Here is a 72,089-nt window from a genome sequence, read left to right as displayed (position 1 = left end):
CCAGAGTATACCAAGAACTCAAAAAATTAAACAATAAGAAAACAAATAACCCAATCAACAAATGGGCCAAGGACCTGAACAGACACTTCTCAAAGGAGGACATACAATCCATCAACAAGTACATGAAAAAATGCTCACCATCTCTAGCAGTCAGAGAAATGCAAATCAAAACCACCCTAAGATACCATCTCACTCCAGTAAGATTGGCAGCCATTAGGAAGTCGAACAATAACAAGTGCTGGCAAGGATGTGGGGAAAAGGGTACTCTTGTACATTGCTGGTGGGACTGCAAATTGGTGAGGCCAATATGGAAAGCAGTATGGAGATTCCTGGGAAAGCTGGGAATGGAACCACCATTTGACCCAGCTATTGCCCTTCTCGGACTATTCCCTGAAGACCTCAAAAGTGCGTACTACAGGGATACTGCCACATCGATGTTCATAGCAGCACAATTCACAATAGCTAGACTGTGGAACCAACCCCGATGCCCCTCAATAGATGAATGGATAAAAAAAATGTGGCATTTATACACAATGGAGTACTACGCAGCACTAAGAAATGACAAAATCATGGAATTTGCAGGGAAATGGATGGCATTAGAGCAGATTATGCTAAGTGAAGCTAGCCAATCCCTAAAAAACAAATGCCAAATGTCTTCTTTGATATAATGAGAGCAACTAAGAACAGAGCAGGGAGGAAGAGCAGGAGGAAAAGATTAACATTAAACAGAGTCATGAAGTGGGAGGGAAAGGGAGAGAAAAGGGAAATTGCATGGAAATGGAGGGAGACCCTCATTGTTATACAAAATTACATATAAGAGTTTGTGAGGAGAATGGGAAAAAAATAAGGAGAGAAATGAATTACAGTAGATGGGGTAGAGAGAGAAGATGGGAGGGGAAGGGAGGGGGGATAGTAGAGGATAGGAAAGGTAGCAGAATACAACAGTTACTATTATGGCATTATGTTAAACTGTGGATGTGTAACCGATGTGATTCTGCAATCTTTGTAATGTTTTGAATAACCAATAAAAATAAATAAATAAATAAAAATATAAAAAAATAAAATAAAATAAAATTTTTTGTTCAACAAAAATAAATAAATAAATAAATAAAATATAGGAAATAAGCCAGGTATGGTAGTACACACCTTTAATGCAGCAACTCAATAGGCTGAGACAGGAAGATTGCAAGTTTAAAGTCAGCTTCAGCAGCTTAGTGAGGCCCTATCACAAAAAATAAAAAGGGCTAGAGATGTGGCTCAATGGTTAAGTGCCCCTGAATTCAATTCCTGGTACCAAAAATTAAAATTTAAATTTAAAAAAACTCAGGAAAATATTTTATAACCCCAGAATGAAGACATTTTTAAATATTACACAAAATATTCACAGCCTTCACTAAAATTCAAAACATTAAGTGTCTAACAAGCAAAAGTTACCATAACCAAAGTGAGATCACAAACTAGGAAGGCATACAATAGATGCAATAGCAAAGAAGAAATATACACAAAGTTCTTAGAAATCACTAGAAAGAAGAAACAGAGAAGCGGATACTTGGACGCAAGGGGGACACAGTACCTGCGGCAGCGGGGAAACCCAGAAGCAGTGTGGGATGTCACCATCAGGGAAGGGGGCACTAGCATCCCATCAGCGTCACTGCCTCTGAGAGGCAGTGTGGCCTAAACAGACAGCATTCACAGTTGGGTGAACTGGAAATCCACACTATCCAGGTAAGCACAGGTGCCATAGTGTTCTAACAGCTGCAGGAAAATGAACATCGGGAAACAGAGGTACCAAGCTCAACAGACAGAACTGACACCCAAGGAACAAAGTCAATGGCACCAACAGAGAAACTATGAAAGGAGAAGTGAGAAAAGAACAAGTTAGAGATCCTGGGGGTGGGGGGAATACACAGAACAACGCACACAGCTGGGGAGCAATTAATAAGGCAAGAAGGGCTCTCAGAAGACAGCACAAAAAAAGCAGAGAGATGAAAAAAAGTCATGATGTCATTTCTGCTGCATTCTATATTAAGAAATGAGTGACAGGTTCAGCCCAGGCTCAAGGAGAAGGAACTATGCAAGACTGAAAGGCATGAGTCACTGGGGACCACCAAGTGACAGACCACAACACACTCCATCCTCCATACTGTCCCTTCACGCTGTAAGTGTCTCTATTATCACCTTTCACACAGTGTTATGATTTTTACCTAATCTCCCCCTTAGATTGAGTCTTATGAGGGCAAGAACCAGCTCACACCTTCCAATCCACTGTGACTGGCTCAGGGTGTAGCTAGAACAGGAGCCACGGGAGGCTTGTGGGATTCAACCAATCTTGTTGCACTCATTCAGGGTGCACAGGGTCAGGAGCCAGGTTCTAAAGGTAATTCTGGACTATCTAGGCTGAATCCCAAAAAATTGATGATCCTTTTCAATGTAAAAGTAACCACCATAAGAACAGAAGGTCAGCATGCAACTTGCAAGACATGAGGAGGAATGGAAATGAAGAAAATGTCATCAACAAAAGCCTTTTATGTGTCTCCCTCAAATCCACAAATAAAAAAAAAACAATTAGCAATATTGCAAATTTAAATAATGCAACCATCATACTTGCACTAAAGGTAAATAGAGATAATTTTGCAGCCAATTTGTTCTCAAACACACATGCAACATTGACAGAACTACACATCATGCCACAAAGCCTCAAAAACTCAAGAAAAAAAACATGCAGAACATACTGTAACACAACTAAAAAATCAGAAAACAAAATAACATTCTTGCTCACTGAAGAATCTATCCAGATAAAAGTGTGAAAATGCTCTTTTAAACCTAAACAACAAAAAAAAAAAAAAAAAAAAAAAACTAGAAATAATCAAAGGTGCCCTCCCTGAAACAGCCATCAGGTTCCCATGATTTTTACATGTAGTTTCTGCCAAACCTTCAAGGTTACAATTTCCATGTTACATAAATAAGTTCAGATCAGAGAGAAAGTGAGGAGCTTTTTCATTAATATCATGAGGTTGGCATAAGACTGATACTGAAACCAGAAAAAGACTACACGGGGGAAAAAAATCATAAGCCCATCTCATATACGAGCATATATGAAGAGTATTTACAAAGCATAATATTTAAATACTATTTAAATATGACTCATTCCAGGAATCCAATGTTAGGTCACATAAAAGCCTGCTATTCCAACCTCAGCAATTTAGTGAGGCCCTAAGTAACTCAGTGAGACCCCGACTCTAAATAAAATACAAAATAGGGCTGAGGATGTTGCTCAGTCAGTGACCACGAGTTCAATCCCCTATATCCCAAAAAAACAAAAAACAAAAAACCTGTTTTTAGGGCTGGGATGTAGCTCAGCAGCAAAGTGTTTGCCTCACATTTACACAATTCTGGGTTTGATCCCCAGTTAACCCACCCCCCCCCGGCAGAAAAAAAAAATTATCACATACAGAATTACTTTAACAAATCCAAGAAGAAAAGTCATAGAAACATTCAATATATGATGGAAAACTCGATGATAAAAGTCAATACCCAGCTGGATGTGGGGGCATATGCCTGTATCCTAGCAGCTCAGGAGGCTGAGGCCCAAGGATCACCAAGTTCAAAGCCAGCCTCAGGAACTTAGCAAAGCACTAAGCAACTCATTGAGACCCTGACTCTAAATAAAATACAAAATAGGGTTGGTGATGTGGCTCAAAGTGGTTGGGGACCCCCAAGTTCAATAACCCCAAAAACAAAAAAAAAATGCCAATACTCATTTGTAGGGCCTGGGGCTGTAACTCAGTGGCAGAGCACTTGCCTATCATGTATGAGACACCAGGTTTGATCCTTAGCACCACATAAAAATAAAACAAAGGCATTCTGTCCATCTTAAAAAAAAAAAAAAATTAAAGGTTGGGGGGGCACCTCAAGCTAGAACCAAAAAAAAAAAAAAAACTTCAAAATTCAAAGCCAATATAAACTTAATGTAATAAGAAGGTGCTTGTCACCCCAATTTTGCTTTTAAAACTGTAGCAGTGGCAGCCAACAAGAAAAAAAAATGTTACAAGGAACCAAATCACATAGCATGAAAAATCAAGGTAATCAACTGACAAAGCATTAAGGCAAAGTAACAGGAAATAATTTGAGGTAAAAATGGGAGTTCATAACCCACTTGAATCTAATGTATGAAATATGATATGTCAAGAGCTCTGTAATGTTTTGAACAACCAATAAAAAAAAGAATCAATATATAAAATCCACAGTCCTACTAAAAACCAATAGTAACCATATGAAAGAAAAAAGATGTATCCCATTTACAACAAAAACCCTGTTATATACACAAAAAATATATAATCATCTAAAGAAACCTATAAGAATTTAGTAGATTTACTACAAAAAAAGCAGTCTGTCATATATTCCCATAAATTAATTTACAAATTCAAAGAAACCTCAAATAAAAATCCCCAAAAGATTTTCATGGAATTGGATACAGTGATTTAAAATTTATCTGGATAAGAAAATGTCCAAGTATAGATTGTTTCTACTACTAAAAGCAAAACTATTTAGCATTAGAGCAGAAACAAAATGATACAAAAAGAAAAATCATAAGTATAATGTATACAATGTAGGAATTTAGCACGAATTTGATTTTTTAAATTGTTTTTCATTAGAGAAAAGATCAAGTATGCAATAAATAATTTTGATGATTAAATAATTGTTAACTGACAGTTTTGATAATTTGAATATCTTTCAAGTAAATTGGGAAACAGTAGTTAAATTTCTTATCACTCAACACTAAATTTCAGATGAATTAAATATTCAAAGTTAAAAAAATGAAAAATTTGAGAAAATCTAGAATGTTTGTAAGCATAAGTCCAAAAGTTTAAGTCAAAAGCCATAATTTAAAAGGGGCTGGGGTTGTGGCTTAGTGGTAGAGCACTCACCTAGCACATGTGAGGTCTAGGTTTGATCCTCAGCACCACATAAAAATAAATAAAGATATTGTGTCCACTACAATTAAAAAATAATTATTTTTTAAAAGTAAAAAAAGATTTTTAGACTAGCTATAAAATCTGGAAAGTAAAAATACTAATAAACTTGGCAATGTCTGAATTTAAAATTTTCATGCCATAAAAATAACATTTCTGACAAAAGATTAATATCCAGACTATACTAAGCACAACTACAGATAAAAAACAACCCAATAGAAAATGACAATTGAGCAATTTATAAAAGTAAAAATCAAATGAACAATAAACAGAATACATTCGAGTTTAGTAGTCATCCATAAAATGTAAATTAAATAACACTGAGAAATTCAGACTCCTCCTGATTAGGAGAATTTGAATAGTTTTATAATATCAAATATTAGTCAGGATGCAGCAAGACTCAGCACTTAGTGAGGCTGCAAACTTCTTGGGAAGCTGTTTTGCGTATTTATTGCAGTATATATTTATTGCATAAATATTGCAAATATACATGTACTGTAGATACATTGCAATATGTTATGACATATATGAATATATAATGCAAAAAAATACACTGAAATTTGAGATGTGAATTTTTAAAAAAAATATTTTTTAGACATTGATGGGCCTTCATTTTGTTCATTTATTTATATGCAGTGCTGAGAATCAAACCCTGTGCCTTACACATGCTAGGTAAACACTATCACTGAGTCACAACCCCAGCTCCAACATGAATATCTTTGATCCAACAATTGCATTACCAAGTAAATACCCCAGAGAAGCACTGATGCCTGTCCAAAAGAAGGTAGGCATGAGGAAAATTGTCTGAGCACAAGGAGTGATGGAGAAAACACTGGAAATCCCTTCAAAACCATGTGGGATACCATATTTGTAAAAGCAAAAACTATTTCTCTATGCCCATATTTCTATAAATGTTCTTAGAAGAGCTTAAAGGAGACACACCACACTGGTCACGGTGATTCTGGGGAAATAGTCAAGAGGAACTTCAACTCTATTGGCTTGAATATATTATAGTGAAAGTATGTTTTTCCACTACTTGTATAATTTTTAGAAAATTTTAAAACTAAGTATTAAAAAAAAAATTTCAGAAACAAAGATAGAGCTCCGATACACTGCCCATGGATTGTGCCATTAACATTTTTTAAGTAATGACACATATTTTGAGCCAGATGTGACACCATTCTCTTATTCCTTATATTTCACTGGGGAAAAATCTGGAATCACAGGGGAGGGCAAAAAAAAAAAAATCCAGATGTGAAAAGAACCATTATGCACCAGGCTCTGTTTAGGACCATTTCACAAATTATTGACTAACTCTCAATGACAGCTCTAAGAGACAGGCATTACATTTTACATTTTATAATTGATAATGAAATCCAGAAAGACAAAGTAGCTCACCCAAAAATCAGTTTCTAAGTAGCTCTTTTCAAATTTTTCAAATTCAATCAATTCCAAATTCTATTCTATTTCTCCTGGAACAGTCTACTTTTTCCTCCATCTCCAAGAATGATCATCCTTCAAGTTGCCCTAGCCCAAAGCTATCAGGCTCATGGAGAGAGGTCTCACTGCAAGGACACAGAGATGTGCTTTCCAGGTCTCCTGACAAGAAAGGACATTTTTTCCCAGCTGCTAAGAGTGAGTGTCTGCACTGTGGGACTGCCCCGAGTGCAGAGAATAGGAAGGGACAGAGCCGAGTAGAACTGGGCTGTTGTCACCCTGGGCAATGGAGTCCAAGTTGGAGTTTGGTGGACAGGATGTACATTAGAGAGCACCCCTGGGATCAATACTTGTGAAAGGAAGGGAGAGGAAGGGTCAAAGCAAAGTTAGACATCAGGCCTTCCAGGCAGGCGAGCTCTGGAGCCAAGACAGCCCATCAGAGTTGCCCCAGGTAGGCTGGACGTGGCCAGGCCACTATATCCCTGCCTCCATCAGTGACTGGATGTGGACTACCAGGGAAGGATATGACCTTGATCTGAGGCCATCCATGAAAGGGATGACAGCTGAAGGCTCTTCACCAACAGAAAGGGAGGCAACAAGACATTCCTTGAAGGGGGAGTGGGATGGCACACTTCACCTACCCTAAAGCAAGGGTCTTGACTAGAAGGGTAAATGAAGGACAGTCAGAGCTCAGGGTCTACCCCTCCCTAACCTCTGCAGGGAAAGAATATTCTAGCCTCTGGGGAAATATACCGGGGAGGTTCCTGGCTCTTAAAGACCAGGAAAAGTGGGAGGTTGTGGGTGGAGCAGGGGATTAAGAGCAATAAGGCTGAGTGACCAGAGGTCTCCTAGGTGAGAGCCCTTCCAACCTCCTTTCCAAACTCCCAGAGCCAAGCTGGAGAGTCCCCTGGCTGGAGGCAGAAAAATGCTCCTTAGGAGAAATTGAGCAACCAAGGGGAATGACAAAACGTTGAAGGAGATGAAAATGATAATTACCCCAATTTGGTCATGACACATCATACACATGATTCAAGTGAGCACACTCTTCCCCACAAACAGGTACAATTATTCTGTGTCAGTTTCTTTTAAGTCATACACACAGTGTCACAAGAGATTGTCATATCCACGAACCAAAGGCAAATTGGTTTTTTTGTGTTTTTTTTTTTTGTTTTTGGTTTCGCGCCCCACCCACCTCCCCCAAAGAAAGAGGAAGAAATCTTAGAAACTAAGACTTTGGTGTCACAAGAGAACCACAGGCCCGGAAAGAAGGATGGGGAACTCCAGGAAGGTCAGGGAAAAGGAGAGCCAGTCTGGCTCATCCTCTGCTGGAAGGTGTGAGATAAACTAGCAGCAGGTACGAAGAAAAACTGAGCCCATGTTGATGCAATTAACAACTCTAGGGGGAAAAAAAATAACAGGAAAGGAATTGTAATTGAAGGAAGCCAACATATTTCTCCCTGATGGACCGAGGATTATTGAGCTGAAGAAATTTAGGACTACAAGAGATTTCTATCCTTTTCCTCTGTGTGCCTCGAGGCAAGGACATAAATTGCTCTTTCCTGGACACAACTGTCATCAGCTGAGAGCCAGCCACCAGAGGGATCTCCAAGCAAGCCTGGCTCATTAAATTCTCCTGGTATATTTGCATTCCACCGCTTACTGACTTTAGAGACACCCCCCTTTCATCCGGTCACTACTCTAAGATTTATCATTCTTCATCTAAAAGATACAAAAGCATCTTGCTTTAGCCCTTTCTTTGGACTTCCCTGTTGAGAGGCTGCCCATGCTCATCCAAAAATGAAAAAAATTTGTATGCGTTTGTTGTCATTCATCTGCCTGCATTCACTTGGTTCCTAGATCCAGTCCAAGAGCCCAAGGGAGAACTCATCAGGGTGGGGTAGAGGAGGCCCCTCCTCCCCTACGTAGTCTTAGTGCAGTCCTCGCTTTAGCACTCAACAATATTCACATGGGCATAGTCACAAACACTGAACTCATATTCAAATATTCTACAACCAGGAATGCTGACTGTATTGGGAAACTCAGGGAAAGCACAGGAGTTGGATGACAGGGTGGAGTAGAAGTCATGGAAAAAAGCTAAATGCTCATGTCCCATAAGGTTAAAAAAAAAAAAAAAAAAAAATCAATAAATAACAAAATGGTGGATGCATTAGGAGACAAAGAATCAAGACAGTGCACACCTGTAAGGAGGATAAGGCAGGAGGATCACAAGTTCAAAGCCAGCCTCCGCAACTCAGCAAGACCCTCTCTCTAAATAAAATATTTAAAAAATATTAAAATATTAAAAACAAAAGGGGTCTGGGGATGTGGCTCAGTAGTTAAGGGCCAGAGAGAAAAAGGATTGGGAACTCCAAGGGTGGCCGGGGGGAAAGGGGAGCCAGTCTGGCTCATCATCTGCTGGAAGGTAAGATAAACCAGCAGCAGATACGAAGAAAAACTGAGCCCATGTTGATGCAGAGGTTTCAATCCCTAGTACCAAAAAAAAAAAAAACTTACATTTCTAAATACTGTCCTGATTCTTTAAGTCCCAGAAGCAACAGCATCATGAATGGAATGGGACTGAGGGGCACATGGAGTAGGGAACGATTCTTTTAAGTCTTCGTGCACTACTTGACTTTTTTTTTTTTTTTTTTTAACTTTGATAATGAAATCAATTTTTAGAGGAAATTCCAGGTACATCACATCACATCACACATACACACACACACACGCAAGTTGATAGAAATGAAATCCAGACTCAAGACTAGTCCTCAGGTTACGCGTGTAGACGTCTCCAGTTCCCCAACTCACTTCAGGTCTCCAGGGACTTCAACTCACCTCTCACTGAGCACTCACCTCAAGTGCATGCTGGGACCCCTCCACAGCCCCAGACCCCAGGGGCCTCACCAAACATGTACATGGGGGAGTTTCCAGCCCCCAGGCAAGCCTCTGGTAATGGGCACCAGCAACTGGTGCCCTATTACTTTTCCCAGTCCATCCTCCTGTCGACTGTTCTGAGAGGCATTTTACCCAGAATGTTCCAGGCAGGACCAAGCCCCACTTGTTCCAGCACTGACCTCATGAATGCAGCCCCCCCTTCTCCCCATGCCCCTCACCTGTGCAACTTGGCATTGCCAGTACCTCCAGAATAACCCACCTGCATCAAGTCTCAAGGCTGAGCTTTCGGAAAACACAAGCTAAGAGCCAGGGGACACTTCAGGTCCCAGTTTGCCTGCCTGGTGGGGGAGGTGGGGGATTTCCCACAACACAGAATAGTCAGTGCTAAACAGGGAAAGTCCCAGGCCAACCGTGATGAATTCACCCTGGCCAGACAGCGAGTCTTTGCCAACATCCAAACAGCTTCAGAACTGTTTTCTGCAGTTGGCTGCTCATTCGCAAGTTCTCTCAATGTTTATATCAGGTCATTGTCTGCTCCAAAACCTAGGAACAAAGGAGAGACCCATCTTGGAATTCTCTGGGCAGGGTGGGGGAAACAATGATGTGAACAAATCATCTCAGTAAGTGGCAAAGCAGGCTACCATGGAGTCAGATGCTAGACGCCCAGCAGCACAGAAGGAAAGTGCCGCTCTGTGGGGGGCATTGGAAAAGAGGACCCAAGTGACTCTTGAGAGAAAAGACGGTAGATGGGGGAGGATTGGCAAAGCAAGAAAAAGGTAGCGGGGCGGGGAGGGGGGTGAAGAATCCAGGCACCACAAAAATCACAGGTATTTTTTATGATTTAAACATTATCATGCCAGGTGCAATGGTGCATACCTGCAATCCCAGGGGCTCAGGAGGCTGAGGCAGGAGGATCTCGAGTTCAAAGGCAGCCTCAGCAAAAGGGAGGCACTAAGCAACTCAGAAAGACCCTGTTTCTAAATAAAATACAAAATAGGGCTGGGGATGTGGCTCAGTGGGTGAGTGCCCTCAAGTTCAATCCCCAGTGCAAAAAAAAAAAAAAAAAAATCTTCATGAGTTTACAGATGAAATAAAATGAACTCTGTCCATCAGCAGGACTTTAACAACAAGTTATAACAAAAATGGTTTCACGTGAACCTGGACTGGACCAAGAAATGCTGTTAGCTACAAAACCCCTTCACTGATGTGCAAATACAAGACTTTCAAGCACAATCAAGAGGAAATTCCTGAGGGAGCAACAGCATGTGTCCCTAAGGGCAGCCAAAACCTCTGGAGTATACAATCCTCATCTGAGAGCCACCTTAGAATCAAGACAGTATTTGCTAGTGCAGCAGACCTTCCATGCTGGAGACAGCAGGAGGCTCAGGAAGACAGCTGAGGGAGAAGAGAGAAGGAAATGGTTCTAGTGAAAGAGGAGAAAACTATTTTTAAGATTTCATAGAATTAGAGAGTAGAATGACAGCTACCAGAGACCAGGGAGAGTAGTGGGGCAGGGAGGCGGGCAGAAGTATGCTAAGGTATGGCTGGACAGGAGCAAGGTTTAACTCCTTGCTCCTCTCCAGCTATAACCAAAAGAGGATAAACCTTTCCTCTTTTTAAGTTGATCGTCTCATGTATTTTTTTATGGCAATAGAAAGCTAGTATATTTATTATTATTTCTCCTTTGAAATGCAAATTTCAAATTTGGTTCAAATAATAGTGAGATAAACATTAAACAACAAAGAAGGAAAGAGTATATGCTATCAATTAGACCAGGAATGTCCCCACGGACCATGTGGTAAAGGCTTGGTCCCCAGCTGGTGGCATTATGAGGAGGCAATGGAACCCACAAGAGATAGGGCCTGGGGAGAGGTCTTAGATCACTGGGGGCATGCTCTTGAAGGGGACTGTGGGATCCTGGTCTCTTATTCTCTATTCTTTCACTTCCTGGAGGCCAGGAAGTAAGCAGCTGGCTCCACCACATCTCCCCACCACAATACCCCACCTCACCACAAGCCCAAAAGCAATGGGGGTCAACCAACCATGGATTGAGATGGAAACCAAGAGCCAAGGTAAACTTTTCCTCTTTTTAAATCGATTATCTCAGATCTTTTGTTATGGCCACAGAGGTAATAAAATAAACTAAGATGGGACATCATAAAGCCAAACTGATCATGAGAGTCATGGGGACAAAAGAATCCAGAGAAATTGAAAACCGGAAAAGGATGAAGAGGAGGGGACATCGTCTCTCCATTGGACAAACCATAAATTTTATCATATCAGGAAGTAGCTGCCATGTCACAGTTGACCTCCACTGTTGTTAACATCGTATGGAAATAGTAGACAATTAGATATGAAAAAATAAAAAGTGATGGAAATAATGAAGCAATGCAAAAAGAAAAGAAAAACCTACAGAATCTAGAAAAGCAGCACCCTAGCAAGCAACCTAGGAAATCCAACAAAACTAAAACACATGAAAATTAATAGAATTCTGCAACTTAGCCAGGCAAAAGAGCCAACTGATAGGCAAAAGAACAAAACAACCTACACATAGGCAGTACTTTCTTAATAAGCAATTAAAATCATGATTTTAAGAATTCCATTCATAACAAAAACAATATCTAAGAATATACTAAAAATGTAAAAGACTGATATTACTAAATACAAATGTACTCCAGAACAAAAAAGGCGACCAGATAAAGGAAGCAATCATCCACGCCCCTGGTTAAGAAGGCTCATTATCGTGATGAGCTCATTCTTCTCTCAAATTAATCCATAATTCTCCAGCAATTATCAAAAATACAAACAACAATAAATGTTGGCGAGGATGTGGGGAGAAAGACACACTCATACATTGCTGGTGGGACTGCAAATTGATACAACCCCTCTGAAAAGCAGTATGGAGATTCCTTAGAAAACTTGGAATGAACCACCATTTGACCCAGCTATCCCACTTTTGGGTCTAGACCCCAAGAACTTAAAAAATCAGCCTATTACAGGGACGCAGCCACATCAATGTTTATAGCAGCTCAATTCACAATAGCTAAACTAGATGCCCTTTGACAGATTGTGGATAAAGAAAATGTGATTATATATGTGTTTTATATATATTATACACACACACACACACACACACACACACACACACACACGGAATATTACTCAGCCAAAAAGAATGAAATTATGGCATTTGCCCATAAGTCAATGGAACTGGAAACTATCACGCTAAGTGAAATAATCCAATTCCCAAAAAAAAACAAAGGCAAAATGTTCTCTGTTATGTGAGGATGCTGACTCAATAGGTGCAAGGGAAGGAGGAGGGGAGGCTCACTAGATTGAACAGGGGGGAAGTACAGGGGAGTGGGGAGGAGGGAGGGAGGATGGGAATGGGAAAGACAGTAAACTGGACATAATTTTCCTTTGTTCGTATATTAATACACGACCAGTGTGACTCCACATCATGTTCAACCATAAAAACAGCAAGTTATACTCCACGTAATTATGTCAAAATACTCTCTATTGTCATGGATAACTAAAGAATAAGAGGATTTTTTAGCATCCATAAATTCTCAATTAGAACAACCCAAATCCTAGTATTTTATAATAAAACTTGACAAATTAATTATAAATTTCCTCTGGATGGGAAAATACTCAATAGTCGAGAAATATTCTTAAAAAAAAAAAAGTCCACAAAATAGCAAAAAGATTTTTAAAATGCAACAGTGGTGCAATAGGAAAGAAAATAGTGCATACCTGTAATCCCAGCAGCTTGGGAGGCAGAGACAGGAGGATCATGAGTTCAAAGCCAGCCTCAGCAAAAGTGAGGTGCTAAGCTACTCAGTGAGACCCTGTCTCTAAATGAAATACAGAATAGGGCTGGGGATGTGGCTCAGTGGTAGAGTGCCCCCGAGTTCAATCCCCAGTACAAAAAAAATAAATTTTAAGACACTCATTAGATCAGACTGCATTCACATACAAATAGCGTTTAAGACCAATACAAAGAGAAAAGTTATTCATGTTTTGGGGACAATTAGATGCTCAGAAAGCACTTAGGTTAGATCTCTACCTCATGCAAATGTGTGTTGAAGATCTAGCAATAAGCATAAGAAGAAAGACATTTTTCTGTCCTTAGGGAGCTAACAGGTGGAAAAATGGGAATTAAGTCAAAGCCCCACACAAATAAATGAAAATGAGAGTCACGCTGTGGCAAGGGCTACTAAAAACCTGCTCCTTGCAGCTATGAGAATTTTAAAGACTGAGAACTGGCCAAGAGAAAAGCTTCTCCAAGTGGCCAGGCTGAGTTCTGAAAAGAAAGAACAGGAGGCTGCGCTCAGCTAAGAGCCTGGGCGACACACTGGCTAAGAGGAAGCTGAGGGAGGGAGGGTGTGTGGAGCCTCCCAGGAAGTGGAGGAAGGCCAGTGGGCTGGGACTTAGAAAAGAGGAAGCAGGAAGGAAATGAGCCTGGAAATACAGGCTGAGGCCAGACCATGTCTGGCCTTCAAGGCCAGAGGAAAGGCCCCAGTCCCCATCCTGACCGCAAGGGGAACTCATCCAGAGTTTGTACCAGGGAAGAAACAAGAGACTTTGGTTTTGAAAAGATCAACTCTGGCTGGGCTGGTGGTGCACCCCTGTAATCCCAGCAGCTCAAGAGGCCGAGGCAGGAGGAGTTCAAAGCCAGCCTCAGCAACTTAGCAAGGCCCTATGCAACTGAGATAGACGCCGTCTCTAAATAAAATATAAAAAAGGACTGGGGATGTGGCTCAGTGGTCAAGTGCCCCTGGGTTCCATTCCAGGTACAAAAATAATAAATAAATTCTGGCTGCAAGGGAGAAAAAGGATTCTCTGAGAGACCGTCCTGGATCCTGGATCAGGGGATCACAGATGTGGGCAGGAGCCATGGTCCATACAAAAAAGGGAAAAGAAAAAGAGTGGTGGTGATGAAAATAGAGAGGTGCATCAATTAAAGATATATCTAGGAAGTAAAATGAAGGCTACAATGGACCAGATGCTAAAGTGAGAGCCAGGGAGGTGTGGGTGGCGGGCTCTGGTGTGGCGCTCTACAGTGGGGAGGAACACTGGTGAACTGTAGATTTCAAAAAAGCTAGATTTGATTTTTTTTCCACCACAAAGAAATGATAAGTGTTTGAGGAGACAGCAATGCTTACACTCCTTTGAGAGTTTATGCAATGTATACATGGACTGAGATGTCACACGGTACCCCATAAATATGGGCAATTTGAACGTGTCCATTCAAGAATGGATGATGGTCACTCTGTTTACCTCAAGAGCGCATGACCCATTGGGAGCTGGTGAGATCATGAACTCAGGTTTGGACATGGACACTTGGAGGTATTTGTGAGATACGTGACTAGAGCCGTTAAGTAGGCCATAGAAGCTCATGGGCCGGGGGGGGGGGGGGGGGGGGGGGATCACATTTCAGTTTTTTAATGAAACATGAAATAGGATACAATTAAATGTTATAACAAATAAGCCCCATAGTTTTATTGCCTGAACGCAACTGAAGTTGATGTTTCACAAACAGCAGAGCAGGTGTGAGCAGCTCTCACCATCCTGGGTGAGATAACTTGGGTCTCTCCTCCTGGCAGCTGGCTCCTCCCCTAGGGTCTCACTGTCCTCTGCATTCAGACAGAAGAAGGGGAAAAAAAAAAAAAGTACAGAAGGCACCACTGTCACGGTACATACTGCTTCTCCCCAAAAGTTGGTAAGACCGTCCACAGGCAAGGGAGCTGAGAATTAGAGTCTCCGGCTGAGTAAGTGCTTCCCAGGTGTTTTAAAAAAAAAAAAAAAAAAAAACTATTTGATTTTTAGTATAAGTATGTCCCAAATAGTGTATCTTAAGTTCAAATTTAATCAGGTGTCTTATTCTTCACGTTTCTTTGTTGGCTAAAATTGGCAACCCTATCCCAGGAACAGGTTTCTCTACAACAGGGCAATCACATATTTTGGTGGATAGTCATTTCATTCATAGGATACAAATGAACTAGGGCCAACTTTCCCTGTATTTCCTGTCCAAGATAGTGCAGGGGAGGGACAGTGACTTGTTCTCGAGTTTGGAGAACCAGAATAGAGAACTCTGACAAGTAAAGGAAGAATAAGAACCTTTTTTTGTTTTTTGTTTGTTTGGTTGGTTGGTTGGGTTTTTTTAGTTGTAGTTGGACACAATACCTTTATTTTTATGTGGTGCTGAGGATCAAACCCAGAGTCTTGCATTTGCTAGGCGAGCACTGTACCGCTGAGCCACAACCCCAGCCCCCCCGCCCCACCCAGAAGCATTTTTGATAGACCTTAAGATAGTAGGTAAAGTGCACAATGAATCAAAATGCATTCTGCCATCATATCCCCAGTTAAAATAAATTTTAAATAAAAATTTTTAAAAAGATAGGGTCTAATTTATTTTTTAAGCTGTTTATGATTTTAATGTACTTTACTCATTTGGTCAACAAGCATCTATTGAACAATTGCTATGTTTTAAGTGCCATGCAAGGGACTAATAACACTGAGATATTACAATCCATGCCTTCACACATGCTAATGGTGTGAAGGAAGAGTGGATGGGGTGGGGGAGAACATAAATAAATAGATGAAGGAGCCCTTAAAACAAACTGGTGGGAATCAAAAAGGTTTCCCAGAAGGGAAATGGCTGAACTGGACCTTAGATATCAGTTAAGAAATAACCACACGAGGGCGTGTCTTACCCAAAAGTTGGTAAGATGTTATTTCTGGCTATTGTCTGTGAGGGTATCCAATCTGTTGAGTACCCAGATAGGACCAAAAAAAAAAAAAAAAAGTAGAAGGGCAAGTATCACCTGCACGTGCGCGCGCGCGCGCACACACACACACACACACATAAATCAATAATCAATCTCTCATTTGCACATCCATCCATTCTGTGTGTGTGTGTTATTTAGACACAGGATCTTGCCAATTTGCTTAACATCTCACTTTTGCCGAGGCTGGCTTTGAACTCGTGATCCTCCTGCCTCAGCCTCCCAAGCTGCTGGGATTACAGGCGTGCGCCACTGCACCCAGTTCTAGCTCCTAGTTCTTGGACCTGCAGACTCTGTGCCCTACCTGCCAAAGCTTGGACTGGGAGTTACACCACCACCTCTCCTAATTTCCCATCCTTTGGACTCTGGCTAAATTACCCTGCCAGCTTCCCTGGCTCTCCAGCTAGCAGACAGTCTATCTTGAGTAACTGCATGGGCCAGACTCCATAAGGAGTGTCCTCTTATGTGTCTATATATATCCTATTGGTCTGTTTTGCTGGAGAACTCTGGCTTAAGAAGACAGTAAATCACCATGTTCCTGAAGTGGCCCTCCCTGTTCCCAAAAACTTAGCCAAGTGAAGGGAATATCGAGAGTCCAGACCACAGTGTCCAGTTCTGTAGCATCTCGTAGGACCCTGGCTTTCTCTCATGCATGCTGGGAATTCAGGCAAGTTAGTGCTGTCTGTCGGGAGCTCCTTTCTTGCATACATGCCAAGCTTGTTGGGATGCTGGTCATACAATGGGATGAAGCAAGCTTAAGCTAGTGATGTTACTGCTGCTTGTAGCCTTGCTCACAAAACCTTTTCCTGCAGTAAGTGGTGCATTACCAAAGCACAGCGGAGAGGAAGTGCTCTCTGGCCAGCTGCCACTGGGCCAAGTGTCATGGAGGAATGGAGGAAGTATTGTCTGGCAAAGCACCAGAGCACTGTGTGAAACACAAGTGCCCCTGTTCAGCCTGTCCCCACTGGACTTTCTGGCAAGGTACCTGTCCAACCCATCACCGCTGAATCTTCCCTTGAGCATTTCTTAATAAGCCTCATCTCTCACACCCTATCGCCAGGTGTCTTTGGTCTCTCAGCAACCTATGGCACAGCCCTAGCACAACCGGGCTGTGGATGTTATGTACAAGGAGACCGAGACAGCTGGAATTTTCTGGGCCAGAGTACCAGAAAGGAGGGAGCTATGCAGAAAAGGATTCCAGAAATCTGCCAAAGTTCTCCTAGAATCCTTGACCGAATATAATCTATACACACTGAGGTTAAAGCTCCACCTGCCAGAGAGCTTGAAGCTGTATAATTTTCAGGGCTGGAAAATGTTTTGAGGTCTCCCAGCCACAGCAGAAGAGTCTCACGGAATACAAAGACATTCAGAGAGGTCCCAGATGTGTCGCACCTTTGTAATAAAAGATTGCTCTGCACCAGATCTAACAAAGCCAAACACCAAGCCTAGGAAAAAATCACGTTGATCCGCAGGTAAGTTTACTACCTACCAAAACAAACTTTGATGATATTTAGACAAGATTCAAACTCAAAAAAAAAAAAATATATCATTTATAACTTCAATATCTATTTTTGAAGTTATGCCAAAAAAAAAAAAAAGGACAATATGACCCCACGCCCAAGAGAAGTGTCAGTCAACAGCAACAGATTTGGAGCCTGGCACAGTGGCACATGCCTTTAATCCCAGTGGTTTAGGAGGCTAAGGCAGGAGGAGCACGAGTTCAAAGCCCACCCTGAGCAAATAGCAAGGCACTGAAGCAACTCAGTGAGACCCTGTCTCAAATAAAATACAAAAAAGGGCTGGGGATGTGGTTCAGAAGAGGGGTCAAGCATCCTGTCTGGAATCCCAAAACAATAACAACAACAATCCATGTTAGAAATTGTGAAGTGAAACTAACAAACTATATCTAAATCTAAAAACAGATGGATGGTTTTATGTGAATTAAATTCTAAGGTCTCCACAAAAGAACTATTTAAATAAAAAAGTTCAGCATTTGTTCAGGATATAGCACTGATATATCAATACTATTTTTGTAGCTGAACAGTAAATATTGAAAGCAAAATTATTTAAAAATTCCATTTATGGAATGAAATCATATCACTTTTATACAGGGATTTTTCTGATTGGCGTGATTACAATAAATACAAATATTAAATAGGCATCACCACATCCAAAGTAATGAAAATTTCCTAAACTCTTTTTTATGAGTTTTATGCTTCTAGATATTACACAAAGGCCTTTGATCCTTTTTAAAATTTTTATTTTTGTATATGATGTGAAATACATATCCAAATATATATATATTTTTCTTTTGGATATCTAGTCATCCTAAGGCCATTTTTCCTTTTGCTTTTTCTCTTGAAAAATATAAGCCACAAGTGTGTGTGTGTGTGTGTGTGTGTGTGTGTGTGTGAACAGTGTAACAGTCCTAGGTCTTAAATACATACTCAAGTTCAGAAAAGCAATATATTACATATACATGTCGTAAAATTTTTAAAAGGGTACATGGGAGTTTTGGTGGGGGGGGGGGCAGGGCGCATGGTGTTCATTTGTTTTTTTGGCACTGGGGGTTCAGGCACTTTACCACTGAGCTACATCCTCATCCTTATTTTTTATTTTGAGATGGGGTCTCATTAAGTTGCCGAAGCTGGTCTCAAACTTGCCATTCTCTCACCTCAGCCAAGTCACTGGGATGACTGGCTGCACCACCCTCCCTGGCTTTCCCTGGATGGTTTTTTTTTAATGTGAGTCCAAAATTATTTCAGAGGAAAAGGCTCAAGACCTTCGACCCACACAAAACTTCCAAGCCAAGCAGCTGGAACGCACAGGGCTTCTGGAGAGCTCAGCGGGAGGGTGTGCGGTTCCCCTTGGTGGCCCTGCTAAGAAAAGGTGGTACGGGACAGACACCTGCCTCCATCAGAGGCCCTGGGTGACGGGAGGCAACGGCACCAGTAGGATCTCCTGGGAGAATCCGGGGCACTCACCTAAATCTTCTAACACAACACGGCTCCCCTCCTCCCCACCAAGGGGCTGCAAAGTCCACAAAGTAAGCCAGAATTGGAGCATCTCTGTCCCGATCACAGTGCTGACACTTTTTTCCATGTGCCAGACACTACAGTAGGCACTCCCACTTATACTGTTTCACTTCATCAATAAACCAGCCCTGAGAGGCAGTACTTCTCTCTCAGAGACAGAAACAGATTCTGAAATTAAGGAATTGGCTGGGGTAGGTCAAGAAAGTCCAGTGTGAACTGCGATCTGCCATAGCCAGTAAATCAAACTGTGACGGACATTTTGAAGTCCTCTGATACAGGGCAGCCTTGATAGTCAAGCATACTTGGGTCCAAATTCCAGCTCAGTCTCTTACTAGCTAGATCTTCGGAAAGATCTTCAAGACTCAGCTTCACAGGTGGAGTGGGGAGAGTACGGCATACTTCGTAGGGTCATGGGGAAAATTAAGGTTAAAGACGTGATACCAGAATAGAAAAAGGCACATACTTGGAGTTCAATAAATATCTGCACATTCTGTCCTCCTTCCTCTGTTCATTAAGTATCCGAGACTGAGCATATGACCATAGGAGGGTATATACCAAAGCCATAACCAAATCAAACAGAAAAATTTTTCAGTAAATATCCAAATCAGTGGCTCTCAAAGTGAGGTCCCTGGGCCAGATGTATCAGCATCACCCAGAATGTGTCAGAAATGCACATAAGGACCGCATCCCTATCGATTTAGAAACTCAGAGTGGGGCCCAGCAGGCTATATCTTATGGCATCTTTGTGCAATTTTGATGCACACTAAGGTTCCAGAACTGTTTGTAGAATCATTTTTCTATTATATTAACTCAAAATATTGTATAGACTGTGTCCAAGTCATCATAACCAAGCTAACCATTGCTCATCCTTCTATGCTTTATGGGTTAGTTTCAGATTACTTTAATGTATTTTGATTCTACCTCTCTCCAAGAAAAATTAAACCAGGTGAAATGGTATCACATCAAAAGCCTTACTCCAACCCCCGTGGCAATCAGTATGGAGGTTCCTTAAAAAACTAGGCATGGAACCGCTGTAGGACCCAGCTATACCACTCCTCAGTATGGATCCTGAGAATTAAAGTCGGCATACCAGAGTTATACATGCATTATACATGCTTACCCATTTTTTTTTTTAGCAGCACAATGCACAATAGCCAAACTGTGGAACCAACCTAGGTGTCTGTCAACAGATGAATGGATAAAGAAAACGTGGTACATATACACAATGAGTATTACTCAGTCATAAAGAAACATGACTTCATAGCATTTGCCAGTAAATAGATGGAACTGGAGACTATCATACTAAATGAAATAAGCCAGCCAGAAATAAGCCAAAAAGTCAAAGGTTGAATTTTTGTTCTGATATGAAGGAGCTAATCCAAAATAAAGAGGGGTAGGATAAAAATTAGAGGAAATATCAATGGAGTTGACAAAGGGGAATGAAGGGGGGAAAGGAGGGTAAGGAAAAAGGAAAAAAAGTGGAATGACTCTGACCCATTCCTATGTACATATAGGAACATACTACAGTGAATGTCACCATCATGTACATCCACAAGATACTAATTAGAAAAAAGAACTATAAGAAAATAGAAATATCAATGGAGTAGAAGGAAGGAAATAGGGGATAGGAGGAAAAGAAGTGTTAGGGGAAGACTGGGGACCGAATTAGAACAAATGAGTTTTACTGTCATGTAAAAACTAAAAAGGAGCAATTTTTACAAAAAAAAAAAAAAAAGGAAATTATGTCACTTAGAAGAAATGGATGGAACTAGAGACCATTAAGGGAAATGAGCCAAACTCAAAGTCAAGGGTCATATGTTTTCTCTCATACGTGGAAACTAGAGGGAAAAAGAAAAGTAAGAGCTGGGGAGATCTGATGGAAATCAAAGGGGGATCAGTAGAGGAGAGGGACCAAGGGGTGGGACAGAGGAATTGCTGGATACTGGGCAAATCAGATGGATACATGTACAAATATGTAACAGCAAATCCCATCAACATGTACAACTAAAGGCTGAGACAGGAGCATCGCAAGTTCAAAGCCAGCCTCCACAAAAGCAAGGTGGTAAGCAACTCAGTGAGAACCTGTCTCTAAATAAAATACAAAATAGGGCTGGGGTGTGGCTCAATGGTGGAGTGCCCAGAGTTCAAGCCCCAGTAACCACCCCCCCAAAAAAAAAAATACAGAAGAAACCTACCCCTCCCAAAAAAGACTGACCTTTTGATTTGATACAAAAAGATAAATATAGAACTGTTTTTTTAAAAAAGCCATCTTAGCGGCCAAGTGGAGGAAATGAAGCCTGAATCAGGCATACCGCCCTAACCCCAATAGCATTACTAACACTCCAAACATCCAGCCATCCTCACAGTATAAAAGTTTTCATTGAGCTGCTCCTGTCCCAATCCCTGTAACTAAAGCCTAATTCCTAACTCAGCTGTCCCGTTCCGCTCATTGGCAGCGCTGGGTCACACTGAAGCAACCCTGAGCCTGAAATCAGGCACTTGTCATTAGGCGCAAGCGTTTATGTGCTAAAGACGTCAAACTACTGAAAGTTACAGAACCAGAGCTGCTGTGGTCTGGGCAGCTGAAGCCAATGACACAGGAGTCACTGGGGAATCTGAATACTGAGTCCCAATTAGACTGCAGTCGTCTTCATTTCTCTGAATTGCCGATACTCCTCCACATCCCTCTCCCGAGGCTCTCCTCCTCCGTCCTGCCTGGCAGATGATTCCAATTGCCTGTTTTGTTAATCTTCCCTTTTATTTCCAATGCTTTGCTTTCCTTACTTCAGGATGCTTTCAAATAAGGGTTCACAGGCGTCTCATGCTTCTACAGAGACAGGGATTTTTCTTGCTGTCCTTGAAGCGACAGCTTGTCTTTCCCCTCAAGTGTCTTTGTCGCAATGCCTGATAAACTGTTTATTTTTCCTAACAGCTTTCCTTTTTAGCCTGAAAAAAACAAACATTAACCAAAAAACGTCCTGGTTTCATGGAATTGTCACTTTCCAAGCCATCCCTGATGCTGGAGCGCCACCTGCTGAGGAAGCGAGGATTGACAGCTTACGCTGCCTTTGGTGGCCAAGGTTAATAATTGAATTTGGGGCCATATTTTATCAATAGATTCCTTAAAAAGGACTGCTGAAGCTTTTTGTGTGTGTGTGCGGGGTGGGGGGGGGAACCAAAGATTGAGGTCCTTAAATATACCAAGGTCAAAGATGAGGTGCTTAACCACTGCACCTCATCCCCTGACCTTGGTATATTTTATTTAGAGACAGGATCTCTCCAAGTTACATAGGGCCTCACAAAGTTGCTGAGGCTGGCTTCGAAATCACAAACCTCCTGCCTCAGCCTCCCAAGCCTCTGGAATTACAGGTGTGTGCCACCACACCTGGCTGTAGTATTCTTGATATTGTTCTTCTCCAAAAACTCGTGTAGAAGTCATTGTACATTATCCCCAAGAACTATGCTTCGTGGCATAATAAAACTATTTTCTTACCACCATCTACCATGCCCTGCAGGGAATAGGTACTCAATATTTATAGGTAGAAATCAACCAATATTCTGTGAGAGCATTTATCAAACTGCATTTTAATCATTTACTTCTTTTTGTCCCTCAGTAACAGCCCCTGAAAAAGTGGGAGGAACAAATAGAAAAACTGTCCCCACTGGACCCCAAAAAAAAGAAAAAGAAAAACTTTCACCATTGGACCCCAGCACTGGCTAAGTCTGTGTAATAGATGTTCAGAATGTGTTTGAAAAATACTGATGATGATTCTAAATACATAATAGCCACCATTTTTCATACCTATCAGGTGCCAAGAACTATCCTTGGCATATATGGAAGAAAAGATGGCACCATTTATTGAAGAGGCTAGGTAAACTGGAAATCCATATGTAGTAGAATGAAATTTAACCCCTATCTCTCACCCTGCACAAAACTCAACTCCATGTGGTAAAAAAACTAAGAATTAGACCAGAAAACTATACGTACTAGAAGAAAATGTAGACCCAACACTCCAACATATCAGCTCAGGAACTGACTTCCTCAATAAGACTCCTAAAGCATAAGAAGTAAAATCAAGAATCAATAAATGGGATGGTATCAAACTAAAAAGCTTCTTACAGCAAAAGGAAACAATTAGAAGCATGAAGATAGAGCCTACAGATTGGGAGAAAATGTTTGCCACTTGCACATCAGATAGGGCATTAATTTCCAGAATATAAAAAGAATTCAAAAGACACCTCCCAAGAAAACAACCCAATGAATAAATGGGCAAAGGAATGGAACAGATAGTTCTTAGAAGAAATACAAATGGTCAATAGATGAAAAAATGTTCAGTATCTCTAACAATTAGATAAATGCAAACTAAAACTACAAAGATTTCATCTCACTCCAGTCAGAATGGCAATTATCAAGAATACAAGTAACAATAAATGTTGGTAAGAATGTGGGGGAATAGGTTCACTCATTCATTGCTGATGGGACTATGAGTTGGTGCAACCACTATGGAAAACAGAATGGAGATTCCTCAGAAAACTGGGAACAGAACCACCATTTGACCCAGTTATCCTACTCCTCGGTCTATACCCAAAAGACATAAGATCATCATACTACAGGGACGCACCACATCAATGTTTATAGCAGCTCAATCCACAATAGCTGAACTATGGAACCAACCTAAACACCCTTCAACAGATGGATGGTACATACACACAAGCATTATTACCGTCATAAAGAAGAATGACTTCATGATATTTGCCAGTAAATAGATGGCTCTGGAGATTATGTTAAGTAAAATAAGCTGGTCCCAAAAAGCCAAAGGTCAAATGTTTTCACTGATATGTGGAAGCTAACACACAATAAAGTGGGAGAGGGGGAAAAATAGATATTCAGTAGATTAGACAAAGGAGAATGAAGGGAAGGGAGATAGGGAAAGGAAAGATGGGGAAATTATTTTAGATTCATTCTACTATATATATGAATACACCATAGTGAATCGTACCATCATGTACATCCACAAGAATGGAGTTCTAATTAGAAAAACATATCTCATGCTTATATATCAAAATAAACTCTACTGTCATATATAACTAAAAAGAACCAATGAAAAACTTTAGAAACAGAATTGTTCCTGGTATCCAACATCTTCTCGGCTCCTGTAAGCCTGCCCATTTTACAGATGCAGAAGCAAATTCAAGGAGGTGAAGTTCTTTACTCAAGATCTTGAGTTCAAATCTGACTCAGAAACCCACACCCTTTCCACTCAACCAGCTCCCTCTGACAAATCTGAAGCTATGACTAAGATTATTAAATATTCCTTTTAAGGCATCTGATAAGCAACCTCACACCCCATCACTGCCACCACACACATTCACCTTCTGTCCCAATACAGTTAGCCACACATCGGGGCATGGTGTCACACATCTATAATCCCAGTGGCTCAGGAGGCTGAGGCAGGAGGATCGGGGGTCCAAAGCCAGCCTTGGCAATGTAGTGAAGCCCTAAACAATTCAGCGAGGCTCCACCTCTATAAAAAAGTGGGGGCTAGGGATGTGGCTCAGTGGTTAAGTGCCCCCGAGTTCAATCTCTGGTACTTAAAAAAAAAAAAAAAAATCCCCACACCTTCCCTCATATATGACGCAAGCTACACATGTCCCAAAACGTGAGATACGGCTTTTATTTGAACCAAAGATATGCAACCCATGAGCCTGTTTCAAAAAGCCCAGATGATTCAAAAAAAAAAAAAAAAAAAAAAAAAGGTCTTTTCTTCATTGAAGCCAACTGGCCATCATTTTTATAGCTTTTGCCTATAATTTTCCAATCTTCTTCTAAGACAATAGAAAATTTAATTACATGAGTACTTCAAATATTTGCAATGTATTATCATATCTCCCTAAACTTTCAAAATAGTGATCATCCCCCAGTGACTATAAATCAGTATGGTAGAAAGCTTCCGTGTCTGACTTAACATAGCAGGTGGCAGCCCCAGCCTCTAAAAGTGTTAGGGAACCCACCCTGACTTGCCACCCCTCCCTCCCGCCATGAGCCACCATCTTCTATATTTTACAAATTTTATTTCCTGGTAGTTACATTTTCAGGTGGCTAACTCGATCTTCTTATTCTATAGCCGAGACAGTGGCAAAATGATAGATTAGAAAGGTAAAGGCCACATTAATTTTTTTTGCCACAACCGTTTTTGGGAAAAGCTCCTCACCAATGGCTAACTTCCCATCCCAAAACTCAAAACACTCATTTTCAGGGCTTCTCTGCGACTCTGACACATTCTTAGCACCTGGTTTCTCAGAAAATTCCATTTTCAACAGCCGCCTGGGACATTCTTTTGTTGGCATAGCAACTCGTAGATGAGGTGAGAAATCATGTGCACACATGTACAAAATTTTTAAGTCCAGCAGGGTGTAGTGGTGCATACCTAAAATCCCAGTGACTCGGGAGGTTGAGGCAGGAGGATCGCAAGTTCAAAGCCAGCCTCAGCAACTTAGTGAGGCCCTGTCTCAAAAAATAAAGGGCTAGGAATGTGGCTCCATGGTTAAGCACCCTTAGTTCAATCCCCAGTCCCGTCCCACCCCTCAAAAATTATAAGTCCAGGTGTGGCAAAGAAATGGTCACAAATTCTTTTCTTCCTTATACCTACACCCTGGCAAGGTGACATTAATTCCGTCTTTTTTGTCACTTCTAAGATCTGAATGGCCTTGAGATGGTCTTTGACAGAAGTGATATGCATGTCTTAAAAGGCTTTCTGCCTTCTACTTGAAGCCCTCACTGCCATCTGAATGGGCACCAACTAGCATGTACAAGAATGAGTGACTTTCAGAGAGAAAAGCCCAGCCACATAAGCTGCATCCATCAGTAGACCCAGCCAAACCACCAGCTAGCTGGAGGTACATAAGCAAGACTATCCAATACCAACCCATTCCAGCCTAGCCAGATCTTGCCAGTTGAACCACAAGCCAAATAGCTATGATGTTATATGAACCTGCCACTTCACCTATAGTGTATCTGAGCTACAAATTAACCAACTTGAATCTAATCAATTCTTTGGATATGATTTCAGATTATTAGAAATGTAATGGATAAAAGAAAAAGTTAACTTTTCAAAATACATATGTACACTCTACACACAATCTATGTTGTAGGGACAGACAAAGCAAGGCACTGAAGATAGCAGGAAACAGTTTTATTTGGCTGCAGCCAAGTTCAGAGGGCACAGCTTTTGCTGTCATCAATCAACCCCCTGAACCCCAAGTTCAGGTAGTTTCAGAGTTTTATACCCAGCATGTAAGGGGAGGGGCTCAGAAGTTCCCAGGCTGCAGAAGTTCACATAAAAGCAGCTTTTTCTTTTACTGTTCTGGGCAAGTTAACCCTTCAAGGACAACACCTAAGATGGGGGGAGCTTCTTCTCCCCTTTCTTTTCTCCCCCTGCCAGCTGTTACCATGGAGCCCAATTGGTAACTTACGTTATCCTAGGAATGCAGACATCTGTGTGAAGCCCCAGCTCAAGGCCAGAGGCTTTGTTTACTCATTTTTACAAACTACTATACTGGATACATTTGTGAGAAACTAGTAAAGGAGTATCCAGCACCTGGAGTGCTGATTTCTTCCGGCCAATGGCCAAGTAAAACAGGGCGATGTGAAAATTGGAAATTTATCTACATTGAGCTCTTTTGCAGAGACTCTTTTGCTGACAATCCTAAAAATCAGCCATGGTGAAGATTTCTGGAAAAGCCCAGTTAAGACTTTTCTGTAGAGAAAGGGGGTGCCACTCATTCACACTCTTAATTTAGTATGCCAAGTTAGAGAATGTTCTGAGGACTTTATCAGGCATTTTCCTAGCACTTCTTACCTGAGACTAAAACCAAATGAGTATCAAGGGCAGGCATAGTGGTGCACACCTGTAATCCCAGCAACTTGGGAGGCTAAGGCAGGAGGATTGCAAGTTCGAAGCCTGATTTAGCAATTTGGTGAGGACCTGTCCCAAAATAAAAAGTAAAAAAGGCTGGGGATGTAGCTCAGTGGTAAAGCAACTCTGGATTCAATCCACAGTACAAAATAAATAAATAAATAAATAAAAGGATCAAACTAATGTCCCCAGCATTGTTTATGGCATTATAGGGTTCTAATGATGGAAAATGTAACATTATATTTGTCGAGTCCTCCTAAAGAGTGTCAGAATCCAATTCCTTTAAAAACTGTGGTAAAGATTTGTCTATGCAGCTTCTAAATTGATTTCTTCTCAGATAAACTTTTTAAGGAGTTGTTTGACTTTTTGGTACTGGGAATTGAATTCAGGGGTGCTTTATCACTGAGCTACATTCCCCGGCCTTTTTTGAGACAGGACCTCGCCAAGTTGCTTCTGGATCCCTAAAATTGTTGAGGCTGGCCTCAAATTTGTGATCCTCTTACCTCAGCCTCCCAAAGTCACTGGGACTATGGGTGTACACCACATGCCTGGCTCAAGGAACATTTTAACAGTCGCTTTCTGTAACCAGCCATATAGTCTCTATGATTCACTTCGAGTCAAGGAAAACCATTAGAACAACCATTTATCATCTCAAAATTTTTATTCTCATTGAAACAAGAAAGGATTTATTATCCACTTCTGTAAGACTCAAGTAATAAATTAGCCTTAGGGGGTTGAACTAGAAGCAGAAAAAATATGGCAGACATTTGGGTTCATCCGGTGTCTGGAAGGCTTTGGGATTTTGAAATTCTCTTTAATATATTTTAGGTTTTTTAAAAAAAATGCATAATATTTTCTGAAGGCTTTTCTTTATTTCTAAATCAAAATGTTTGAACAAAGAAAGTGGAATCCATGTATTCAGTGTATTTCCACTCATTCGTTACCGTGCAACACTGACTCTTTTACCAGAGTCTTCATGACCCACATGATTTTGAGGCTAAAATTTACAGAACTTGCTTCTCCTAGTTCCTCAAATAGTTCCCAAGTTGCAAACCAGACTCTTGACCCCTCACCCAGAATATCAGCTTCTTAAATTTTTTTAGTCCCATTTCAATATTCATATGATGGAAAGCCCAGTGAGGCAAAGCCTTCCCCTCTCCCTTTGGCCCTGGATTTTAACGGCTCTGGTTAAACAGAATGAACTGGAGTCCTTATGAAGGAGCACTCAGCCCAGCCTTTCAACTGTCTCAGCCCAAGTAGAACAGCCTAACACTGGAGAGTTCCATGGTGAGCAAGTGAGAGGCAGGGCAGCCCCTCCACAAAGCCCTTCTCAAAATATTATCTTTGGAGCTGGGCTGTGGCTCAAGTGGTAGAGCACTCACCTAGCACACATGAGGTACCGAGTTTGATCCTCAGCACCACTTAAAAATATATTGTGTCCACCTAAAACTAAAATATATATTTAAAAAAAAAAAACTTCAATTATTGCAGCTGAAAAAAATCCTACAAAAGCAAGCCCTGGGCTCCCATCGCCTCCTCTGGAAAATGACAAGCTATCCTCACCCAATACATCTATGTGGGCATCTCCTCCACACACTCATCATTCATTGGCCAGTTTGTTGAGCCTCTGTGCTCTGGCAGATGAGCCAATGACACTAACAAGGAACAGTTTTGAAGATTTAAGTGCCTTAGAGAACTGGTTTTGGAAAAATGTTTAAGTTTGATTTTTTTTTTTTTATTTGAAAAAGTTTTCTGCACTGGATAAAAATAAATTTAAAAGAATGAGTGTGGATGGATTAATTTGCCACCAGTTGTAGAAAGTGTCACATGTCAGATGTGTGTGTATGAAGTTATTTCAATAACTTGGGGTGTTCTAGGTATGGACACAGTTACCCCCACTTTTTCCTTTGTCCTGAGAAATTCGATTTAAATATGAGTTAAAATAGATTTGAGGTTATCCTTATTAAAAATGCTACTCTTACTGCTATTTTATTGATTGGGGAAGAAAGGTAAGATTACCACTAGGGTCCTGGAAATTGTGTAAGTGTTCCAGTTAGTATTATTGCCTAGCTAAGTACATCAAAACAACAATCATTACATTTTAACTCACAGATTCTGGGAGTCAGGGTTTCAGACAGATTTAGACATTTCACTTGGGGTCACTCCATGCATTGCAGTCAGGTGTTGCATTAGGGCTGCAGAAATGAAGGTTCAAGGGTGTTAGACATCCAAGATGGTGCCCTCGCCCAGTGGCAGTGAATGCTAGCTACTGGTCTGGAGCTCAACTGGGCCAGAGAGCCTACACACGACTTCTTCAGTCGATCAGTCTCAGGGTTATTTGGACTTCAGACACAGCAGATCAGAGCTCTAGGTGTAAATGTCCCAGTAACCAAAGTAGAAGCTGTATGGCTTTTTATGATCTAACCATGGAAGTTACATAGATCACTTTTCTTATATTCTATTGGTCAAAGCGGTCACAAACCTGCCTAGATTCAAGAAACAAAACCAAAAGATCCCTACCATTTAAGGGGAGGTATTTCAAGATTTCGCAGATAAAATTTTCAAATAGTCTTAATAACCATGGATATACCCTCAGACACTATTGCTACCCTGGCCCACATCTGAGTCCGTTCCTATGGTTGCTGACAGCTTTGACCTTGGGTGCCCAAGTGTAGGGCTTCCCCACCCCCACCCCAGTTATCCCCACTTTTTCCTTTGTCCTGACAGAGATTCAGAGTCCCTTGATCATTCCATGACTAGGTCAACATGTTTTTTTCCCCTGCAGGTTTGAGCCCAAGATATGGCCTTGAATATTCCTAAACATAGACAAACTTGTTTAAAATATTGGTGGAAACACTAAAAGATCAAACACATTGCTAACCATGCAGAAACTAGCCCCTACTGCCCTGAGCCAAATCCCTTAAACTCTCCTACAAACTCCATATCATAACCCCATCATTATGGGCATACCTAGGCAGAACATCATTTGTCTTGCTGTCCATACCTAGAACACATTATATATAAGCTCTCCCCTGATAAATTCTTTAGACTGATCATTCTAGAATTTGGCACTTTTTTTTTTTTTTTTTTAAATCCCAACTGGCCCCAACTCAGGATGGCTCAGAGAAGTCCCTTGCAGTAATTCCCCTGTTGCCAATGTTGAGGTGACACCAGTCTCAGGTTAAAAGAGATGGGACACCAGGTCAGCTACTCAGCCTGAGGTCTTTCTCTGGTATGTGGGAACTAGCTCAACTCTCAGGGACAATCCTGAGCCAAAGCCAACTCTCCTGTCCCTTAAGTGGGACAATTCTGAGGCACTTACAAGGGGTTCCCAGCATGAAGGGGAACCTGGCATCGCTTCAACTTCTTGTTCGAAGTCTGTTTAGAGAGGCCCCCCCAACTAAAAATTCCATGACGTTGTGTCCTGGTGAGAGAAAAGTCTGAGTAGTGTTGTAACAGATGATCTCTAAGGTGCCTCCCTGGCCCAAATTCCTGTTCTTATCCACTGTATAAATTTGGTTACCTACAAATTTCTGAGATTGCCCCCAAGTTCTCAAAGAAGTGACAGGGTGAAGACAAGAATCACCCCAATGCCAGGGTATATAATCCATGTTTTCATAGTTGACGCCACTTTCCTTATGAAATAAGACACTTTTTTTTTTTTTTTTAAACATCAAAACACAAGGTTACTCCTCCCTTAACACAACCATAAAAATCAGTACTAAATGATGGTCTAAACTAAGACAAAATAAATGTATCCCAGTAAAATCTAAACTGTCCTAGCCAGCAAACTTCTGCCAATGGCAATTTTTTACAACTAAGGTTTTATCTAACTTCTTAACCATGCCTCCTAGACTTGCAACCCAGGCTGTAGGTCTGCTCAGAAATCAGCTCATCAGATGAATCAGATGTCCTTGGCTGTCTGGATTTTTTATAATTAGCTTTGTAATATATAATGCATTCAGTGGCTGTGGGCAAAGCTCAGAGGAGTGAGAAAATCCATTTAGAGCAGTTGCCAGAATTTCCAGTGTTTCCTCAAGCTTAGCCTACTAAATTCAATTCCTTGGCATAACCCAGAATAGGTCCCTAGATCTGCCAGACTTTTGTGGCTTCACCCAAGTTGGAAATCTCTCAAGAATCAGTCTCGTTATTTTGGCACCTCCTTTAGATGTCCCACCTGAATGGACGAAACATGGTCACAGAAATAATAGAAGTCTGCCATGTGTCAAACCGTGGGTGGGAGCTGGAGTTTATTAACTACATAGATGCCAACCATCCCTAAAGTGACAGAACTGCAGGGAGACAGTAATGTGGTTGTTTGCTTGAAAGAATTCCAGAGACCAAAGTATACAATTTTGAACACTGGGCTATTCAAGGGCCTGGTAAATTTGGAAACCACAGAGGCGAGGGAAAGGGACAGAAGAGGGAGCAGGATGTCAGCTCTAATTCCACATTCACTTTGCTCCGCTCTGTTTTACAACAATGTCAGCTCTATGGAAGAAAACAAAATGTGGTTTCTGTGTCTTTAAGGCCCGGGAGGCATTGGCAATGGGTAGGTTTCCATAGCAACTTGTAATTCTACTGTCTATTAAGTTGAAAAGCAACAATAGAAACTCCCTAGCAGATAAAGTGTGATACTTCTCAATGACAATTATCTGCTTTTGGGGGCCTGGCTTTTGCCATACTTAAAAAATCCAACACCTAGATTCCTTTGCTATGTTGGAATGAAGCAGAGCTATTTTTTTTTTAACTACTTTTCAAAAAGCTCTGAGACCAAAAACAACCATGTTTTTGAGGAAGTTAAGCTGCTTTTTGCCCCCAGAAGAATTTTCCCTCTGTACACATACACACTGTGCATAAGTAGCAAGAAAAATTAGGTAATCCAGAAATCTAATCATAGCCTGCTGTAGTAAGACTGGATCCATCAAGATCCCATGTCAGACCTCCTTGAAAGCGCCTGAAGTCATACCAAGTCTAGACAGGTGTGCTTTGTACCCACAAAAAAAGCAAGATCATAATCAATAAACCTCAATAAGCCCCCTCATTAATAGACAACCAACGTAACACTTGTTGAAAATAGAAGGCACTTTTGGAGGACACTAGAGCTATAAAAATAATGTGACCTCTATCTGCTCATAAATGGAGAAACTAAACATAGACATGTAAACATAAAACCATATGATCAGGTTTCCCAAGTGTTAGAAGCCGAACTATATCCCAAAAAATTCATGTGTCAAAGTCCTAACCCATCATACCCCAGAAGGTAAACTTAATATGTCTCTATTAAAATGAGGTTATTAGGCTGGGTGTGGTGGTACATGTCTGTAATCGCAGCAACTCAGGAGGTTGAGGCAGGAGAATCACAAGTTCCAGGACAGCCTCACCACTTTAGCAAGACCCTGTCTCAATAAAATAACATTTTTAAAAGAGCCGAGGAGGCAAGGTGCGGTGGTGCATGCCTGTAATCCCAGCTGCTCAGGAGGCTGAAGCAGAAGGATCGTGAGTTCAAAGCCAACCTCAGCAACTTTGTGAAGCCCTAAGCAACTCAGCAAGAACCTGTCTCTAAATAAAATACAAAAAAGGACTGAAGATGTGGCTCAGTGGTTAAGCGCCCCTGGGTTCAATGCCCGGTACCAAAAAAAAAAAAAAAGCCAGAGGTCATTAGATGGATCCTAATTCAAACTGGTGTTCAAGAAGACACTAGAAACAGTTCCTCCTTCACAACCCTAGAAAGAAATGACCCTGCCCACACCTTGATCTCAAACTCTCCACCCCACCCACTTCCAGGGCTGAGAAAATTAATTTCTGCTTTTATCCAACCAGGGTAGGGTCCTCTGTTACAAAAGCCCTAGCAATCTAACAAACCAAGCTATTTTCCTCCAGCACAGTAGTTCTCAATCCTTTAACTATATGGAAATCACCTGGAGGACTTGTTAAAAACAAGTTCAGGCCCCAGTCCTGAACTCTGACCTAGGAGGCCTGGAGTGAGGTCCTAGAATTGGGAATTCTGACCAGTTCCCAGGTGATGCTGATGCACGTGTTGAAGGTCTACCCGAGAACATTTGCATCAAATGAAGGAGAGGCTACATCTAATCTTAGCTAACTCTAGATGGCAGCCCGGGTGCTCCCTCCTGCCTGAATCTAAAAATGGAAAGGATTCCAGCTGGAGGTTCACAGCCAGGTGCAGTCACCCGAGGGATACTGCCCAGGGGCACTTGCCTACTGGAGAACACAATCAACGAAAGCTGTATTTTGCAGAGAGAGAGACGCTAAACTTCAAGGCACAGTAACCCTGCCTGTTACTAAAACCTGGCCCATGAATAGCTGCACCAAGTTCTGATTAATTAGACCATTAACTCTCCTTCACTGAAAAGTTAGGCCAGCAGATGAAGGGTAAAGAAGTTCGAATCTATCCCTTCAGAGGGGACAGAAGTATTCCCTCCTTGACCTTACCAGGGGCACCTGGGCCCCTGCTCAAGACCACACTTTAGAAGGCCTACTCTCCTCCTCTAACTGTTCCCTCCCCTCCAAGGGGGCAACCTAGCCCAGAAACCATGCCCTTTTCTAGATGAAGCCCCAGGTATTCTAATACCCTGCCTAAATGGCCCTGTACTTGCACAAGCCTTTTTAGTTTGCCCCAACCCATTTTTTCCTAGAAGAGCCCGTTACTCTCCACAGAAACTGAAAAATGTTAGCTACTTGCTTCTGCAGATTCCCTTGCAGAAGGAAGCCCAATCTGGCCATAAGGAGGTAAGAGGGGAAGTCTGCAGGGCTCTTCTGGGTAAGATCCCCTGTATCCCTGGCCCTTTAGTAAACACTGCCAGTGTGTTTAATCCTAAACCCGAGAGGTGATTAAGAGGAACAGGGCATGAGGCTTAGTTCTGGGACAGAAAGAGTCCTCATCTATAGCATTCATTGGCATTCAGTAGTAATCACTACTCCCACCAAGGCAATTCTGAGACCAGAGTGAAATCAATTAGCTTCAAAATTGGCTTTCACGATCACCATAACAGAAAGACTGCTGTGCAATGGGGCAGGGGCGGGAGGTGGACTGAGGTCTTCCTCTATATTCTTGCCCTGGCTGGCATTTATCAGAGGTAGGCCTGGTTCCCTATAAATAGCACCGTTCTTCCATCAACTAGGCCATGGATACTGAGCTCACAGAAGAGTACTCTTTCTCCCTAGCAGTATTCCAAGTAGACTACACTTTTTCCTAGAAGAGCCCCTTACTCTCTGCAGAGGCTGAAAAATGTTAGCTACTTGCTTCTGCGGGTTCCCTTGCAGCAAGAAGCCCTATCTGGCCGGTGGAAGGTAAGAGGGGAAGTCTGCAGGGCCCTTCTGGGTAAGATCCCCTGTATCCCTGACCCTTTAGTAAACAAGAGGAAGGTTTCTCCTCTTCTTTTCTAGACATAGTACTTCTGTTTCAATGCCTAAACCCTGGAAGCCATTTCACAACCATGAGAGAAAGCATTACAAACATACAAGATGACAGAGAAAGATCAAAACTCCCAATCGTTTTTTAATTAGTTATGGCAAAATATACTTAATAAAACTTACCATCTTAACCATTTAAGTATACATTTCCGGTAGCATTAAGAACAATCATGTACCATCAGTCTTCAGACTTCTTTCATCTTGCAAAATAAATTTGGAAACAACACTCCATTCCCATCTCTCCCCATCCCCTGGTAACCACTTTTCTATATCCTGTCTCTATGAATGTAACTACAATAGTGCCCCCACTTATCTACAAGGAACACTTTCCAAGACGCCCAGGGAATTCCAGAAACACAGTACCAAACCCTATACATATCATGATTTTTCCTTTGCATACACAGAATATAGCACGGATACACTGGCCAACGGGATGATTCACATCCTGGGCAGGAAAGAAATGGGATGGCACAAGATTTCAACACACTTTTAGAACCCAGCACACCATTTAAAATTTATGAATCATTTCTGGAATTTTCCATGTAATAGTTTTAGATCATGGTTAACAGTAGGTAATGAAACCAAGAAAAGCTAAACTTTCTTGGCGGAGGGGCACTACTGTACCGACAGAAGCCCCTGTGGCTCTCATCTGGCCCTGTTGGGTTTGCAGCCTGAGCTTTGGGTTCCCTATAAAGTCCCAAGGAAACCCCGGGCTGGGGTGGCCCCTGGTTCTCCACAAGGCAGGCACAAATTCATCACCGCAACGAGAAACAAATTTGGAGATTTTTACTTACAGAACCTGGGCCGGGAGGACGCGGTGAGTCGCGCAAGGCAGGAGCGAGGAGCCAGGCGGAGCGCTTGCAGCCCCTGCAACTAGCGGTATATATACCCGGGACCAGGGCGAGGCCCGCGTGGCCCATTCCCGGGAAGCCAAACGCCAGCTCAAGAGCCACATCCGCGGGGCAGATGAGGTGTCTCTAGTTCTTGCTTCTAGTTCTTATCTTGACCACTGGCTTGGGCCATTCGGATGTGACATTCTACTTCTTGGGACGCGTCTCAGTACCGTCACCTGAAAGTCCTGGGCTGGGGGATCTTCCCTCTGCGCCTTGAAGGTGGTTGGAGCACAGGTGTGAGCCATCGAGTGAGCCTGCCTCTGTAGCGTTCTGAGGCCAGGACAGCCACCTTTGCTGTGGTGTTCTCTTTTCACATTATTTATACATTGTGTATCCATTCGTACGTCGATGGACCCGGGTTGCTTCCACATTTGGGCTACTGCGAGTAATGCTGCTGTAAACCAGAGTATGGATATCTCTTGGAGACCCTGCTTTCAATTTCTTGGGGTATATACATCCAGAAGTAGGATTTCTAGATCATAGTTCTATGGTAGTTTTTTGTTTGTTTCAGGTTCCCCCACACACACTGGGGATGGAGCCCAAAGGCACTTAATTACTGAGCCACATCCCCAGCCCCAACCCACCTTTTTTAGAAAGGGACTAACTAAATTGCTGAGGCCGACCTTGAACTTGCAATCCTTCTGCCTCAACCTCCCAAGTTGCTGGGATTATAAGCGTTCGCTACCATGCCTAGCCTATTTTTAATTTTTTAGGACCTGGCACATAGTGTTCCGCAGTGGCTATAGTTTTACATTCCTCCCAACAAGCGTTTCAGTATCTTCACATCCTCACCAACACTCACTTTCTGGGTTTTGTTGTTACTGGTTGCCATGCTAATGGGTATGAGGTATGGTCCCGGTACTTTTGTTAGTTTTGTGGTGCTGGGGATTGAACCCAGGGCCTTGGACATTTGAGGCAAACCCTCTACCAACTGAGCTGTATCCCCAGCCCTGGTCCTGTCCTTTTGATGGCATTTATGGAGCCTATGAGCCAGTGTGGAACTGCCCTGCCTCTAGAGATCTTGTACACAAAATAAATAATATCCTTATTGTTGAACTCCCCTTTAGAAATATCTTAAGCATTTTCTAACAGATACACTGCTCTTCCTATAAGACCCAAAACAGAAAGGATTCATTCTCTTCGTGATTCAATTATCTTTTCCCCATGTTTTCTGTTACAGATCATTTCCTGCACTGAGAACTTAGCACAGATCAAATCACAACACAGTACAACCTCAAAGGAGTGCTCATACCAGCTTCCCCCGTGATAACCACAAACCGGAAACAGCCCTGATGTCCCCTCAGTAAGAAGCTGGATAAACCATGGTATATCCATACAAAAGAATACCATTTTGCAATAAAAAGGAATGAGCTATCAGTACATGAATGACATAGATGAATCTCAGAAACATTATGCAGAGTGAAGAAAACTTCATTCAGAAGAGAACACTGCAATGACTCCATTTATGTGAAGTCTTAGAACTGGCTATGCTAATCTGTGGAGGAAAAACAATGGCTGTGTAGGCCTTCCCTGTAAAGGGTCTTTGAATACATTTTAATTCCCTCTTAAAACCACTTTATTTTATTGCCTCTCGAAGTTCGCATAAGAATTAATGTGTGAAAATAGTGGAGCCCTGGAAACAGTTTAACAACCAGCCCCCTGGGTAGGAAAAAAGTATGTGCGTATTTATTTAGTTACTGAAAGGATATAAAGCACACAATTTATAAAACATACAATAATCTTTATTGTAAATTCCATATAACCAATCAGTTCTCGCAGAATGTAGTACTTGGTTTCTGCCGAAGTTACAACTGTCAAGTATAGTTCTGAATAAAAGCTGATTGATATTTAATGTGTATTAATTAGCAATAACAAAATGAAATAAGGAAAACTACATTAGAACTTATCAATGATGTGAGGAGCTAATTTGGTGAATCAGATAATAGTTCTCAATTGCTGGAATATTCAATTTTATGTGCTATTCCTTACAGTTACACACGACATGTTTTTAAATTTAGTCTGTATTAACGTTTTCATCATCACTTTTAAGTCTAGACATTACACCTGATTCATCTCACCTTGATTTTCTAGTATCTGTCGATTTCCATGGTATAAATAACTCCACTCTGGCCAGTTCTGAGCTACAAATGTACCATCACTAGCAGGAAAGAGATGTGCAGGAACACAGTAATTTGAAGTATTTCCACCATACCAGTAAGAATTAAGGCACATAACCTCAAAAACTTAACAGTAAAACTCAGTAACTAGAAAGTAAGAATTTTTAAGGATGGATTTACTGAAAGTTATATATATATAAAAATTGGGGGGCGAGGGGTACTGAGGATTGAACCCAGGAGCGTTTCACTACTAAGCCACATCCCCAGTCTTTTTTATTTTTTATTTTGAGACAGTGGCTCACCAAGTTGCTTGGGACCTTGCTAAATTGCTGAGACTGGCTTTGAACTCATGATCCTCCTGCTTCAGCCTCCCAAACTGCTGGGATTACAGGCATGCACCACCACACCTGGCTATAATTTTTAACAATGATTGTGTTTATCACTGGCTCCCTAAATTCCTGGAAAGGTAACAGATCGTGTGAGTCATTCAAGCCAGCTGGAGTACATTACAGCTAGAACACCAGGTTGTCCTGGTACTTTTTCTTGAAGATCCTGTAATTGGAAGCCCTCATGCTCCACGTGCACACAACTCCCCCAACACAATCAGGGTTAACTCCCTGGCTTTTCATGGAATTTCATTTTGCATTTGGATTTAAAAATAAAAGACACCCAGATGTTCAATAAATGTGTGCATTATTAGTAAATGACTAAACCACGACTGCTCCAAATTCTCGTCAGATACAACAGCTAAGAAAAAGCTATCACAAGGAGCAAGAAGTTGATCAAAAGAGAATGAATGTAGGTGCTTTCCACTTTGGAAACTACCCTACTGACATTTAACTGCAAACCCCAAACAGGAAACCAAATGGCTTTCATAGGAGAAAAAAAAAATAGATGAAGTTAGAAACAAAGCAACATCGTAACAAGGGGTGGGGCAGGTGCTGAGGTTAAGGATAGGTGTTCAGAAGAAAATGAGACAACAGGGGGGAAAAATACACACATCTTACTTCAGAAACTTTAGAATGGATCAGAGTTGACTCTGCAGACTCCATTAGGAAAAATAGGGGGGGAAATATCAGGAATACCATATTTACCTGTGTAATCTGTATTTGAGTTATATAAAAACACGGACCCCACCCTCTTCAGTACTGTACATTAAAATTCTGAAAGCAAATTCACATTCCAGGGAATGTGCCCCAGTTAGCCCTCTAGAGGGAGCTGAGCTTCCTCCAAGAGTGCCCTCAGGCTCCCATGCCCACTCAGTGTTGTCCTCCGTGCATCTGATCCTTGGTGTTGGTCAATCCCCTCACCAGCAACCAACTCTGAGTGGGAGCAACTGTGCCCTGCTACTAGAACACAAGCCACAGCTGTTTCTAAACTGAAACCGAAAACTTGGGAAAGCAAACATAACAAATTTTAACATGGGCTCAATGCAAGTGTGAAAACTAAAACCAGATCTGTGAATCGGTTGTCTTTCCTCAATGACTCACAGGCAACAGTTTTTAAATTCAGCAGAAATTCAACCCTTTTTTCTATCAACTGACCATTTATTTGGAGTTCAGAGATACCTTGTTAGGCTATGCCAAATGGGGGGACAAAATAAAGTGCAAATTTTGAGTAATCGCTGAATTTGATCAATATCCTGATCAACACCTCAAAGTAGGTATGAGATTAACAAGGGTTTTGTTTTTTCCCAAAAACAATTTGCAAAGGAAAAAAGGGGCAGGGGGGTTTACTTTGTGGAGAGTCTGTGGCAAATGGCATCTCAGTAAAGCCTTCCCTAATTCATAATGCTTATTAGAGAACAGGACTGACATGAAGACATCTGAGCCACCTCATTTAACCCAGCATTTCCAAATGTATTTGATCAAGGAGCCTATTTCTCCCACCTAACATCAATTAATATCCACAGAAAAGCAGGGGGCATTACCCATTTAAGCAACCGCCCTGATATGGGCAGCTGGCATGGAGACCTGTGAGGAAGGGCAGGGGGCTGTCTCCTGGAGGCACTTCACCCCACTCATGGCCAAGGCCGATCAAGCACCTTCTCCTCTTCTTCCCCACCCAAAGAGAAAGACCTCCTCAGATACAGTGGTCCATGATTCAGTTGACATTACAGAAAACGGCAGCAGTCCTTCCTTGCTGGACTCTCTAAACTCTGAAATCCCCTTTCTTAAAAAGCCCTGCATATATCCATTTCCCCAGGCTGAATCAAATACGTACATCAGGGTTTCTGCTATGCTCAGGGGAAAGATTAGCTCAGTAAATTAAATTATAAATGGCTTTATAAAATATCAAGGGAGGTAGACACAAAACACCACTCAGTTAGAAATAATATTTATTATCCCCTCCCCCCATGTACATATTACTTCTCAGAAACATGAAGATATTATCCATGTCCTCATCAATTACAGTATGTAGAAAATAAACAACTCATATCCTGTCAACAATATATTTTCTATCTTTTTAAAACAATAGCCGCTTTATTTCATTTTTTTATGTTAGTTCAAGAATAGTTTCAAGTTTTATTTTTTGGATCAAATCAATACAGTCTTTGTTTACAGGTAACAATTTTCTGACACAGTCCCTCCCCCCAACCCCTAAAAAAAATTTCTATATCCTAAGTGATAAACTCTTCTTGTACATTCAGCAAACTTTATATTGGAAAAGAAAAAGAATAATTGAGATAGGTATTTACTCTCGTGCACAGTAATAAATCTAGCTGAGCTTCTACACCTTGCTTTGCAATGATGTTTGCATAAAATAAATCACCTCTTATCAAGTTACAATGGTAATTTCTTGAAATGTAGATATGAAAGCAATACACTTAATCCACTGAAATTTCCTTCTAATTTTTTAATCTGTAATTAAACTATCACCATAAGGACAAGCTTCATCCCAAGATGTTTCTCCTTACCCTCAGCTATTTCTCTCTGAATCCTGGAGTCCTCTCTCAGATCACATAGACATACATTAAAAGCACAGGGGGGAAAAAAAAATGTTTTAGCTTGCTGACATAATGCCCTTAAGTTTGCTGACATAATGCCCACATTTTAACTTTAAAATGTAAAATAAGAGTTAAAGCATCACTTAAATCGTACAGTACATTATTAATCAACAGTGTCCCACAGACTCAGAAGTTCCCTACACTGGTTGTCTTCTTTGCACTTAATAAGTCTGTAACATGACTCAATCAAAGAATGTGCTTGTAATAGGCTGCTGGTTTAACTTTAGAATTAGAAGTTTTATACTGGGCTATTTTCAAATATGAGAAAGGCTATGAGTGGTATATGAACTATTAATTTTGTTTCCCATTACCTACAGGAGGAATTTATTCAAATAAAATTTTACAAGACAAAATGAGAATCTATATGCCTACATGTGGATGCATACATGTATATATTAAACCTAACTAAAGTTTTACAAGCAATACTAACATAGTTCTGGTTACACATTCCTAAAGACTTAATGGTCTTAAAGATACATGTAATAAAGAGGCTTATGCAAAAGGCAAAACTTAAGAACGTGATCTTTGAGGTTTTCAATATTACTTCAAAAAGCTGTTTCTATCCCTCATAGAAGAAAACTATGCAACTGTTTATCTTAAGGAAAAAAATTATAAAAAGATAATGCTATCATGTAAGAATTCACAAAAACTATAACTGTATATTCCATAACAGTCATACCTACTTAAGGTAAATCACAATTGTGGTTTTTATTGTGTTACAGACATCACCATTACTTTTCCTCTTTTATAATGAGAGGTTTTATCTTTTTAAAAATTATTTAACGAGTGCCACAGAAATTCAAATCCCAGTAGCAACAAGTTAAACAATATTACAAAATAAGGCATTCTGTTCGCATGTCAGGAAAGTAACAGGCTTAGTGCAGTAAAGCGAGCTCTTAACATTTTACAATTTTATATAATCCAAATATTATAAAGAAGGCAATCTCTACCCAAAAAGTCCAATTAATTTCTATTTTTCAGGGAAACAGAAAAACATACATAAAATTCTCAAACTTTGGCTATTTCTCCCACTGCCATAAACAGAGACTGATCTTAAGTATTTAATAAAGCCATTAGACATGTGGATCAGTCTCTGACTATGCCATTTCTAAGCCTGTAGGTCACACAATAAATGATTCCAAATTATAGATTAAATCTAATGACAAAAATCCCTGTAGTGTTATTTATGAGGGGGGAAAAAAAAAACACGTGAACTCAGGACACACACACACACGTGTGCAAATACACACAAGCACACGTGCCACATAGTAAACAGTTTCCTTAATTAGTTCTCCAGAAAGAACCAAAATTCTTTATCATCAAGCTGCAGCATGTGTACGAGGGGCAGCAATGCAACCTTATAGCACAAGGTAAGAATCTGAATGAACTTTTAAAGAACTAGTACCTCGAACCAAAGATTTTACCAAAGATGAACTCTAAAATACGCATTTTTTTAAAATTTGGACTTGACTGCCTGTTGCACTTTTACATTAAGTGTCGCTTAAACAAAAATAGAGCATAAATTCAATATTCTACCATCTAAACATTTTAAAGCAATGGTTATGTTATCATCAACAAGTAAAATGCACCTAATTTGGGTCTTTTGACACCTCTTAAGTTTATTGTATGATAAAGTTCTTCACAGTTTAAAATATTGTGAAGAAATATATTTATGTATAACTATTCACATACATACTATGTACACATACTATGTATTTGATGTATCCATAAACTCTGAATGTATGTATCAGTAGGATACCCACACATATGCAGGAATCCTAAATAGACTGGTGTGAAGTATGAAATGGTTTCCCAGAAATGCTCAGAAAAGAATATTATTATGAATAACTGTAATAACAAACATTTTACCTTATTTACATAGTGCCTATCTCCCAAGAGGTAAATATGCTTTATAGACATTTCTTAGTATCTCTGTGAGGTTGGGCACTGAGGACACTATCAATTCTCATTTTCCACAACCAAGTACCTGCCCAAGATCATACACTTTAACAGTGGCAGAGTAAAATACAAACATTAAGCTCTCCCAGTTCCCAAAGTCTTTGATAACCAGATCTAACAGTCCTGTGGTGATACCAATATTTCCAACATTCAACACAACTTCTACCACAAAGGATCGATTTCTACATCCTCCTGTACTTGTGATTGTGCGTTATATGTGTATCACAGGGAGATTAAAATGGTTTTTGGTTTTGGCAGATGAAAAAGTCTAACATTCAGTGTGATTATAATTCAGTGTAACTTCTCCAGTTTAAGTGCGACACAGCTGATTGGTCTACTGGGGAGATGCAGTCAATGTCTAATCATAGCTGAAGAGTTCCTGATCCAAACAGCTACTGTATGATTACAGAGAAAGCCTACAATCTTGTATTGTCTTAAAGGTCTTTTCTATCTCCACATATTGGTATACACATATAAATAAGCATTTTAGCACAAAATGTACAGTTAGCATCAGTTCATGTTCAAATAAACAAAGGCCTTAAGGATGAACTTTAAAGGCCAAGAGCTCCTCAGAGTGCATGTTGTTTAAAGATCGAAGATCTGGCAACTTTAGAAGTAGTTTTGTAAAAATAGAGGCCTCGTTTGGATGGTTTTTCATTATTAAGGTCCTTAGTGCACGAATGAGGGTTTCCTGCAAAGCCTCCACAGAGTTGACGTTTTCTATTCCAGATCGATCTAACAGGAAGTAAGGAATACAGAAACAGAAAGGAAGAGGATATATTATTGACAATAAAAATACAATTCTTGTTCATCAATCTAACAAATTCAAACAAAGTCTTTATACTTTGAAACAAAGGCAAAAGATAATCTGACAAAATTTTTTCAATCTAACAGCAAGTTTTCTAACTGTATTAAAATGCACACGTATCACACAATATATTTGATAAATCAAAATTCTTTAGTGCTTTGGAATTTTGGTTCACATAAAACAAGAAGTTTTGATCTGTTAAATCAGATGCCATCTGTGATGTCAATGGCTTTCCAAGTGCCAAGACAAAATGAATAATGTGAGACAGAAATATATTTTTAATACATATAAGCCAAATTCCACATGTGAAATGCAGGGACCCTCTAAAATAACCTCTAATAATTCCCCTGGTATTCATACCCTGTGTAATCCGATCCTCTTTCATGGGCTAGACTGGCTGAATCATATCTAATGAATAAAACTCTGGCAGAGAAGTTTAGGTTACAAAAACTTGTGACTTCCATCTTAGGTATCTATCTCACTAAGAAAAGTCAGCTACCACACTTGTGAGCTGCCCTATGAAGAGGCCTCCGGGGTAAGGAACTTAGATGGGTCTCCAACCAACAGGCCACAAGGAAACAAGAGGTCCCACACAATAGCTTTCCAGGTGCTGAATCCTGTCAATAACCACATAACCCTGAAAGCAGAGCCTTTCCTCCCCTAGCTTTCAAATGAGGTCAGGGGCCTCTGCTTGACTACAACCTCCTAAGAAACCCTGAGCCGGGGAATTGTCTCTAAGCCACACCTATATTCCCAATCCTCAAAAAAATGTAAGATAAAAAACATTTATTTGTTTGGTTTTTTACCAAGGATTGAACTCAAGGGCACTTAACCAGTCTCATCCCCAGCCCTTTTTTATATTTTATTTAGAGACATGGTCTTGCTAAGTTGCTTAGGGAGGGCCTCACTAAGGCTGGCTTTGAACTTATGATCCTCCTGCCTCAGCCTCCCAAGCTGCTGGGATTACAGGCATTCGCCATTTGCATTCATGAAGCACTAAGTTTTGGGATAATTTATTATGCAATAATAGGTAACTAATACACCATGCAACTTTATTATACTAGCTATATTACACTACATTCACTTTCATTTAGCAAGACTATGTTTACTAAGCTTGCCATGCAAAATGTTAATTAGTGATTTAGAATAAACCAGCAATAAAGTATCTCAAAATTAGCCAAACCATATGTAGTCAACCCATAGGCTTTTTTCATCAGCAAGTTATTTCCTCTCTTTACAAAAGGAGGCAGTAGTGCACAAGAAATATGCAATGGTCCCCAGTAGAAGGCAGCTGTAATTAACATGAAAAAGATTTCTCTTCTACAAGGAGGCAAACTTCTTTGGTCATTCATGCCCTATCATTTTTCACAAGGATACTGAGGATGTCTTGCATTAACACTGCTAGTTTAAAAAGCCCACTGCAATGCAAGCATTTAGAATAAGAACTAAAATTTAATAATAAAGTGGGGAGGGAGTGTGATACAGAAAATGCACAGGAAACATGATGAAAAAGGCTTATCTTTTTCTGTAAAAGATGGGGAAGGAAGACATACTAGACATGGAATCCAGGGCTTTGCACATGCTAGGCAGGGTTTCTACTGAGCTACAATACCAGTCCTTTTTTATTATGAGACAGGGTTTCACCAAGTTACCCAAGCTGGCCTTGAACTTGCAATCCTGCCTCAGCAGTAACTGGGATTACAAGATGCATCACCATGCCTACTGAATTTACCTTATACATACAAAATTTGAAATCATTACCATGTCAACTCTTATGCAAAAAGAAACAAAATGAATACTGATTATTGATAGGAGGAGTCAGAATTTTTCAGATAAAACTATTAGACAAAAAACCTCTTTTTCTTGGCATCTTTTAGCCAATCATAAAGTTATCTTTGCAAAAATACTTAAAGTTTTCCATAATGCTTCCAAGAATCTGTTTTGCCTTTGATATTCAATTGTTTTGTTTTGTTTTATAAACATCTTTGTAACTTATTAAATCATGAGCCAAACTCTGAATGTATGTGCTGGCTACTCTTCTAGGTACTTGGAAATCAGCAATGAACAAAACAAACCAAAATCCTTTCCTTTTAAGGTCACATTTTAGCAGAATATAATATTTTGGATATTATCATAGGTAATTACCATACCAGAAAAGAATGACAGCGTTCCCCTCAAAATAACCAACACGGACAAAGAGAGAAACCAATGCTAAGGAAGTAAAACTGTTTGAGTGGGAACTAGGATCATGAATAAATTGGTCCTTTGGTTAATATTTGGGTTTAGATGACCTATACTTGTTTCCACAGCTCAGAACTCAGGGAAATGGATGCCTATACTAAAATGCAAATCAAATTACATTTTACAGAAGCCTCAATTTCTTTCTTTTCTTTTGGTACCAGGAATTAAACCCAAGAGCACTTAACCACTGAGTTATACCCCCAGTGCTTTTTTGTATTTTATTTTGAGTCAGGGTCTCTCTGAGTTACTTAGGGCCTCAACAAATTACTGAAGCTGGCTTTGAACTCCCGATCCTCCTGTCTCAGCCTCCCAAGCCATTGGAATTACAGGTGTGTGCCACCACACTCGGCTCAAAAGCCTCAACTTCTAAAACCAAGTTCTTTATGATTTTGAGGCCAAAGGACCCAATGATAAATCTGGCTGGACCATAAACAACAATCTGCTATAGACTGTAACACTGAATGCAGACTGAAGTGGAAACCCATCTTCTAAACAGTGCACTGAATTAGGTGACATGTTCACATCTGCCCCCCCACTTCTTCAGCTGATTCTTCCTGCCACTCCCAAAAGCCTGTACACCTCACCAACCTCCTCCAGGATGCATCTATAAAGACAACTGAAATCTCTATCTAGAAGAGTCTGGGCCAAATACTGACATGCTGGTCCCTAACCTTCAACCAAAAATTATCGCTGTCACTTCACACAACCTGAAAAAAACTTACCTTCCAGGTGTAACTCCCCTTCAATGGCATCAGGATTCTTCCAATCTCACAGACAAGGTCATGTTGAGATTCCCCTCTCCCTTAGCAGCTAGAGCTATTTCTTCATAAGCAGTACAGTGGGAAGGCTTTGAAGCCAGGCACTGGAAGCTCAAACACCTGCTTAGCCAATTATTAGAAATGTGACCTTGGGTAAATCATTTAACCCTTCTATTGCTCAAATCCCTTGCCTGTATGACTAAGGATAACATGTCCTAGGCTCACATGAGAGGTCCGTTTAGGAAATAGAATTATACAAGGAGACCTAGAAATTAGCTAGCATTTCTTCTAACATCATCAAAATTTTTTTTACATAAATGAAGTATAAAAAAAAAAAACAGAAGACAACTAAAGATTCTAAGGAAAACAAAAAGCTATTTAAAAAAGAAGCAAAACTATAATGAAGAGAATATAAACAATCTATTTGTTACTTGACATGGAACACTCCCCATCCAGGCTAGAGCAGTTTGGGGCAGAGATTTATGTCATTTTTTAAAAATGTTTTTATTAGTGCATTATAACTGTACCTACCAGTGGGGTTCATTATGACATAATCATATGTGCATTATACCTTGACTATCATTTCATTGCCCACTGTGTGAATATTATGAGCACTATTTACATACCATTTATTCTACAAATATGATTTTTAACATTCCAACTTTGAAGTTGATAAATAAAGCATGTAAAGCAATCAGTTCCAGAACGGGACACAAATGTTTTGATTCCTAATTACACAGAAACCATGGTATAGAAGACACTTAAGATATAGTGGAAGGAAGATACTCTGTAGTGGAGAAACTCCACCAAGACTACCCAAGAAAGACAATGTAGAAGTGAAGGAACAGAAAATATTAATGTACTTAAATTACAAATAAGACAAGCAACTTAAAAAATAAGACAAAAATTTAGAGGAAAATGTAAGGGCACTTTCATTATCACTTGTATCTGCTAAATAAGAGTTAGAAGCAGTACATTCAGTGTTGGGTGGTCAACCATCAGAAAATTAGAAAAAAAGATTGTTAGAAACTTAGTCCTCAGATGAATAAAGTTGAGTTTAGAGAAAAAAAAGCAGAGACTTTTCATTTTATGCTCTTCTAAATTTTTTAATCTCATTTTCCCACTTTACAAACAGGTGATTTTTCAGTAGTAAATATTTAATCTGATGTGAAAAGTGCATTTGTGTATGCTTGTATATCTTCAAATATAGACATAACAAAAATGAGAATGTGTTGCATTCTTTTAAAATCAGTCTTTCTGCTTAATATTTCAAATATTTTATTTCAATAAATAGGTAAATAGAGAGATGAAGGGCTAGGTAAATGTTTGATAAAGACACCAAAATTAATAGAGATCTTTTTTGGTAATGCTATTTTCATCGTAATATTTTCTAATTTTTCAAATAATCCATATTAATCTTAGAATCAGAGGGGAAAGTCCTTTTTGAAAGATTAAAACAAAATAAAAACACATGCCTAGTGGAAAACATAAGTGAAGTGGCATGGCTCCGGCACAGAGCTCCCTTCGCTTTCCTGTCTCTCTCTGAACTACCTCCAGACCTGGTCCCTTCCAGCACCTCGTCCCTGCCCTGTTCCAGGGGCACTGATTCTGCTGCCTCATTTTTATTGCTTCTGCATCCTCCCAACCTAACTCGCCAGCAGTGACTTTCCTATCTAATCTACCCATGATAAAAAGGCAGAAATAATGTTAAGCACTGCTATGTTCATGCCCAATCACTCCCCTATTGAAGAGGTGACAGACTCTGCATTGCCTGTAGATCTGTTAAAACTTCCCCGCTTCATTCTCATAGCTAGTAGCCCACCAGCTCGTGCTCCCCTAACTCTCAAGCCCTCTGTTCCTCCATTTGACAGACACCCCAGGCTCTGGCCACCTGCCCCTTCCTCTGACCCATCTCATGCATTTTCAAGCCTTTCCATCTTTCCACAAAGAAAATTTTAATAATACCTTCAAATTCCAGCTCCACTTCCATCTTCCCCTCAAAGCCTTCTCTGATCATTTCATCTTCCTGTCTTTTAACTCCTGGCCCTCTCAGCCAAAAAAAAAAAAAAAACAACTATGCAGTTTAGTACCAAAAAGGCTTGTGTGTTAGTTGTGTCTCTCCTAACAGAACACAAACACTTTGGGAGTAAGCTTGTGTCTTATTGTTTTTTGTTTCCCCTGAGCACCTACCACAGAGTGTATTCATCAGATGAAGAATTTAATTAGTATTGATTATATCTCTGGTTTCACAAAAATTAATCTGATGTCAACTCAAATCAATTCTAATTACTAATCAAGAAATTCTGCAAAAATGGTACAATGCAAGAGGAACTACAAGGTTAATGAGAAACAGGCATCCCCTATTGACTTTCACACTATTCCATATCATAAATGCACTTCTAGTTATCCAGGTAGAGCTTATCAAAAAAAGCAACCAAATTGTACTTCCAAATGGCATAAGTCTTTATTTATCTATTGAATATAAAGCCCTTTGAGATACACAGGGTTCTCTAAGATTTATTATAACTTAGCCATCTAATCAGAGGCCATAATTTATAACCCTCACAGTGTCTAACACCTAGGATGCTTTATAGAGTAGGACACAAATGGGAAATTTTAAGAGATCAAAATATTGTAAAATGTCCAAAAAATATTTTAAAATGAAGGTAAGTGATACCTAAAAATGCTGGCACTTATATAGATGCTTCCCAGGAAAATCAAAGTCTCAACTTCCAATTTGCTATTGTATACTATCTGTGTCACTCTTAATGGCTATTGTCTTTATTGAACTGAAAAAAATTTTAGTTTGATACAACTGCAATATAAATTCAAGATGGCAGGGAAATTCAGAAACATCATCAATGACTCACATAAATAGGCACTAAATGTAAGGACTCAGAAACCTTGATCACTCAAACAGTGCCTGACACCACAATAAGTTCACATAGTGAAATCCCTTTCCGTTAAAAGGATGAGGAAACCAAGACCCAAAGGATAAAATTACTTACCAATTCACACAGAAAATTCAGCAAAGCTGGGCTGAAACCACAACTTAATATAATCATGTTTATTTGCTCTTGATGCCTTTAACATTTTCAAGTAACCCACATTATAATTAAAACTCAAGATTCATGTTTGAACCACCTACCTACCTGGCAATACATAATGTTCCAAAAAATAAATCCGTGAAATAAAGTTTTACACTTGCAAAATTTATGAACACTAAAAACTACTAGTGGTAAATGCAAATTTAAACATTATTTGATTTGTACTGTCATTATTAAAAATTAATTACACAAAAATAATAGATTCATGTAATATACCACTTTCCTTAAAGGACTTATTTCCTCTATATAGCTTGCTATGACCTAGTTAACTGCCACCTTCTCCATCCTTGGTCACTTATGTTCTAGTTGTGTCACAATTTAGAATCAGATTGCTTACCTGCAGATACTAGGACAACTGCGGTAAACAAACTCATCTCTTCATCACTAAGCTGTAGAGCATTTAGCTTCTCACTAAATTCAAACATAGAGTTTAGCAGATCCCCTGCTCCCATTGAGTGTAGATCATCCACACTATACTTCTTTCCACTTAAGAAGGTGACAGTACGCTCTTTTGCATCAAATAATGATGCAAACCGTACCATTAAAACCTGAAAAAAGAAAAAGACTTAAATGTATTTGGAGAAGTTCAATAGTAATACTAAGAAATAACAGTATTCAAGTAAGTTAAGAAACATTCTACACACATACATATATATAATAAAAAGAAAGCTGTAAAGGGGAAAAAAAAGTTTATTTTTACCTAGAAAACACTTTAACATAATTTCTCTACCAAAGCAATAAATATTCCAAGGAGAACATCAAGAGAAATTCAGCAACCAAAGGCAAAATACTTGAGTCCTATGATACTCTGAAACTCTATTAGTTAAAGATTTTTGAAACACAAATATAAAATTAAAGCAGTCAATAACACCAAGAAGTTTTAAAACGGGGCCTGACCAAAAGCATTAAATAAACTCTAGACTATCAAATACATCACTCGGTCTCTGTACCCAAAGTAAAAAGAATAATATTTCAATGCAGCAACATCTGGAAACATCAAAACACCAAATGCAGACAAGGCAAACACAGCAGATGCACTCTAATTAGGCTACTTCAAGAAACCATAACCCAGAGAGACCACACACAAGATAACTATCACAATAAAAGTGTTCTAAATGCCAAGTTATGATTGTCATTCAAACCAAATCAGTGAACAATCCCATTACTTACCTACAGCATTCCCTCCGTTACACTAACAGGTGACATCTATGTCATACATTTCTCTCATAATCAAACGAACACTGAACAAACATCTTCCTTTTGCAATCCTCCCAAGCAAGGACTCGTTTTACCCAAGACAGTTCAAAAGGAAGTGAACCTCCATGAAAATGTTGTTACCTTAGAATACAGCAATACCAAGACAAATCACAAGGTGGAAAGAATACAAGTCCTGGAATCTGGGATTTGTGTTCTAATCCTGGATGTGTTATGAATTTACTGATAATCCAAGAAGAGTCTCTCGGCCTCTCTGGGCTGTAGTTACCTCTTCAAAACAAGTGAACTGAACTTGATCACTGATTTCCCTTCTGGCTTTAAACCTTAAGTTTAAAGTTCTCCTTAAAAAAAAAAAAAAAAAAAGCCTATCCTGTAAGTGCTACTTTTTAATTACTCCGTAAGTATTTTGTTTATGAAAATGTCTTTTCTGTTCTAGCCAGGTGCTCCAGAAAAGACAGCCTGGGGCAAAAGCTTCTGTGGACTGTAGACAAGCACATATGAAAATAGGAATGAGGGAAAGGAGACAGAGAAAGAGAGCAAGCAAATACTAAAGTATGTATTGCTGAGCAGGCCACCACTGAACAGCAAGTACAACCGATAGCTCCATCTTGTGGGACCTTCCCAGGCTCCTTTATCCTGCTGATCAAAGGCTCAAAGATCTGGCCCAGCAGACATCAACTTTCCACCACCCCCCAAATCTCAGAGTTTTTGCTTAATCTCAGAGTTTTGCAGGTCCCAAGGCTTCTCACACCTCAGCAAGCAATAGGGAAGCCCTGGAGCAGACAGAATAAAAGGTACCAGCTCACCAGGTACAACCCAGGTGGGAAGCAATAGCTGCCTCAAGCCCAGGCTGAACACAGAAGAAACAGGAGTAGAAAAATTAGCCAAGGATCTTAAAGCAAGGTGAGGCCCAAAGGATCTGAAATGGCACACAGAAACATCTGATAAATCCTGAAAATATTCTACAAGTTCCTAAAAGACAAAAACCATATTCTGTTCTCCCTTCTGATTCTGATTGAACATAGGAAACACCAAACTAGGCTATTAGTAGATGTCTAACACTATAGAAACCACCAGTCCGCCCCTAAAACTAATACGAGAACTTGGGAGTTTATATGCTAGGGATACAGAGTCCCTAAGTCACAAGTAACTCTAGATTCACCTAGTTTCTTACCAAAACCCTGAGATGGTTATTCTTTTCTTGGTAGCTTCAGATCATGAACTATAAATACTTATAGAAAAGAATGAAAACACCAAAGAAAATGAGATACTACATGTCCTATATAAATATTTAGGATAACTAAAACCTACCTCAAAAGTCCCAGCTTTTAAAAGGTTGACCTGGTCATGCTGAGAGAGATCTCTGAATCCTGGAATACGCTTTGCAAATTCCACCACTTCTTTCACTGCTGGAGTGAAGCTCATGGAAAATTCTTCCCAGATTTCATGCCCTGATTTATGTGGATCCACATATGGAGACTTACTCATTGGACAAACCTAGTATACACAAAACAGAAAAACTCTTTAACTGTAAGAGGTGATGAAGAAATTTCAAGAGTAGTATGTCAGATGTCAAAAACCCTACAATGAAAACAGCCCCCAAACACAAGTAAAATCTACAGAGAAATTCTCCATTTGCTGCTCACACCTTAATATAGGAAGCCTCATGGCAATAAACAGATACAATTGCACATTGTCAATTTACAGTAAAAATAAATTCTAGTCAATGAAAGGTGTGCAAACATTTAAAAAATAGAGGTATTACAACCTTCACATAAGAAAAAGAAAGTCTCACAGCAACCCAATTTAAGTAATAATTAATTTACTATAAAAAGAGGTGGCTAAGCAAAAATTCTACCTGTAATCTATCACAAAAATCTACTGCACAGGTTTAAGAGTTTGTTAACACTGCTGCCACCTTATGCTGCTATATAGTACTTTAGGTTTTTTAAAAAACAAATTGACATATATTTGATTCTCAACTCTGTTAGTTATGACCAGTTATAACTGTCTCCTCCACCCTCTGCCCAGCCCAGTGCTGAGAATGAAACTCAGGGCCTCATGCATGCCAAGCAAGAGTTCTAACAAAGATATACCCCAGTCCATAATTATTTCTTAGATGAGGCAATGATCTCTAAAAGGTTTGGTGACTTATCTAAACACAGCTGGCAGTAACAGGCTTACAACCCAAGCCTATATTTAGTTATTTTAAACTCACTTATTTCTAAATAGGCAAAATTACAATGTTGTGATTTCCAAGAGGAAGACAGTAAGGTGTTCCATTTTTTAGACAAGGTCACTGCCCTTTTTGTTTCATAAATAATGATGTGATCACTGACCTCCACTGTTCAATTAAGAATGACTACAGACACAGGTGTACTTTCTAAATGCAGACTAAGGGAGCGAAAAATAGGAAGCCAGGAAGTCAGGAGCGACCTATAATGAAACATGTACTGTATATTCTATCAGTAACCAGACTTTCAATTTTCATTAATCAATTTGAGATCCTAGAACGGGACAATTCTAAAACCATGGAGGACAATCATGAAATCAGAACCCCTGAATGCTTAGGAATGTTTCCTTCTTTAAGGAAGCCACAAGGCTTAACAAAATATAAGTCTATCTTTCACACAGATCCTGGAACTGAGTATTTATAAAGGACAAAAAAACTGGAGTAGAGTCAACTATTTTGAAAATGAAAAAAGACGACTTTAATTACCTGGTGGTAGAATAATATCAAGCACTATTCAAAGGACCTCATGGTTTAAACTGGAAATGGTGAGTACTGTTGTTTTTGATGAAATTTTGGCAGAATAGTAACACTGTATTTTCATGTAGAATGTTGTATTTGATGAAAAAATTTAAATGATATGAATAGCATTAACTTATCTCACAGAATGAAAGCTGAGAAAATCCTTACATTAGCCTATTAAATTGAAATATTCCTAAGTTCTCAAATAGTAAATCATCTATATTCTATATTCAAAGACCTTTCTGCATAATAATGGTTACGATGGCACATGCCTGTCATCCCAGCTAAGAAGGCTAAGGAGCCAAGAAGCTCAAGACCAGCCTGGGCAACAAAGCAGGATTCCATCTCAAAAAAATTAACAACAAAACCTCTCTCCACCAAAATCAAAGAATTTCTGACTATGGCAAGCTAAAAGATCAGTCCTTTGGAGAAAAACCCCAAAGCTAATACGGTACTAATTAATCACGCTACTTAAACTTTCAAAGGGATTTCTAAGAATTAAAGGCCCAATTCTGCATGAATGGTACATGAAATCTTAATCCCAATCACAGTATCAATTAAATCATATGCTTATACCTAGCCTTGTGTGAAATTAGCATTCCACAGAGGCTATTTATTAAATTCTTTGACCTAAATACTATACAAAATCAACTCTATAAATTTCTTAGGCTTTCTGACCCACCTCCCAAGTTGGTACATCCCCACATAAAAGAAAACCTTCAAAGCTTTCCTTGATACAAGGTGAGCAAAAAATTGATTGCACTATACCAGATGCATCCTCCCTCCAGTGTTGCACAGGTAACTATTCTTGTTCTCATTCTGAGAAAATCCATCTATTGGAACTCTATCACATACTCTTTGAGTATAAGCATTGGAGAAGTTCATACAATGTCCATTTGCAATACAAATGGCATGCCCATTTGGGTAATGCATTATGTTCCTCCCTTTGTACTGTCCATTGAGATGCTGCTGGCTCTCACTACAAGGAAAATGGCTATTAAGCCCATTGCCACAATGGTCGTGATTTAAATTATACTGCTCCATGTTCTTGGGAATCCGCTCTCCTCTCTGGGGCTGCATGCTCTCAGCTGAGTTTTCTCGCTGCTCTTGATTATACATAAAGGTATCCTTGTGGGCTCTGGTCACCATGCCAATCACTTCTTCCTTTGCAAAGTCAGAAGAGGGAGGAGGAGAGCTTTTGATGTTTTCTTGCTCCAGCTGGGGCTTCGGTCGCAGCTGTTCCTGGGCTGGTAAAGCTGTCTGTTCATGATGTTCCACTAATGTGTCATTCTGCAAGTGACCACTGAACTGGCTGTTCATCATGGTCTTCATCGCACTTTGCATTTCAATTAGCATCCTCTGTTTTTCACGCTTAGGAATACGACCAAACCGAACAGCTATTAAAGAAAAAGATATTTAACATCTAAATTCTAAGTAAGATCTCTTAGTACAAAAAAATTATCTCTGATAGTTAAAGCCTTTAGTCATACAAATAAAGAACATCTATACGTCTCTGGACCAAATTTTTCTAAACTTGGTATTGATGTTCCAAAGGAAATAGGAAATGGAAGGAAAATTTTCTATTCTTCTTCTAAATCAAAACAAAGGAGATTTATTTCCTAGGTATTTTACAAATAAAATGTAAGAAAGAAATATAAAATTAACTAATAAAAACCACAATTTGAAACAGACCAGCATTACTAACTTGCACCTATGAACAAGGCTGAGGGCGCTGTTTTCAGGCAGGCCTGAGGGATTCAGGACCCATGACCAGGAACACTGACGGGACCCAGCAGGCACAAACACTCCCAAAATGCTTAACTCATCAATTCACACTTGTAAGCTTACTCTCAAGAACCTAAATGTTAAATTATCTGTGCCCCAAAAGCACATTATCATTTTTGGCTTCCTAAGAAAGAAAATCACTTTAAAACACACACACACACATACAATCAATAGAAATGTAGTTATTGGAAAATACACTTGCTGGGTTTTAATTAAAATCAATGGAATAAACAAAAATTAGATCAGTCACCTGCCATTGTTTTAGAAGTTAGCCTTAGGAAGTATGTGGTTCCTAATAATCCTATCTCCAAGGCAAAGGAAAGCTATTTTCTAATCTAATATTTGATCAAAGATAATAAAAATTCTATGTATCTACCTAGCAAGAAAGCCTTGCTAGTCTAATTGTAGCCTCTGACAATAACATTATCAAAGACAAACAATTTTATCATGTTTCATATTTTACTCCTTCCCTCACAAATGACTATTGGTTTTCTTCTTTTGAGGCAATCATATCTATTCACTATTTTCTCTCTCTTCCCCCCACCCTCCACTAGGGACTGTGACTCCAGGGGTGCTTTACATACCCAGCCCTTTTGTATATTTTATTTTGAGTCATGGTCTCACTAAGCTGCTGAAGCTAGCCTTGAACTTATGATCCTCCTGCCTCAGCCTCTGGTGTTAGGTGTGCACCACCACACCTGGCTCCATTCACTATTTTTATAGTGCTAGTCTTACAAATACTACAAAATTCCAGGCAACTGAAAAAAATTAATTATTCAAATCTCTTATTCTACAAATTCCTCATTGCAATATTCAATTTCTGTATCTGAGGATATTAGAGTTAGAGTAATCAGAGGGATTGCCAAAATACTCCTCTCTAGATAAATAGGACTGCTCGGCAGTTCCTAACTATCCACACTAGACTAAGGCCTCTGAAAACCTCCCATTCCTCTATCATATTACAGAAAGACATTATCCAGAAATGATTTTCCCTAACCACAAGAGAAGAGTCAAATCTTCAATCATATCAAACTTAGATACCACTAAGAATTACATAGATAAACACTTTTCTTTTCAATGAAAATGGATTATGCCAGAATTGAGCAACTACCTCCATTTCAGGTCCCAATATTTCTTTCAATTTTGCATCTCTTCTGCATGTGTTCAGAATCAGCATATTTTCACCTCAGGCTAAAAAAATTATAGACAATTCACATAAGAAATGGGTTCCTCAGTAATCCTAAGAAATGAAGAAGAGTCCAAAATTCCTATGTGAAGAGAAACCAAATCTTTGTCTTAGAAAAAAATCTTCAAATTGTTTAGTGGGTAAAAATGGGTTTTTATAAGAAGTAACAATATCAAAAAAAGAAATTTAGTCAAAATCTGTTTTGAAATGATGATGCTAAAAACTTAATTTAATGAATTTAGTGTCCTACAAGGAATTGAAATGTGCCTCCTAAAATCTGCTTCACCCTGAACACAAGAGTGCTATGAGTAACTGGCTGACAGCCCAGGTTCCTTCTGAGGAATAAAAGCCCAGGTTCATACACTTTAAAAACATTCTTTAAACTAGAAACATACCGTCTCTTGACATTCCCACAGACAGACACTTTTTGAAGCGACACTGCTGACATCTGTTCCTATTCATTCTCATTATAGAGCAGTTTTCGTTCTTCAGGCACTTCTTGTATTGGATGTTTTGCTGAATACTTCTCCGAAAGAAACCCTACAAACAAAGGAAGACTTACCCATCCTTTAAAAACATCCAGATGAACTCCACAAAAGCACTGCTTCCTCACCTATCTACTATGAGACTAGCTACCTGGGAAATAATTTCAGTTTAGGACAAAGGGAAATACATTACTGACACACAGAACCATCTGGATTCTTACTGCTATGGATAAGCAAGTGCTGTCTATACACTGACCTAACCAAGTTTTTCTTCCCCATAAGGATTCTTTGCACAAACCCAAAGTCCCCCTTTACCACTTGGTACCCTGTTACCAAGTCCCCACCTATAGCCACATCTGCCATCTCATACTTCTACTCACATACAAATTCTAAAATTTTGAAATAGAAATGACTGATTCTTATAAGATTGGTAAAGAAATATGTTTGACAGCTATAATTCCCTCACCAGAACCCTGAATTACATTGGTAGAGATTGGTCTTTCCTGAGTCAGCCAGATGTACCTGGCTAGTGACAGCAACAGGTCTTCATCGTGCGCCCACAGGCCAGTTACCACCCAAGGAAAGACAATTCCCAGCTAGAGGACTACAAATTGCTACCTTCACTACACACAGAATTTAAGTACATACCCTGACAGGTCCTCAAAGAACTCTGGCTTAGTGGTTCCCCAGAAAACAGAAAACTCAAGAACACAATTACCAAAGTATTTCTTTCCTCTTTTAATTCTTTCCCCTGTACAAGGGGTTGAATCCAGAGGTGTGCTACCACTGAGCTACATCCCCAGACCTTCCTATTTTTTATTTTGAGACAGGGGACATGGTCTTACCATGTTGTCCAGTCTTCCTCAAACTTGCAATCCTCCTGCCTCATACCTCCCAGGAGCTGGGATTACAGCCCTGAGCCACTGCACCCAGCTACCAAATTCATTTTAAACTACATTTCCCCTGCATATTATGAATGACTACACATTTCATCTTTAACCAGTACTTGTGGGATATCATGTTTTTATATTTTGTGACAGTTATATTACACACTTGAACATGTAAGAGCTAAGTTAAACACTTTTTAAAAGGGTATTAAATAGGCATATGCATTTATCAAGAATACAATGAATTTCATTCACTTTGGGCTTTTATTTTCTTTCTATAAAGAGAAAATAATACCTGCCTCACACCTACTTCACATTTTTGTAAGTGTATACATATTATATGATTTTTGAAACAGTAGAAAAGATATGCCAATAGAAAATAGTAAGTAATCTTGCAAAGAGACTTAGTCATTAAAACTAACTCAAACTCAAACTCCAATTTACTTTGAGCCACCCTAGAAAAGATTTCCTCTTTCATCATGTACATTCATTATCTTGTTCACCCACCATATCCTGCCAAACTGGATTTCTGTTTCTGGCCTAAAGTCAAAAGAACAACAAGAACATGTGTCTTCATCATGCTAATTTTTGATAACAGGAGAAAGGACTGTGCCATATATTAAAGAGACTCAGGGAGAAAAGCTATTGGTTGACTGTCTGATTCCTGGGATAAACTCAAGACAGACTATCTCTTTTTGGAATTATCTGACCAACACCCTACTAGTGATAGCTAAGAAATACTTAACTTGCAAATTAACTACATTCCCAAGTGCTCAAGATTGTACTCATTTGTTTAAGATATTATATTTTTACAAGTAACTAGGAATCATTATTTCCAGCTCCCAGTACCTGACATATCAGAATATCAAGGTATCCAAGACCTGCTATGGTTTGCATGCGACACCCCAAAAGTTCATGTGCTAGAAACTTAATCCCCCTTACAGCAGTGTCAAGAGGTGCGACCTTTAATTGGTGATTAGGTCATGAGGGCTCTGCCTTCAGGGATGGGCTATGTTTTCCTGGGTGTGGGTTTGTAATAAAAGTGAGTCCAGCCCCTTCTCATGCTCATGCTCATGCTCACATTTCTGCTTGCTCTTCCTCCCTCTCTCCCTCTACAGCGCTTTCCACTACATTATAATGTAGGGAAAAGGCCCTCACCAGACTAAATCCCTTGGTCTGAGACTTCCAAACATCCAAAACTCTCAGCCAAACAATTTTTATAAATTACCCAGGCTGTGCTACTCTGTTATAACAACACAAGCAGAACCAAGACCTACTTCTAGGTTCTGTTTAAATGAAGTTCAACAAGGTAATAACAGTGCCTTGCCTGTTTTGCTCCATACTGCTTCCCAAACTCCCAGAACTGTGCCTGACAGAGTTTGGTGCACCTGGCTCACACCGTAAGCCTAACTGAGATGGCAAATGTATTTTGATCAATACTTTAAAGAAAAAAGAAATGCTTTCACTGCATTAAGAATATTTTTCAAAACAAGTTACATTTAGACACTACATAAATGCATAATACTTGAGAGGAACAGCTGACTTCTTTTTCCCTCCCAGATATTCAAATGAGGGAATCTGCAAATCTAACCCCAATTTATTTTACCCCAGAATCAGTAGTTTAAGGAAACAAGAGCATGTTTTACCTTACAGCCTTCACAAGCATGAACTCCATAGTGGAATCCTGATGCCACATCCCCACAGACTTTACACAGTAGAACCATGCCACTAAATTCTAGAGCACAAACAGACACGAAGTGAAGAGCTGGAAGAAAAACTTAAAAAAATATTTTCTTTCCAATTGAATATTTTATTTCACTCAACCTGAAAAATACATATCTGCTTTCATAATGTAAAAGAAAAATCTCCACACCAAATTAATAAGAGTAAATCATAGAATTCTTTCTTTTTTTATTTTTTCTACTAGGGATTGAACCCAGGGGCGCTTTACCACTAAGTTACATCCCCAGTCCTTTTTGTTTTTTTATTTTGAGGCTGGGCCTTGCTAAGCTGCATAGGTCCTTGCTAAGTTGCATAGGTCCTGGCTAAGCTGCATAGGTCCTTGCTAAGGTGCATAGGTCCTTGCTGGCCTGGAACTTGTGATTCTTCTACCTCAGCCTCTCACATTGCTGGAATTATAGGTGTGTGCCCTACATGCAGCCATGGTTTTCTTTTAAATACAGCTTATAGAACTGCCAAAAATACCTCAGAGTACTTTTTTTCCCCCTTTCTTGATAAATTTTAAACCTACTCTCAAATTTTGTAAATTTGTAATTGCTTTGCAGCAGATATGCAATCAGAGCTAAGAAAATAATTCTCTGGATAAAAATTAAGATTTTAAGCAGAGAAATCAATCAATAAAAGATGTGCAACGATGTCTCCACAGGCAGCTGCACTCATTCCACTCAACTACGGGAGCAGCCAAGTGCACTCCTTGCTACTTCCACACTCACTAAGGAACCCAGATCCACTTCTCACTGGTTATCCCAATCCTGCTTTGTTGTCTAATCCTAAGCATTCCCAACTCCAACTTCAAGAAACTAAACCCTGTCCCACAATTCTTTTTAATCTTTTGTTCGAGAAACAAACAAACAAATAGGAAGATATGTGATAAAAGGGGATACCCTAGAAGAAACATGTTCAGGCAGAGAATATAACTACATTGACAGCCCCTAGGCTGTTACTTTTAAAATCACTGCTGATTTCTTCTATACTGATCTATGATTATCCAGAAGGGCATGAAAGTTATACTCAGAAATATATTGACTCCCCCAAATGAAAAGTTGATCAAATAAGCCCCACCTGCAATTAATGGCAACAACCTTCAAAATATTTAAATCACTTACTTGTCACACCACTATGACTCTTTGTCATCACAGGAGCACTCGATTTGCTTGTTTTCATGGAACAATCTATTCGGTCATTCTTCAGGATGCCTTCAATATTGGAGAGATCCCCATTCTTGGGATTACCATTGGTATCAGAATTAGAGCTATTTGGAGAAGATGGAACAGAAGAGGAGGACGACTGGAAGCTATTCTCAGAACCCTCACTGTGACAAGAGGCAGGGCTAGAGGCCGAGCTGGAAGAACTGATATAGGCGATCACACCTCCTAGAAAACAGGGAAATCAGACAGTTAAACACAATATGCATTTTTTTTATTTTTGGGAATCTGAACATACTAATTTACCAAATTGTTAGTAAGGTCACTCACTTTAGAAACAAGTTACTAGTATTAAATGTTTGCTTACATTAAAAAGTAAAAAGGAACCCATTCCTTTATTTCCTACTACCCTTTTGTTCCACGAAGGTCAAAGCACAGGTAACTCCCACTGATTTAAAATGTGAGAAGGTCCTTGCGGGCTTGATTTCTCTGAGCACACACAGACCCAAACCTAAAGCCTTTCATTTTCCACTCTTTTCCTAAAAGGGCTGAAAATCATCCCTGAGTGACTTCATAACTTACAGTAAACAAATTGTTCTGGCTGTAAAGAGATCTGGTTCTGGTCCTCTCTTTGCCTCCTCCATTATCCCCTCATCAAACAGTGTCATAAAACAATGAATTCATCATCTGCCTCCTGAGCACTTGGCTGAAACACAGTTGATGGGGAGGAAACAGATGTAACCTTTGGATCTTCAGATAAAGTGATATATCTCACAACAGGGAATTTCCAAAGGTTTGTTGCTCCCAAACCTTTTGTTTTGATGCTCTCTGAAGACCTCTATGACTGTCCACTAATCCCTAGTCCTCTCCCTCCTCCACCCCATTATTCTGCCACTGGACTTGCAGGCTCTGAGCAGCTCCTAAGGAATCCAGACTCACAACTTGTTCTTCTGACACACTATTCATAGTACATGTTAAAGAGGCTTGAAAGAAGAACTCAGGCTATGAGAATAGTAAGGCTGCAGCTAATGCACTCTTCACAAACCTACTCTCAAAATGCAGTTTACCAGTTCACCAATGTAAACCCCACAATCCTCTGAAAACTGGCCTGAACCTCCCAGGTTAAGACAGAGCCCATAAAATTATTCCCAGGGTATAATTTTCAACTTCTCAAAAAGATAAAAGGTTGCAGGAGTAACCTCAAGGCCAAATATAGTATTTTTCCAAATCCCAGGCAAAATAAGTCATTCTTATCCTCCCTGCCAAGATCTACCATATTTTCTTTTCTTCTTCCCTCCATCATCAACAAATATTTATTGGCTTTTTTGGTATGCAGCATATAGAAAGTTTAATTATCTCTTTGATCACTCTCCTAAAATCTTATATAAACTACTGTTTTCCTGTTTCCATCTATTTCTCAAGTAGACCATGAGCACCAGGTGCACAGTGTAAATTCTCTGTACATGCTTCACAGATAAGTCTGCCATAAATTGTTTTTAAGACCTATTTTTCCACCTTTATAAAGCCCACATCCAGTAACACAGACAAATCCTAAGCAGTGACAAACATTACCAGAAAGCCACAAGTGTAACACAAAATACCCGCTTCCTGACAAGTCTTAATGTCTATATAGAGCAGAAAGGAGAACTCTGCACCTTTCCAAAGTAACAAATGCAATTTGAGAATTCATCCTGAAATAAAAACTATCCTCTGCGAAAGAGAAATGACTCCCCATTCTTTTTTTTCCCCCAGATGAGAAGCCATGATTTATCAGACATTCTCCCTCTCTCACACACATACACACACACACACACACACACACACACACAGAGCAAAAATAGAGGCCAAGGGCTGGAGATGTAGCACAGTACTAGAGTGCTTGCCTAGCATGTGTGAGGCATTAGGTTCAATTCTCAGCTATATATATACACACACACACACACACACACACACAAATAAAAATAAAGATCCATTGACAACTAAAACAAAAGTTGAGGCCAAAACAATTCCAAAGAATAGACAGACATTTTAATTTAGACAAGAAAAGAACAAGCAGAGGAATTTAAAACCACTTTTAGTCCATTATGCTGAAATCAGGTATGATATATGTGTTTAGCCATCAATATACACATCCAGTCTGGGAAACCCCTGAGGAAAAAAACACAACCACCACTCTCAAGTGTCTGAGTACAATTCAGAAGAGAAGAAGGACACCTACTCTGCCAAGAAACAATGCTTCTTATCACACACAGATTTAATATGTGTAAATTCAACTTCATTTGAATTTCACTTGTACTTCACTTTTAAAGGCAAAAACATAAATAATGTGGACAATCCCATTCATTATGATACACACTCAGTACATGCCCAGCAGGAGTGGAAGTAGAAGGTGTCAATCCGCTTTTCTTACAGTTAGAGCCACTCTCCACATGCCCAAAGGGAAGCTAGAGCTTCACAATTAATATGGTCCCTACTACAAACCAATCATTCTCAAAGTGTGGTCCTCGGACCTGGGGCACCAGCTGTCACCTGGAAATCTGCCAAAAATGTAAATTCTCAGGTTCCCCTCTTCTCAGCTCTAGCATATCTGAAATGTTTAATATGTTCTCTTAATGATTTTGATATGCAATGAAGTTTGTGGAACACCGTCACAAGTCAATTACTTCAGCTGTAGTGAAATGACGAAGGACAGTTTTCGCCTACCACTGATTTTAAAATCTAAAAGCTCCTAAGAGTCTAAACACAAAGAAAAATCTTCCCAGCCTTATTTTCACCCCAAGAGAAATTATGTAAAATATTTATCACCAAAGCTATCTGGTGCTTTTTCAAAATCCATGTTTCCAAGGCGAGAAGTTACCCTCAGAAACATGCATTTTTGCCTGGCAGAGTGGCACAGCCCTTTAATCCCAGTGACTTGAGAGGCTGAGGCAGGAGTCCAAATTTGAGGCCAGCCTCAGCAATGTAAATTCTGTAATGAGAATGTAATGAGATGAGACCCTGTCTAAAAATAAAAAGGGCTGGGGATGTAGCTCTGCCAGTAGAATGCCCTTGGGATCAATCCCCATTAATCCCCAGTACCACGAAAAGAGAGGAAAAGAAGTATGCATTTTTAATAAGCTTTTTGTAAACTGGAGTTTAATATGGCTACAGGAAATTCAAACATAAATTGGCTCACAGTTGTAAAGACTGACATCTGCTTGACACAAGTGCCCCCAGATCTTCAATACCCTGTGAATTCAGAGAAACCATTTTAACCTGGAAGTCTATCTAATGCCACATAACTGGGCCATCTGTCTTTATAAAACTTTTAGAGATTTGAAGTTCACGTTAGGAATTCTAGGTGTTAGCTGTTACCTTTTTTACACTTAGTACAGGAAACAAAGAAAAAATATAGTTTTTAGTCCTCAATAAACTCCCTAAGGAATGTCTTACAGCTGTTTGTCTTTCCTAAAGTAGAGCCTAAGGTAGAAAGAAAGATGAGAAAGTGATTTTTTTCCCTGAAATAAGATTTTCCTAGGGCCAGCATTGTGAATCAGTCTTTTTGTTCAAAGTCTTCTAACTACCTCTGCTTCCAAATGAACTTTTAGAAAGCAGAGCTATCCAGATGGCTTAAGAGTTGGTTAAAAAGCAACAAATGAACAATGGAAAGTGTTGTAATGACAACATCATGTACAACCAGAGAAATGATTCCATTTATGTAAAAAATTAAATTAAAATTTTAAGAAAAAGTGTTGTAATTAATTACCCCAAAATCAAATTCCTTCACAAAAGCTCCAAAATCAATCCTGAGAAAAGTTACTGTGCTACCACTATCAATTAAGATGCCATTCCCACCTTGGAGGAGTTCAAGCATTTGTACCAGGGACACAATCTAAGATGACTCACCTAGAAGCAGCTGCATTCTCCCAACAAAATATTCAACGCTGAGTCAGTTGTCTTAACATCCATTCTTTCTACTACATACCAGTCTACCAACCTGCGGGTTTTATTTAATTTCCTAGAAGGTAAGGACTACATCAAGTAGTTCCTCAACCCATGAAGAAAGGGAAGTAAAACTACAGTCATCATGTACCTATCAGACACCAAGCATTAAACGACACAATCTCATGTCACATATTATCCTCCTAAGAGTCCCGTGAACCAACTTCCTTTAACCCATGTTATAGAGGAGCAGTGCAGGTCAGAATGGTTAAGCAACATAGCTACTCTGTGGCAGGGCCAGAGCTGACAGCGGAGGCTATGTGATCGAGTGCAGACTACCACATCTTACTGAGAACACCTGAGCAAGCAAGCTACTTTCAATCTCTCTAAACCTGAGTCACTGTCCATAAAATGGAACCATCTGCCAGAGTTATTACACAATGAAATGGTGCTCATAAAAGGGATTATTATTAAAGTGCTTTTTTGCACAGTTTTTGATGATAAAGCAAGAAAGGTAAAATCCCCAAACCAGCAAGTCCCAACCCCTCCGGAAGCAGGCTGAATGTACTTCTTAGAGGCCTTGAGCTAAAATTAGCTGAGGCAGAGTCTTCTCTATTTTTAGCTGAAAGGGACCCTGGCACTGGGCCAGGTTCCCAGGCTAGGGCTTACCCAGTGGTCAATGCAGACAAACCAGAAGTCAATATCCAATTTGCACTGCTGGAAAGCACTGCTCCTGCACACACTGGTGTTTTCTTCCCCCTTTCCAGGCCTGCCCACCCTCCTGGCAAGTATGCTGGATGTCAAGTCACGACTATACTTTTTTTGCCTTATGACTTAGAATAAAACAGTTTTACCACTGAGAAATTTCAATTTTCTCATCCTAAAAGCGGGCTATAAATAATTCCCCCCTCACAGCACCATAGGGTAGATCTAATAGAAGAACCAAACTTCTGGGTCCTGGGTGTCTGGACTCCAGAGTACAGCACAGTCCCTTCCCTAAAAAGTCTCAGAGAACCACCAGGTAAACGCACATGGAAATGTGAGCAACGTTTCATACAAATGACTGATATGCTGAGGATCACACAGAGCATAAAGAGAGCAGAGATCAGGAGGAGCAAACACAGCAAAGGTGACAAAGTCAAAGTGGGGTCTTAAAGAACTTAGAAATTAAATGATGTATCACTATGACCATTCTTAAATGGGATGACAAAAAAATGTAAAATCAGCAGCACTTCCATCTCCATGCAAATTGCTGGAAAAGGAAGGCCAAGGTGGAATCTTGCGTCTGGGAGGGGGAAAAAAAGCCAGCTTAACTAGCAACAAGGTTAAAAAAAGAGACCTATGTGGATATAAGGAGGCTGTGCACATGGCCGTCTTTTTAACCAGCTATGACATCACAACACTGCAATTCAAATGGATCCTTACAGTATTTCCTTTAAGCCCAACACAGAACCACCAACTTGTGCATACATTTTCAAATGTTATGTAAGCTAACATCTTTGATGGCATCATAGTATTCTGAGCAATCCGAGTGGATTTGGGGGTTCAAATTCTTACTCTACTGCTATGCTAAGTTATTTAGCTTCAATTTTCTTAGGCCCTCACCTTTAATATGTTGACAACGGTACCTTCCTTCATGGAATGTGAGGGAATATATATATAGTGGATCTGACACACAGTCTGAGATCAACAGATAGTGCTGTTATTTTGCCATTATCATATTGGAAGAGCTCAATGAGAACAGCTCAAACAAATCTAAACCCCCTTTTCCTTTCCTTCCTTCACTTTTTAATGTCATTTGAATCCAGGTGTTTTCTCTGTAGCTTATTTCCATACTAACTTTCTGAATTCCTTAACCCCACTAACTAGCCAAGCAACTTCCTACTTCACTTCTGATTGTTCCCATTATTTTGCTCTCTCTTTGTGAAGATTTCTTTGAGCTTTGTCCCTCTGATTTTTTCCTCAAGCCTGGAAAAACATAGAATACAGATTTGTAAACATAATAAACTGTGGGAATATCTTCCACTTTAAAAAATATGAATTATAGCCATGGTTATGAAGGATGTGTAGTGAGTCATCTTTTACTTTACACAATTCAGTATACTCAATCAAAATCCTACTGTGACAAAACTATACAGTCAATATCTCTATACAAACTTCTCATTTAACTATTTCGCATCCTTAACTAGGGGAGAGCAGAGATGCAGTGGGTCATGAATTATAGACAGCAAGATGAAACAATCATTGATTGACTGTATCATTGTATATACCAATCCTAGAGAGAAAAGCCAAAGGTATGTATGCCTCATAGCACTGAAATTAGCGCCACCCTGGTCAATATTTACAATCTGAAGGAAGTTAAAGGGAATTCTTATCAAAACTCCCTTTGACAGATGGCACAAATTGTTAATATATTGGCTAAAAGCTTGTCAGCCTTGAACCTGGGACCAAATAAATAGCAGAAAATTTTAGAAGGTAAGTGAAAATTCCTACACTTCAGGTCAAGCAATTATCTGCACTATTTTAAAGTCTAACTTCAAAACAGTTAAGTGAAAAAGGTTCTAGATGATGGTGGCAAGATTACTGTGAGTCAGCAAAGCAATATGCCAAAAAAAACTAAGCCTGCCAGATAATTCATCTGCAGCAGGTTCCAAAACAAAGAAGATAACTTGGAACTTGGTAATTGTTCAACCACTTCCACAGGAACCTAATCCACTTCTGGATGCTACATCCCAAAGGGCAAGAAGGATGAGTGGTCAGAGAAAAGAAAAAAAAAAAAGACAAGAAGCAAGGACCAAGGGATGAGAACTACAAGTGGAAGAACTGAAAAGAATGGGGGGAAGGAGCTGTCAAGTCTACCGGGCAGGTTTTTATTGTTTATCTCTAAAAGTCAACATGAAAATCAGACATGTTTCAGGAAAGGTCAAACCAGAGAAAACTTCCACCATGTAAGCCAACACTCCCTATAGGTTGCAAAATCTGAAGAATTAATACTAAAGGCTGGGTTAGAAGAGAGTGAACCTGATAACTTTTAAATATCTATCATTTAAAAATTTAATTCCATAATTACTGAATGTTTTTAAATACCCTCAAAGACTAAGCAGGACTATAGGTAATCAACACACAATCAGACAACGACTTTATTGTTAGTAAAATATTTACAATATGCTTATTATCAAAGTATGATTTTTAGAGGTGCATAAAACTCAAGAAATTTTTAAACAAACTGGCTGTTGCTGTAATTTCATTTGCTTCAGGTATAGGGCCATCATTTGTCTGGGGCAGACAAGGAGGACAAGGAGTGCTGTATTATTCTGTGGCAACATAACTGGGTTCAAGTAAGGTGAGCAACCTGTAAATTTTTTTAATTTAAATAAAGAATGAGGGGCTGGGGATATAGCTCAGTTGGTAGAGTGCTTGCCTCACATGCACAAGGTCCTGGGTTCAATCCCCAGCACCACCAAACATAAATAAATAAATAAGGGCTGGGGATGTAGCTCAGTGGTGAAGTGCTTGCCTAGCATGTGTGAACCCTTGGGTTCATTTCCTAGTAAAACAAAAAAATAGAACAAGGACTGGTTTTCCATAAGGTCTCAGAGTCACCTATGATGACCTAAGTCATTCTGACCATAGTTCCTAGTATGGCACTTTACAGTAAATTTCCAATGCAAGGGGACTTTTAAACAGTTTTTAAGACAATGGGCTTAATAAGGCAGGTCGTCCTAAACTACATCAGGGCGGCATCCCCACAGCAAGTGCTTGCGGGTCTGTGTGTCGTTGTTCAGGATCTCAGCGGTTCAATGCTCCAGCGAGGATCTCCGCGGGGAAGCGCACGCTTTCTTAGAGGCACTCGCTTCGCCCTCGCCCTGCAGTCCTTCCTCGGGCTCTGCAAGGTTAGCTGCAGCAACATCCCCAAGCGCCGGTCCAGTCCGGATTCGGGGTCGGGGTCACCTAGCGGCTGTGCGGGTGTCGGCCCACGCACTGCGGCGCGGGAGTCCTCCTCCGGGGCGCCCCGCCGCGGAGTTCCGCGGACGTGCACGCGCAGGCGCAGCCTCCTCCGCAGTGTGCAACCCCGCGGGGGAGGAGGGAATCGCGGCCACGTCACAGCCCGGAGGGTTCCAAAGGGGCGGGGCCTCCCGAGAGGCTGCGGCGCTCCCAGCCGGCGCGCGCGCGCGCGCACCCGCCCCCACGTGTCCCTGCGGCCCCGGGGAATGTGGGTCACAGAGCCGAGCGGCCTCACGTGTCCCCGCCCGCCACCGCCGCCTCAGCGCCCATTATGTAATGCCGCGTCACGCGCCCGCCCAGCCAACCGGCGCCCGCGCGCCGCCGAACGTAAACACAGCGCGCACGTGGCTCGCGCGGCCGGGCCATGTGAGGGGGGGGCCGGGTCGGGCGCCACCGGGCCGCGCTGCGGCGTTGCGGGGTGTCGGGAGGGCCAGCGCGGGGCAGCCCGTGGGGCGACAGGAACCGAGCCCGGGGCAGACACGCGGCGCGCGGCAGCCCACCCCGCCGGCCCTGCGGACACCCCCCGCCGCCGCCCCCCAAAATGCCCACTGGACCCCTCCGCCGTCCCCTCGCCGCAGTCCAGCTCTTACCCGCATTCACCTCCATGGTGCCCTCGGGGAGGGGGCCCAGGCCTCCCGCTTCCCGCAGAGGGGGCAGCGCCGCCGCCGCTCAGCGCCGCGCCGCCCCGGGCTGCAGGCGGCGGTGGTCGCGGGGCCCCCTCATGGGCAGGGCCGGCGGGGCGCCCGGGACCCAGGCCCCGCCGCTGAAGAGCGGGCTGCAGGGAGAGGGTGGCGGCGGCCGGCGAGCGGCGCTCCTCCCGGGGTCCCTGACAACAAAAGCGGCGGCGCGGCGGCTTCCTGCAGCCAGCGCACCGCGGCGGTGAGGGCGGCTGATAGGGAGGGCAGCCGCGACCATGTGACCCGCGCACACACCCCCTCCCTCCGCCCGCCCCTCGGCCGGCCGCTGCGGCGACTCCGCCCCTGCCCGCGCCTCCGCCCGGCTCGCGTCCCTCCTCCTCTTCCCCCGCTCCTCTTTTCTCCCCTACCTCCTCCCTTTTCTCCTCCACTCCTTCCACCTCCTTTTTCCAATTTCCCTCCTCACCATTCCTCTTGCGCCCCCTCTTCCTTGTCGCTCCTCCTGGCTGACCTTCCGGCCTTGAGCCGGGAGCTCCCTGCACTCTGCTCCCAGAACTATACCCCACCCTCGCCATCTCTGAACTCCTCCGACCACCCCTAAGGTTACGAGGACCGCCCGAGGTGTCAAGCAGAAGTGCTTTCCAGGACCCCGGGCTGGGCCAGCTTCTTCAGGCTGGTCCAACCCCTGACCTCCAATTCTCTGGTTCCCGCTCTACCATCCGGCCTCTAAATGCTGGGCTCTGTGGACAGAGACTTTCTCTTCCCTCTATACACCTGAATATTTTCATTCAGTCTCATAAATAAACCTGTGTTTTGATGACTCCAAAACTTGACATTTCAAACACAAACCTCTCCTCCCAGCGCCAGATTCCCACATCCAACAGCCCGTTCAATTATGCCCCCTTGCATTTCAGTTTAAGGCATGGACAGGTGTATGCATTGTCAGAACTCAGCCAGTATGCACTTAAGATTTGTGCATTTCACCTTGTATGTAAATTTTAGATCAAAAGAAAAATGAAAACACATTAGATTCTTGCTGATGTGAATTTAGAAGGAAATGCATTGAAGTCTGCAATTTAAATGCACTCCGAAAGTAAGGCTGATAGAGGCATATACAGATGGATAGTAAAGTGTAAAATTTAGAAGGTGGGTTTTGTGGGTATTCGTTTTGTAAAATTCTTTCAATTTGCTCTTTGAAATTTTTCGGTGTATAATGTTGAGGAACACATCATATGAAAGACATTTATATGTACAACACTCTTCCTCCCCCACTTCCTCCCAGCCCCCAACGCAGAAGTTCTTTCACCATATCAGTCTTTACTATTTTGGTATATATCTGCCTGCTCTTGAATGCAGCAAGTTAGTTTACTCAGTATTCTGTCTCCCTGCCATTCAATCCATTAACAAATGTAACCTTCAAAGTGTCTCCAGTCTCTGTGCTTCTCACAGTGTCTTTGCTCCTACTCTAGAGCAAACCACCATCATCTTTTGCTTCCACTACTGCAATAGTTATTTAACCCCCAGACTGCTTCTGGGTCCACCTACAGTCTCTTCTTCCCAGCAGTCTGTGTGTTATTTTTAAAATGTAAATGAATTCTGATTACTCTGCTTCAAACTCTCTGATGGCTTCCTGTACACTTGAAAGAAAAGCCTTCCCTTAACCTGCATAGCACTGCCCAGGATCTGAGCCTTGCTCCTGTTTCAAAGGTGCTCTCCAAGCCCTCTCTAAACACAGTTCCCTGGCCACAATACTCCTCATTTCTTCTTTTCCTCAGGGCTTTATCACCCCCATGTGATGTGGATGAGTTTCCCAGGTTACACTTCGTAGCTTGCTTTTTCCTTTTATGTATCAGTCATCATCTACTTCTCCACAGGTGAAAATGAGATTAATACGAACTGTGTAGAAGGCAGAAATGAAGTCATGAAAGATGACACCACCACTCTGAAATTGATATAAACTATGAGATCCCAACTACATGACTTTCTGGAAAAGGCAAAAGTATGGTGATACAGGGGAAAAAAAAAAAAAAAAAAATCAGTGAGCGGGGCTGGGGATGTGGCTCCAAGCGGTAGCGCGCTCGCCTGGCATGCGTGCGGCCGGGGTTCGATCCTCAGCACCACATACAAAAGAAGATGTTGTGTCCGCCGATAACTAAAAAATAATAAATAATAAATAAATAAAGAAATCAGTGAGCTGGGCGCTCGCCTTTAATTCCCAGCAACAGAGGAGGATGAGGCAGGAGGATCCCAAGTTCAGGGCCAGCCTCAGCAACTTGGCAGGAGCCTGTCTCAAAATAAAAAAGGACTGGTGAATGTAGCTCAGTGGTAAGAGCCCCAGGGTTCAATCATCAGCACCCAAAAAAAAGAAAAAAAAAGAAAAAAAATCAGCAGTTGCCAAGTGATATTGAATGGAGGAAAGGATGAATACACAGAGCACAAAGGATTATAGGGGCACAGAAACTATTCTGTAAAATATTATAATGGCAAATACTTGTGTTTATGTATTAATCAAAACCCATAAAGTACACAACTCCAAGAGTGAAGCCTGAATGTTAACTAAGGACTTTAGGTGATATCTCTATGTAGATTCAGTGATGGTAACAAATGTACCACTGTGGGGCAAGATGCTGGTAGTAGGGGAAGTTGTGCATTTATGGGGACAAGAGATACACTGGAACTCTACTTTCCATTCAGTTTTTCTCTGAACTAAGAACTGCTCTAAAAATAGCCTTTTAAAAATATATTAAGTTTTATCCTCATCCCCTTTGCTGGGCACCCTTTGAGAAACTTCAGTCTGCAAGCTACTGGCCTTCTGTTTGAATATTTTTCATAAATCATATCTATGTTAATTTCCTTGATTCTCTCTTTCTGAAACATTATTTGGTCCAATTTTAAATTTTTATTCATTTTCTCTTTTTTCATTTATTTGCTTTATTCTCTGGTATTTTAAAAAATTTATTTTCTT

General features: G+C 40.5%; 1 protein-coding gene and 1 non-coding gene across 4 annotated transcripts; one reads left to right on the top strand and one right to left on the bottom strand.

Moving 5' to 3' along the window:
- Positions 1–39,809: 39,809 nt before the first annotated feature.
- On the bottom strand, positions 39,810–69,367 carry Nr1d2 (nuclear receptor subfamily 1 group D member 2). 3 transcript variants are annotated; one of them, XR_013090241.1, is made up of 10 exons: positions 69,080–69,367; positions 60,525–60,791; positions 59,325–59,413; positions 56,702–56,846; positions 54,104–54,732; positions 51,895–52,080; positions 49,706–49,916; positions 48,227–48,307; positions 46,226–46,381; positions 43,103–43,189 (listed from the first exon to the last, which is right to left on the bottom strand). XR_013090241.1 is itself a non-coding variant. In XM_076842883.1 (9 exons), the coding sequence occupies exons 1-9, from the start codon at positions 69,093–69,095 to the stop codon at positions 42,993–42,995; spliced, it is 1,821 nt and encodes a 606-aa protein (XP_076698998.1). In that variant the 5' UTR covers positions 69,096–69,367; the 3' UTR covers positions 39,810–42,992. The 3 variants fall into 3 exon arrangements, 2 of the variants coding, with proteins under 2 accessions (XP_076698998.1, XP_076699005.1); XM_076842883.1 differs by lacking the exon at positions 46,226–46,381 and having other exon boundaries at positions 39,810–43,189; XM_076842890.1 differs by lacking the exons at positions 46,226–46,381; positions 48,227–48,307 and having other exon boundaries at positions 39,810–43,189.
- Trnav-cac (transfer RNA valine (anticodon CAC)) lies at positions 67,875–67,947 on the top strand. The gene has a single exon. It is a non-coding gene; the product is annotated as a tRNA-Val (tRNA).
- Positions 69,368–72,089: the final 2,722 nt, after the last annotated feature.

This window comes from Callospermophilus lateralis, chromosome 1 (genome assembly GCF_048772815.1).
Source record: "Callospermophilus lateralis isolate mCalLat2 chromosome 1, mCalLat2.hap1, whole genome shotgun sequence".
Classification (NCBI taxonomy): Eukaryota; Metazoa; Chordata; class Mammalia; order Rodentia; family Sciuridae; genus Callospermophilus; species Callospermophilus lateralis.
Note: the sequence above shows the minus strand (reverse complement) of the source record. Positions and strands in the feature narration are given on the sequence as shown.

Coding starts and splice junctions, on each gene's coding strand:
- Nr1d2 (XM_076842883.1), bottom strand. Junction 52,081..54,103: donor CTGGAGGGAGGATGCATCTG/GTATAGTGCAAT, acceptor TGTGTATACTAG/GTTTGTCCAATGAGTAAGTC. Junction 43,190..48,226: donor AGTGGAGCTGGAATTTGAAG/GTATTATTAAAA, acceptor ACTTCCTGTTAG/ATCGATCTGGAATAGAAAAC.